The sequence below is a fragment of the Takifugu rubripes genome, chromosome 18 (genome assembly GCF_901000725.2).
Source record: "Takifugu rubripes chromosome 18, fTakRub1.2, whole genome shotgun sequence".
Lineage (NCBI taxonomy): Eukaryota > Metazoa > Chordata > Actinopteri > Tetraodontiformes > Tetraodontidae > Takifugu > Takifugu rubripes.
The window spans coordinates 1505938-1576845 of NC_042302.1; the positions used below are offsets into that span (position 1 = coordinate 1505938).

At 41.5% G+C, this 70908-nt stretch overlaps 5 protein-coding genes across 5 annotated transcripts; 3 read left to right on the forward strand and 2 right to left on the reverse strand.

The window, feature by feature from the left end:
• The first annotated feature begins 15730 nt into the window (after positions 1 to 15730).
• LOC115246687 (cytidine monophosphate-N-acetylneuraminic acid hydroxylase-like) lies at positions 15731 to 25796 on the forward strand. Its single transcript, XM_029825784.1, has 14 exons — positions 15731 to 15936; positions 16007 to 16098; positions 16496 to 16605; positions 16959 to 17149; positions 19161 to 19241; positions 19340 to 19406; positions 19489 to 19570; positions 19632 to 19766; positions 20200 to 20335; positions 20409 to 20552; positions 23128 to 23302; positions 23783 to 23899; positions 24658 to 24773; positions 25105 to 25796. The coding sequence occupies exons 1-14, from the start codon at positions 15731 to 15733 to the stop codon at positions 25235 to 25237; spliced, it is 1785 nt and encodes a 594-aa protein (XP_029681644.1). The 3' UTR covers positions 25238 to 25796.
• Positions 25797 to 26705: 909 nt separating this feature from the next.
• On the forward strand, positions 26706 to 30720 carry LOC105419420 (GLIPR1-like protein 1). Its single transcript, XM_029825754.1, has 6 exons — positions 26706 to 26940; positions 27948 to 28169; positions 28290 to 28408; positions 29676 to 29761; positions 29943 to 29969; positions 30312 to 30720. Exons 1-6 carry the CDS (start codon positions 26770 to 26772, stop codon positions 30464 to 30466), a joined length of 780 nt encoding a protein of 259 aa, XP_029681614.1. The 5' UTR covers positions 26706 to 26769; the 3' UTR covers positions 30467 to 30720.
• A 131-nt stretch (positions 30721 to 30851) lies between these two features.
• LOC105419419 (KRR1 small subunit processome component homolog) lies at positions 30852 to 36281 on the reverse strand. Its single transcript, XM_029825753.1, has 10 exons — positions 36141 to 36281; positions 34002 to 34177; positions 33772 to 33906; positions 33551 to 33676; positions 33130 to 33213; positions 32676 to 32732; positions 32271 to 32441; positions 31929 to 32006; positions 31468 to 31564; positions 30852 to 31388 (listed from the first exon to the last, which is right to left on the reverse strand). The coding sequence occupies exons 1-10, from the start codon at positions 36214 to 36216 to the stop codon at positions 31243 to 31245; spliced, it is 1146 nt and encodes a 381-aa protein (XP_029681613.1). The 5' UTR covers positions 36217 to 36281; the 3' UTR covers positions 30852 to 31242.
• Positions 36282 to 37611: 1330 nt separating this feature from the next.
• On the reverse strand, positions 37612 to 44170 carry LOC105417728 (uncharacterized). The gene is made up of 19 exons (XM_011613156.2): positions 44019 to 44170; positions 43860 to 43942; positions 43711 to 43771; positions 43152 to 43306; positions 43018 to 43082; positions 42859 to 42952; positions 42456 to 42710; positions 41928 to 42221; positions 41491 to 41742; positions 40807 to 41118; positions 40550 to 40671; positions 39883 to 40099; positions 39652 to 39807; positions 39311 to 39501; positions 39079 to 39230; positions 38753 to 39010; positions 38411 to 38564; positions 37938 to 38067; positions 37612 to 37786 (listed from the first exon to the last, which is right to left on the reverse strand). Coding segments are annotated over exons 1-19 (3090 nt in total). The 5' UTR covers positions 44021 to 44170; the 3' UTR covers positions 37612 to 37649.
• Positions 44171 to 45953: 1783 nt separating this feature from the next.
• On the forward strand, positions 45954 to 57047 carry LOC101068542 (cAMP-regulated D2 protein). The gene is made up of 9 exons (XM_003972652.3): positions 45954 to 46086; positions 47947 to 48614; positions 49005 to 49206; positions 49514 to 49647; positions 50105 to 50232; positions 51168 to 51286; positions 51905 to 52045; positions 52464 to 52636; positions 55774 to 57047. Exons 2-9 carry the CDS (start codon positions 48144 to 48146, stop codon positions 56224 to 56226), a joined length of 1821 nt encoding a protein of 606 aa, XP_003972701.3. The 5' UTR covers positions 45954 to 46086; positions 47947 to 48143; the 3' UTR covers positions 56227 to 57047.
• The last annotated feature ends 13861 nt before the right edge of the window (positions 57048 to 70908 follow it).

Consider the following 70908-nt stretch of genomic DNA (forward strand, 5'->3'; position numbering starts at 1 on the left):
GAAAGCTTACCATCTGGTCCGGATTTGTCAAGGTGATGAGTGGAAGACCGCTTTCAACAACCCATTGGGGCATTATAAATATCTGGTTATATCCTTTGGTCTAACCAACACCTCTATGGTGTTCCAGTCATTGGAAAACTATATTCTTCTTGACATGATTAATCAGTTTGTCTTTGACATCCTCAACTTCTCTGTGACAAGGGAGGAACACGTTCAGTGTGTTTGCCTTCTTCAGAACAAGCTTTTTGTTATATGAAAGAGAAATCTGTCTGTTTGTCTCATTATTGCTCTTCGGCTTCTTACAACATTCCGGATGTGAGTTCCCCACCTGTTGCAGGTGAGTACAATGGCTCCACTGTTTAGTGATTCACCTAGTCTTATGTCTGTTTAACACGCTTCTTGTTGTTTATAGGCTCCTGTGTGTGAGTTCCCCACCTGTTACAAGTGATTGTAGTGGCTGCAGTGTTTGTGCTTCACTTAATGTGCACCCTGTTTGACAGGTTTATTGCTGTTTATAGGCGCAAAGCTGACTATTGGGCAATCCACTGTGTGCATGTTATTTTGGAGATGTAGCCATTTTAGTTTGACCTTTTCCCTCACTCATGTCTTACTGTCTTCAGGTGACGTTGTGTAGTTTCTCTGGGCTACTACCCACCCCAGGTGGAGAGGAACAGTTTGACCACAAGAAGGGGCATGTATTGATTTCATGTGGTTCATTTACCTGATTTGGGATGAGATGCAAAGCTCACTAAGGGTCAAAGGACACAAAGTAAAAAAAGAAACAAGGACAGGAAGATAGAAGAGAGAGAGAAGGTGGATGTTAAGTTGGACAGAAAAATATAGATTGTATTAAACTAGCAAGTTCAGTTAATTCACTGAAACTGGTAAAACAGAGCAGTGTAGATGTTAGCATTGAAAGTTTTCTTGAACTGGGCAAACCACTCATTTCTGTTTAGGAAGGCTTGCCAGCTAGGTGGCTAATGGGACTGGGTGGACGTTACCGATCCGATAGCAAAATGCCACCAGAATCAACAAAGTCTTGTGGGGCTAAAACAAGTCTTGATGAGACAAAGGAGTGAGATGACAAGCATAAAGGTGTGAGACGGGCAAAGGTTTTATAAGGATAAGGATAAGGATAAAAGACTTTATTGATCCCACATCGGGGAAATTGCACGTTACAGCGGTAGCCCGTGGTGTACAATACAGAAAAGTACTAAAGGAAAAAATAAAAACACTCTTATGTTATGTACATTGCTATGTACATTGTACAGTATATACAGAAATTATTTTTTTTTTAAATGACACATTTAATTAATCATTGCAGTAAATAGTTCTTATTTCTAAATCCTATATATAATAACTCTGGTCAGCCCCTCTCAGTATTGCCACAGAAGGTAAGAGGACCACTACATCAGCACCATCCACCTAGCTATTCTGGTTTTAGCAATCATAGTAACTGGACTGTTTCAGTTTCATGAAGACATCTCTCTTCTCATTCAAGAGGCTTGATCAGTTCTAGCTGACTGTTTGGGAGTTCCAGATAATTATACGCTTCTGAAGCCAATTACTTTTTTGAAGTTTCGGTCACCTGGTTGTTGGTTGCTCCACCACTCATTATGCAGGTCGTTCAAACTTCCCTTGAAAAAAAGACTTTACGAAAAAGGTTTGTTGTCTCAGACTAAAACCAGAAGAGACCATGGTATGGCTATGACGTCAACTCACTCTTCACGTGCATCCCTACCACCGACGCAATAGACACCATCCATAAGCGCCTTCTATTCAACAAGAACAGTCCAGAAAGAACAGCCTTAACACCGGCCCAAATCTGCACAATGCTGGACCTGTGTTCGAACACCACCTATTTCCAGTCCAGAGAAGGCTTCTACAGGCAGAAACATGACTAAGTCATGGGTTCACCAGTATCCCCTATAGTTGCCAACTCCCATAGTTGTCTATATGTGGAGATCCCAGGCCCTTCACAGGAACCTCACAAAACCATTGGCTCAGATATGTGGATGACATCTATGTCAAAATTCGAACACAGGAATTGGAAGTGTTCTCAAATCACCTCAACAAAGCAGATGAGCATGTAAAATTCACATTGGAAGATGTATAAGGAAACAGTCTAGTCTTTCTGGACTGTGCAGTCAAGATCACTGAGGACAGAAACCTCACTATTGAAGTCTACAGAAAGCCAACACATACCAATCAGTACCTTCAGTATGACTCCCACCACCCACTGGAACACAATTTCAGAGTGATCAAAACCCTCCAACACTGGGCCAAAGAAATACCCACCACATCCCAAGGCAGGAAGAAGGAACAGGATCATAGTAAGACAGCTCTCAAAATATGTGGTTACCCAGACTGGGCCTTCACCAGGACCTCAAAAAAACAAGACCCCAGCAAAGAAGAGGAGGAGAGAAACAAATGCTACATATAATACCATTCTCCATCAGGCAACCAGCCAATCTCCTTTTTTCCCAATATGTGGGCAAACCCCATGCTTCCAGTTGACTTTCTGTTGGGTCAGGTTAAAAAAGCTATTGGAGGAGATTTCCATTAGTGGATTCAGAAGAATCAGCTCTGGTTGCAGATAGCTTTTTAGGGAGCTCAGGAGAAGGTTGCTGTAGAGCACAGAAGAAAAATTATGACCTATGTTCGAGGCGTTCCACTAAAGGATGGTCAGTTGTTGTTCTTGTAAAACTGTTGTGCTAAAGGGTGTCTTAAGATTCAACATCTATGGAGCTCAGTGGTATATCAGAATCTTAAAGCACCAAGGGATTGAGGTTAGTTTACACCATTGAACCCATTGATAATCGTACCGCTGTAGCTCGATTGACCCCACAACAGTTATTTCCAGAATCTATAGTTGCTTACGCTAGGTTAGACCTGTCACGGAGCCCATTGTTAGGGAGTTGACGATGGACATTGGCCCAAGGACCATCGTTACCATCGGTCCTCACCAATACCAGAGAAGACACCCTGTGATGAACAACAGACAAACAAAGGTCAGGATTCCACATTCATTGAGGTTTGAGACCAGTGGTTGAACCTTCTCATAGGTCATGTTGTTGCTGACCTTTTTTGGCACTTGGACTAGTTTTGTACACCCATCATTGGGGTGATGATGTCAAAGATGGTGGTAGACTGTAGCCGGGAAAACAGTCTTCACTTTCCTATCATTATTGCAGTTTCTGGACTGGAGAGCACCTTATGGAAGAGAAATCTGTCTGTTTGTTTCCTTATTGCTCTTCGGCTTCTTACCACATTCCGGATGTGAGTTCCCCACCTGTTGCAGGTGAGTACAATGGCTCCAGTGTTTAGTGATTCACCTAGTCTTATGTCTGTTTGACACGCTTCTCGTTGTTTATAGGCTCCTGTGTGTGAGTTCCCCACCTGTTACAAGTGATTGTAGTGGCTGCAGTGTTTGTTCTTCACTTAATGTGCACCCTGTTTGACAGGTTTATTGCTGTTTATAGGCTCAAAGCTGACTATTGGGCAATCCACTGTGTGCATGTTATTTTGGAGATGTAGCCATTTTAGTTTGACCTTGTCCCTCACTCATGTCTTACTGTCTTCAGGTGACGTTGTGTAGTTTCTCTGGGCTACTACCCACCCCAGGTGGAGAGGAACAGTTTGACCACAAGAAGGGGCATGTATTGATTTCATGTGGTTCATTTACCTGATTTGGGATGAGATGCAAAACTCACTAAGGGTCAAAGGACACAAAATAAAAAAAGAAACAAGGACAGGAAGATAGAAGAGAGAGAGAAGGTGGATGTTAAGTTGGACAGAAAAATATAGATTGTATTAAACTAGCAAGTTCAGTTAATTCACTGAAACTGGTAAAACAGAGCAGTGTAGATGTTAGCATTGAAAGTTTTCTTGAACTGGGCAAACCACTCATTTCTGTTTAGGAAGGCTTGCCAGCTAGGTGGCTAATGGGACTGGGTGGACGTTACCGATCCGATAGCAAAATGCCACCAGAATCAACAAAGTCTTGTGGGGCTAAAACAAGTCTTGATGAGACAAAGGAGTGAGATGACAAGCATAAAGGTGTGAGACGGGCAAAGGTTTTATAAGGATAAGGATAAGGATAAAAGACTTTATTGATCCCACATCGGGGAAATTGCACGTTACAGCGGTAGCCCGTGGTGTACAATACAGAAACGTACTAAAGGAAAAAATAAAGAGACTCTTATGTTATGTACATTGCTATGTACATTGTACAGTATATACAGAAATTTTATTTATTTTAAAAAAAATGACACATTTAATTAATCATTGCAGTAAATAGTTCTTATTTCTAAATCCTATATATAATAACTCTGGTCAGCCCCTCCCAGTATTGCCACAGAAGGTAAGAGGACCACTACATCAGCACCATCCACCTAGCTATTCTGGTTTTAGCAATCATAGTAACTGGACTGTTTCAGTTTCATGAAGACATCTCTCTTCTCATTCAAGAGGCTTGATCAGTTCTAGCTGACTGTGTGGGAGTTCCAGATAATTATACGCTTCTGAAGCCAATTACTTTTTTGAAGTTTCGGTCACCTGGTTGTTGGTTGCTCCACCACTCATTATGCAGGTCATTCAAACTTTCCTTGAAAAAAAAATCATGTTTAATCGTTGCCATGTGTGATTGGCCTCTTCTCCTCCAGAGTGTGGTTTTCAATACCATATTGTAAACAGGTGACAGGTAGTGTCTAAGACCCTTACCTCTGTTTAATGATGGTCTTTCCAGTTTGGCATAGATGGCTTCTTTCCCTCCTCTCTGAAACCACCTGGCTAAAACCTGTACATTATTATCCTCAAAGAAGTGATTTAGAATCACCAGAATTACCATGACCTGAGACCTGTGAACCTTCACAGACATTTCCATCTAGCTAGCACTAAGCTGCTGAGAAGATACACCAAAGGAGCAACCAGTTTACCTGATACCCCAGGACCACACACCAAAGACTGCTTTCGAACTGGAATTCCATTTTCTAGCTTGGCTCCTCCACCAGGATCACCAGTTAAAAGAGCAACACACCAGAGGAAGCCTCTTCCCCTACAGGACTGGTAACTCCAACAGGGTTGAGTCAAGCTAAGCTCAGCATAAATATGACTTCAATGTTGTATTTTTGTTGTAGAGAGTTGTGTCATGGAAGATTTTGACCAAAAAACGCTCTGGATGTGTTTTAAAATGAAAAGCCACAAAACACTGATCAGGAAGTAAGTTTATATTGTGCAATATGGAGACAACAAAACTCCAATACAGGTGTACAGTATATCAGAAAAGTGCCTCCCCGAAGGGAAAGTTCAGACAGCTTATATACTACAGCAGAGGTGTCTAAACCTTTTGCAAAGGGGGCCAGATTTGGTGTGTTAAAAATGTAGGGGGGCCGACCTTGGCGGACGTTCTTTACATAGAACAGCAATAATTTCAAACAAATTTCAGCAAGCCATTCTGTGTTTCACATTTGCTTTTTTATTTTAATTTCAGCGATCTTAAGCATGTCTTTTGGTTGATTTAAAACATGCATATCATATGAAATTGAATATTCACTTAACTTTACTTTTTTAACACTTTAACTTTTTTCTAACGGTTAAACAGAAGTAATTGTACTCTTGAGTGCAAATTACTTTTGAAACATAAAAAAATATCTCACCATGGCAGTTCAATATTCACAGAATTTTTAAATAAAATAACAGAGAAATGAACAAGTAAATGTTGATTGGATTTTTAAATGTTTATTATTCTGGAGTGAAAACTGAAAACTTATATAAGTTATAAACTGAATTTATAACTGATTTTGATCTTAAAAAAACAAAACTTATTCAGACTTATTGTAAATGACAAATGACTTGTCTGCATTAGTGTGATGGGTGATACTGAGATCTGGACTGCAGCACATAGGCCAGGTCTGGCTCAAAGGCAGTGGTATTGATGCGCAAGATGTCTTGTAAGTTAGAGTCCGTTAGCTGTGTCCTCACACGGCTCTTATTTAAGTTCATAACCGAGAATGTCTTCTCACACAAATACGTCGACCCAAACAAGCTTAGCATTTTCTTACCAAATGCTCGAATCTCTCGAAACCTGTCCTTATCCAGCTGTCGGTAAAAGTTGGCGAGAGAAAGCTGCTGGTGCCGACCGTGGCTCTCTGCGTCACACTGCAGCTCAATGAGCTCCAGCTGCAAATGGTCTGGAACATCATCCGTGTCCACGGAGAAAGGTGAGGAAAAAAGAGCGATCTCCTTCTCGATGGCTGCAAAATCCCGAAAGCTTTGTTTAAACTCTTCAGCCAGAGATGACATGCTTTGACATGTAGACTGGTGACTGGTGTTGAGGACATTAAGGTGCTTTGTAATATCAACTAGAAACCCCAAATCAGCCAGCCACATAGGGCCACTTAGTTCTCCCATAGGTTGTCCTTTTTCAGCCAAAACTCACCGATTTCTTGCCTAAGTAAGTAGAAGCGTGACAGTGCAGAACCCCGACTGAGCCATCTCACGTCAGTGTGATAGACAACAAGAAAAGCCCAGAGGAATCTCGCTGAGAAACTGTTGGAACTGACGGTGGTATAGCGCTCTGGAGCGGATATAGTTAATCGCCTTTATCACCGGTCCCATAACATGTTCGTATCGAAGATGTTTAGCACACAGAACTTGCTGTGTTACTTGTCATCCGCGGCAGCGCAAACAGAAGAGAATAAATCTCTTCCTCTTGTTTCGTTTTTCTCTGAAGGTCAAGTAGTTCTTCAGTAACATTCATTTCGTTGTCTACTCCTCTCAAAAAAATAAGTAACTGATGATGAGAATTGTCTTTATCTTGTTGTTATGTGTTTCGCCATATGTTCCTGTCTTCCCTTTGATGTCCTTATCTTGTTGTTATATGTTTCACCATATGTTCCTGTCTGCCCTTAGAAGTTAGGCAAGGTAGACTAAATGTAGTTAAAAACAGAGACATTTCAGTTGCAGGATTGTTGTTTGTTCTATTGTTATCTCAGGAGTCAGTCAGGCAGGGGGTGTCAAACACTCATTGTAAATGCGACATCAAGGGGGTTGATGATGATCACATTTGCATGAAGAATGGGAGCTGGCCACCTGGGAAAACAATGGAAGAGAAGAACTCTACCAACACCAAGTGGGACTGGAGGAAGAAGACGGGGACATCTCAGCGGGGGATCTGGATTGAATTGCATGGACATTGTGAATTTGCATATGTGTGACTATAAAGGACTGGGCCAAGGGATAGTTAGGTTGTCAGACTTCATGCCCTGACAATTGACTCTGTTGTTGCTAGGGTTATGAACTGGCCCGGAGCTCTGTAATATTTGTGTCTGGAATTGATTCTATTGTTAAATACATTTTGAAATTGGTACTTTACTTCTCGAAGTCTTCATTCAACGAACACGCGGATCGGCAGCTACATACAGGAGGTATCGCGATCCAACACTGAGCAGTGTCAGAGGCGTCTGTGCTTTCATCGCAAGCTAGCGAAAAAAAGTCAAACTCCTTTCCTCTGACTCCCAATTGTCTTTTGATGTCTGATGACACTTCTTCAATCCTGCGTGCCACAGTGTTACGTGCCAGGCAGACTTTGGCAAACTCCTGCTGCTTCTCAGGACAGATTTTCTTCACCAATCAGCGCTGCTACCTCATAGCTAGCCTTTGTAGGATTCTCATTTGACTCTCGAGCTCTTGCAAAATATTGCTGCTGTGAGATTAAACTAGCTTCAAGTTGCTTCGGTTTCTCGCTGCGTTCCTTACCTGTGATCTTGTTGTATACGTCAGCATGTTTTGTTTGGTAATGTCGCTTCACATTGAACTCTTTAAAAACAGCCACTGTCTCTTTACAAATGAGGCAAACACAGTTGTTGCGCATTTCAGTGAATAAATAGTCCAATTTCTACCCATCCTTGAACTGTCGGCCCTCGCAGTCAACTTTCCTTTTTTGTTGATTGTCGCCATTTTAGAAAATTGGGGGCTCATTTAGTCACTCACTCATTTACGGTTCCTCATTTACCTACTAAATGGCAGCATTTAGTACGCGCAGGTAACTACTGCTGCCCAATGTATTAATTCTATGTGTTGAAGAGAATTCTTTTATCTTGTGTTATACTACCGTATTTTCACAACCAAAAGGCGCACCGTATTATAGGGCGCACCTTCAATTAACGGCCTATTTTAGAAATATTTTCATACACAGGGCGCACCGTGTTATAAGGCGCATAGCATAGAAACTGCGTAGTGCCTGTGGTTTCATGACGCGTTCACTAGATTGAGCTGCGCTAAAAGGAATGTCAATAAAACAGCCAGATAAGTCAGTCAAACTTTATTAATAGAATACAGACCGGCGTTCTCACAACTCCATTCACTCCCAAAATGAATAAACAGCTGTTTTATTATTTTTCCCGAGTGACGTAGTGTTTTCGCGTAACACAGTTCGTTTAATAACAGCGAGTTATAACAGGCAGTGCAACATTTTTATCACGTATGTGGCGGGGTGGAGGGAGGTGGAACGGTGGATGACAACGCCACCTGGGGAATTTCACCCCAGGAATTAACCGGAAACAGGCACGCGCAGATACGGTTCGGTTCCAGAGGCAGAGACAGGATTGAGGGTTAGGCAGTACAATTTTATTAAATCCAACTTAACACCAAAATAACTCGGCTGTACAAAAATCAACCAAAAGGGGGTGGACAGGGCTGGGGCCCCACCGGCAGGTGAAACTCAATTAGGGGAGATAACCAAACTAAAAACACCCGTGCTACTGCAACCAAAACTACACACGAGGGGTGAGGAAAACGCCCTCCACCAGGGGTTGGGTCCCCGCCGTGGCCCGCAGCACCTGTCCACAAAGAAAAGAGAACAATTAAAACACTGTTAAGAGTCTAAAAATTGAGAGCAATAGCTCCGTGGTCGCCTCGGCGGCACCACTACGTCTCAGCGCCGTCCCTCGAGCGAAGGGGGGCGAGAGAGAGAGCGCGAGAGCGAACAGGAGAGAGTCCCGAAAACGGGACGGAGCCAAAGCAGCAGTGGGTCCAGTACGCGAGGTAGTCCGTGCCGACTGTTTGGTGGCGCCACCACTCCGTGAAGGGTTCCCGCTGGGGCAACGCGACCCACCGACGCCAGCCGGCAGTCAACTGCAACAAGGACAGCGCCATTAACCTTTATCGACCGAGTGCGGGAAAGTCAGTGACGCGCATTGCTGCGCCTTACCTGCCCAGGGTAAACTAGCGCGCGTGCCCTCACGGCAAAGCGCTCTAGGTGGAAGGATGGCGGGAGGAAGCACCAACCTTCTTGGCGCTGCCAAACAGCATGCTCGCGCTGTGAAACAGTTTGTTGGTCGAACCGCCCAGATAAGCCGCAACCCCGCCGTACCGTCGAAGGGGGAAAAACAACTAAAGTCAGCTGGAGGCAGTGCCTTATATAAACCTTTTCTCCCCACCCACCAATTAAGGCACTACCTCCATAGGACACCTGTTCGGAGGGCAGGCCACGCCCTGCCACACGTAGTACCGTTGTGGTAAATCAAACATTAGTGCAAACACAATATACGGTAACTCGAACTCTCGAAGTAGTGCAGAGCAATATAACAATAGCAATATAACAATAGCAATATAACAACGTTGTTCAAACGGTAATGTCCATATTCACAGCCTTGTTCAGTTGTAAACACAAAAAAGAAACACGTAAAGCTCACTTTATCAGTTCATTCCTCATCCAGGAATCCCTCGAATTCTTCTTCTTCGGTGTCCGAATTGAACAGTTGTGCGAATACGGCGTCCAACATGGCCGGCTCCGTCTCGTCAAAGTCGTCATCAGGGTCGGTGTCGCTGGTGTTGTCCGGCATTTCAGTGACAATCCCTGCCTTCCTGAAAGCTCGGACCACGGTCGATGCCCAGGCATTTACGATCCACTGGCAGATAGTGACGTATGACGCTCGGCGCCGTCTCCCCGTCTTGGTGAACGTGTGTTCGCCGTTCGTCATCCACCGCTCCCACGCAGTTCGCAGTCTAGTTTTGAATGCCCTGTTGACACCAATATTTAGCGGCTGGAGTTCCTTTGTTAATCCACTTCTTGCTTTGTTTCCTCGGAAGCTCCGTTGAGTCTTCTTTACCTGGCGCAGGTCGTCTTGTTGCTTCCTCCACTTCCGCACCATTGATTCGTTCACGTTAAATTCTCTTGCCGCTGCTATATTTCCGTGTTCAACTGCGTGACTGATAGCCTTCAGTTTGAACTCTGCGTCGTAAGCGCGTCTCTTGCAAGGAGCCATTTTGGGGTCTTTACAGACAGAAATGGTTTGGGACTGAATTTACTGCTGTTACCTCGGCCACGCCTATTGACTACGGTAGCCGCGATTAACCAATATTACCGTAATCCATACAAAAGGCGCTCTGGGTTAAAAGGCGCACCGTAGATTTTTTAGAAAATTCTAGGCTTTTAGGTGCGCCTTATAGTCGTGAAAATACGGTATATGTTTTTGTTTTCTGTTACAGTTAGTTTAGAAGTTAGGGATAATTCTGATATGTATATTGTATTCACCTTCTGTACTATGTACAGGTACACAGAGGCCGAGTATCCATTTATCTGGATTATTGGAAATATACATCCTCTTTGTATATTCCAAATCCTGTTCTATTTGATTTTATCTTATTTTTCTCTGCGTGCTCTTGCTGTTGTTGCACTGTAAATTTCCCCATGTGGGACAATAAAGGATCTGAATCTGAATCTGAATCTAATATATAATCTTCAGTACGAATAAAGATAAGCAAGTCAGTTGACCCTTCCTTTATGAATGTACTTTAGACAGTTGGAGGCAGGATGAGATAGTCAGACGGAAAGTGTTAAATCCCCATCGTAAAATGCAACAGAATAATTTATTGGTGTTGATAAGCATCCAATGGGACGGGAAGAAGAAGACAAGGTCATCCAAGAAGAAGGACTGGATTGGACTGAATTAGCGTCAGTAATTTACATATGTGTTTCTATAAAAGATTGGGTCAAGGGATAGTTAGGTTGTCAGACTTCATACCCTGGCAATGGACTCTGTTATTGTAGGGTTATGAACTGGCCCGGAGCTCTGTAATATTTGTATCTTGAATTGGTTCTATTGTTAAATACATTTTGAAATTGGCATAATTCGTCTTGAAGTCTTCATTTAAAGAACACACGGATTGGCAGTGACAGACGAGAGGTATTGCAATCCAACAATTTGGTGACCCCGACGTGATGAAGACAGAAAAGTCATCTGAGGCAAAGAATTAAACAACGGTCACTTCGGAGGACAACTGACGACAAAGGGATCCCTAATAAAAAGGTAAGCATACACCTGTTTAATCAAAAGTTCTGCACATTGGCAATTTCTAAAAATTTGTCGTCACTGTCACTTGAAGTGTCCTACTTATAAATTCCAGATACAAATATTGCAAATATTGAAACGACTGCAGGAATTACGGTTAGAGTCCGTAAGTACGGTTAGAGTCCATAAAGTTTAACGGTTAGAGGCCGGAAGTACTGTTGAAAAACAAAAAAACAGGGAATAGACGGAGTAAACCGGAAATAATACAGTGCTGTATATGAAAAAGAATTGGGTTTGGACTCTGAGCGCAGTTGACGGGACAGACACTCCCGATGCCCGAGATTTGTGTTTGTGTGTGGGTTGGAAAAGTGACAGAGTGAACGTGAATTAAAAGGCTGCTTGGGAATAAACCCCCAGAGTGGAACCGGATCAACGAAGTTTGGTCTAGAAGCTTGTTTCACTGAGGCATTGAGTTGACCGTTGGAGTCATTCACATTCAGTCTCACTTGGGAGTTAAAGATGGAACTAGAATGTGGCAAAGCGTGTTGGGATCAGGGAGAATGTTCTCCCTATCCTCGGTCTGTGGAAGAACAGTGGAAGTGGACTCTTGATCAGGTGGTGAGTGGCATGAAACAAGAGGACAGGGAAAGAGAATTGGATGCAATAAAAAAGTTGTGGAAGAAAGCTCGGAAGCAAAAGATACTTCCCCCTCCAGGGGTGAAGGTTAATTTAGCTGAAGCATTGTGTAAGTGGGAGTCAGAAATTCACACCATATTACAGGATCATTTGGATAATCCAAAATCCAAAGGTTTTATAGCAGGACTTTGGACATGTCTGTACTACAGTGTGCTCTCCTAAAAAGGTGACACTCCCAGCCTGATTGGGAAACTATTCCTGTCTGGCTGCCAAACATGCAGTGTCCATTTAAGAGACATAGACATTTGCTAACAAAAATTTGGAAAATACTCCTATACCTAATCAATCTATCAATCAATCTTTATTTATATAGCGTCTTTTACAATCAAAATTGTTTCTAGGTGCTTTACAGAATCCCAGGGCCTAACCCCAAACAAGCAACAGTGGCTAGGAAAAACTCCTCTTCAACAGGAAGAAACCTTGAGAAGGACCAGGCTCATGTAGAGGGACCCTGCTGCTGATGGCTGGCTGGGTAGAGAGAGGAGAGGGGGGAGGAGAGGAGAGGAGAGGAGAGGAGAGGAGAGGAGAGGAGAGGAGAGGAGAGAATAGGCATAGAAAATAATTAGTGGAGCAATAAATTAGTCAAGATGTCATCCATTACAATCTTTCCAGATTAGCCAATTCCAACAGCCTTTGCTAAATTAAAACTTTGACATTGTTCAATCTGCGCTGAGCAGACAAAATGACAAAGTACCAAATAACGCTGACCATTGGCTGAATTAGCTCGGTTTTCCGGCACAAGTAAATGGGCAATTACCTGTGCAATGACGTGTGCAATGACGAACTTCCCTCTCAGTGGGAGATACTGCTGGCAATATGAAAATGCCCAGTGAGCAAAGCTATGTCAACCCGCGGTACAAAATCCCCTATCAGCGCGCTAATGTCAGTGTTAAAGCAGTATTGGTTGACATTAATTCATCTTTATTCCTGCAGCCCTATTTACACATCTACACGTGCGTGCGCGCGCGCACACACACGCCTCTATAGAAGTACACTGTAGATAGACTGTATGTGTACCTTTAATCTTGTTAATGTCTTTAAAACATACCTGCTGTCTGTTTAATATGAATTCTAGAGTGAATTATCCTAACCTTTACACTCAAATTGTAAATTTCTTCAACTTAAACTTTCTTTAATGTAGTAATTTTGGTTCTAACTAATTATTATCAGAATGCTATATTGACAACTTTGTATATCAGAGACTGTTAGGAGCGGCAGACACACACAAAACTGAGTCTGTCTCTGTCCCATTAAAATGCGCAGCGCTTCAATTAATAATGGTAAATTTATCTTCATGACCAAAAAAATACACGCAGTTCAGCTAAGCAGGTTACACACTGCGCTTCCTCCTGGCGACGCCTCCTCGCTTTGGAGAAAAATATCTTCAAACATATCTTCATCTGCAGAGAAACCTCATCGACCGCTAAGAGTTTTTCCTGCACAAGTCCGACGCCCATTTTTTCTGGTAAGTCGTTAGTTATTATTATTAAGATTAAGATTAAGATGTACTTTATTCATCCCCGTAGGGAAATTGAATTGTATATATATATATATATATATATATATATATGCTAATTGTGTGTGTGTGTATATATATATATATATATTATAAGCACATATATATATATATATTATAAGCATATATATATATATATATATACTTATAATATATGCTGTATATATGCTTATAACGTTCTAATCTTATCTGTATTTATTTATTCTGTTTCTATACTTTGTATAGGTTGCTACTACAATTCAATTTCCCTACGGGGATGAATATATATATATATATATACACACATAATATAATATATACATATCATAAGCATTATAAGCATATATACATAAATATAGAATAAAATAGAAATAAAATTACAACATAAACATTACACAATTATTGTTATTGGCTGGGTTAGGATGAGTTATACAGTTTGATGGCGGACGGCAGGAATGACTTCCTGTACCGTTCCTCAGAGCAGCGAGGCTGCAAGAGTCTGTTGCTGAAGCTGCTTCTCAGTTTGTCCACTGTGTTATGGAGGGGGTGGGAGGGACTGTCCATGATTGTCAGCAGTTTCAACACCATCCTGTCCCTCACCACCTCTTCTAAGTTTGCAAGTCTACAGCCAACAACAGACCCTGCCTTTTTAATGAGTTTGTTGAGTCTGTTGGCATCCTTAGCTTTAATGCCTGCTCCCCAGCACACCACAGCAAAGAAGATGGTGCTAGCCATGACAGACTGATAGAACATGTGGAGCATCCTGCTGCAAACACTGAAGGACCAGAGTCTCCTGAGGAAGTAGAGTCTGCTCATGGCCTTCTTGTAGACAACATCGGTGTTTGTGGACCACTCCAGTTTATTGTCCAGCTGAACACCCAGGAACCTGTAAAATGGGACTATTTCCACATCTGTCCCACTAAAGCAGATTGGGGAGCGTGGGGACTTGCTTTTACTGAAATCCACCACCATCTCCATCGTCTTGGTCACATTGAGCTGCAGAAGGTTCTCCCTGCTCCACCTAACAAAACTCTCCACAAGGTCCCTGTATTCATCCTCTTGTCCATTCTCCACACGTCCGACTATGACTGTGTCATCCGAGTACTTCTGGAGGTGACATGTCTCAGCGTGGTACCGGAAGTCAGCTGTGTAGGTGGTGAACAGAAAGGGGGAGAGCACAGTTCCTTGGGGAGCTCCTGTGTTGCTCATCAGGGGGTCAGACACACAGCTCCGCAGTCTCACAAACTGTGGTCGACCTGTCAGGTAGTCCTCGATCCAAGAAAAAAGGGGAACATCCATCTGCATGTTCTCCAACTTAGTCCTCAGCACTCTTGGCTGGATGGTGTTGAAGGCAGAAGAGTAAGTCAAAGAACATGACTCAAACTGTAGTGTTTAGTCTGTCCAAGGAGGAGTAAGCCCTCTGTAGCAGGTATATCACTGCGTTATCAACCCCCACCTTGGGCTGATAGGCAAACTGCAGAGGGTCTTGAAAGGGGCTCACCAGAGGTCTGAGGTGTGTCAGCACCAGCCGTTCCATGACCTTCATAATGTGGGAGGTCAGTGCTATTGGCCTGTAGTCACTCGGTGCCACAGGATGGGTCTTCTTCGGCACCGGGACCAGGCAGGATGTCTTCCAAAGCACTGGGATCCTCTGACGATGAAGGCTCTGGTTGAACAGGTGCTGCAGTATTTCACACAGCTGCCTGGAGCAGTTCTCCAGCACTCGTGGGCTGATGCCGTCCGGTCCGGCAGCCTTTCTCTGGTTGAGCCAGTCCATTACCCTACAGACCTAGCTACCACTGAACCAAGAGTTCCTTTCTAGTTATTGTTGTCAATATTATCATTAGGATAAAGTTAGAACACATGGTTACAATTAAACAACAAAATAACTCTACGTATTAAGTAAACGTATTAACCATGACCAAAAAAAACCAAAAAAAAAAACCATTCCCAACAGCAAAACTAGAACTGTGTTTCAAGTTAAGCGACAATTATAACAGACATTTTTTTACATTTTCTTTTTAAATACTCTGCTTCGACATCGTATTTGAAATATTTTTAAATATGACAAATGTGAGCTGTTGCAAAGAGCATTTTAATTTTCACTTTTTTATTTAATGCATCATATAATGTAACACAAACAAGGCAATTTTAGATGCCAAACCCTTAATGTTGTAAACTGTTCTAATACTTTAACTCCTCTATAAACTGAAGTTTAATTTTACCTTAATTCATTTTCAGAAAAATGATCCCCCAGAAAGCACAGGTAGTACTTCTGCTGGATGCTGAAATGGTGAACTCACTCCAAGTGGGAATCAATTTCAAGAAAAGCCCAGAGGATGGCAAAAGTTACATTTTATATAAGAGCAAGAGTGGCATTAAAGCATGCAAAAACCAATGCAAACACCAGGGTGGCTTATTTATAAAAGACATTGAAGACCTTGATGGCAGGTAAGCAAGATAACATCAGTCAAGAGGCAATGATTTCATCAGAACTGTGAGGCTTTCTCTTCTCACACAGGACAGTAAAATGCACTAAACACAACTGGAAGTTAAACATGTTAACAATGAAATATATGAACCCACCAGACAGCTTCATGCAGGATGAACTGGGTAAGTTCCTCTACATTGAGGAGTTTAGTTTAAAATTCAGAAATTTTTTTTCAAGGCTGTCACTCGAGGCTGCCATTTACTCCAGGCTATCACTTGTAACTTGGCTTGTTAATTAACCAGCAAGATATCTCGTAGGCAAATAATTATGGCTGCTAATTATGGTGGCAGAGCTGTTCCGGAAGTTATTGTTATCCAGAGCGGGCAGCATCAATCGCAAAGTTGGCCAAATTCTTCTAAATGTTCATAGCATGCGTCACAGTATATTCACGAAATGTACCGTATTGTTTGGCAAGTTACCATGATTTTGTTTTTCTCAGTTTCTTAGGAATGAAAGCACTATTATGGAAGGATAACATTTGTAAAAAAATAAATAAATTTTTCTAATGTTCAAACACAGAGGTTGAGTACTTGGGCGATGGGGGACTTCAGTTGGTGGAGTTAAACCCCCCTGATCCCTGGTTGGCCAACCCTCGGGAACGTCTGGTGCTCAAAGAAGGAGAAGTCAAAGTATGTGCATTCTGCTGTCCTCAAAATATTTTTACACCGTAATCCCCAAATATACTGAAACATATACTAACTATTAACTAATTTTTTTCAATTTTAGCTATGGTATTGCAAGCGCCATTATAGATTATGTTGGCAAGAGTTGTCAAGTATAGAAAGGAAACTGCTTGTTGTGTGTAGATCTAGAAAATACCAAGTGATTAATGAAGACAGTAAAGATAAACAATAATCAGCTAAACTAAATAAAAACTACCACTGCGCATTAGTTGGACATTTCCTTCAAGAAAGACAATACTTTTGGTGGAAAGCAGTAATGTGACCCGAGACACTACTGAAATTACATACATCCTTTTTAGGTGACTTACTTGACGCATGCCTGCATGGAGCTACAGCTTGGAGAGCGGCGGTTCATGTTTGACCCTTGGCTAAAAGGCCCTGCATTTGCTAGAGGCTGGTGGCTTCTCCATGAACCTCCAGCTGATGCTCTGGACAGACTTTGTGCGGCTGACCTAATTTACATTAGCCACATACACTCTGACCACCTGAGGTAAACATGCTGACAGGTTAAATCTTAATGCAAGAGATAGTGCTGGGTTAAAGGATTTAAATTTAGAGTACTATTGTGTTCAGTTCAAGACCAAAACTTGTGATTGGAAAAACAACACATGCTGACATTTACATCTTGGTGACCAAGAACCCAAAGGTATGGAATAGGGCCATGATGTAGTTGGGAGAAGAGCCACTAAGTGTTTTAAGATTCAAGATTTGTAGCACATTCTGAGGAACAGAAAGAAGGATTGTAGGTATTTTGGCTTTGATGTGTTTTTGTTTGCGAGCCTATTATAATCATTTCTGTCTTGTTGAGTTGAAGGAAGTTGTGGTTCATCAAGTGTCATCAATGCAATCAATCAATGTAGCTTTTGGGCTCAAAGCATCACTGAAACGAGAGATGTAGAACTGCATATCATCTACATAATTATGGTATTTGTATATTGTGTCTTTTAAAAATGTGACCGATAGGAAGTAGGTATAAATTAAATAAGAGCGAACCAAGGATTGAGCCTTGTGGAACACCACTGGTCTGAGGAAATCTTTCAGAAGAATAGTTGGCAATTATCATTCAATTAAGTAAGTTGATGAAAAAATACTTGTTAAGTGATGTGACCAAGAACCCAAAGGTTGAGCTCTAGGCATTTAACATCGAGATGGGAGAAAGTTTCAAAAGGTCAATGATCATTATAGCACTCTACCACTCTTAGTTTTATGGCAGAGTGACCACATGGAATTCTCTCTTCATGAAGGCTTACCTGGACTTTGAAAATAAAAACCCCCAAAACCACACCCAACACACTTTCAGACTGTATGAAACAAGAACATAAGGGTTGTGAGAAGCAGAGGGGAAAACACAAGAGGTCGCAGACAGAACAAAAGACCCAGGGAACGCCTCACGCCAGGATATCTGATCTTGAACATATGACATATGACGATCAGACTCAGATGAAAGCAGCAGAACATGTTTTTAATATGAGTGGGAGAGACAGGTAGAAACTGGTGTCAACAGTTAAAGCAAACACAGATAGAACACAATGAAAAAATAAACATGAAGATGCTACACAAAAAATTAATTGAATTTAATACAAAGAAACAGAAAACTGCATAAACGGACCCTCTACTCATTTTAGTACTGGGCAGTTGCGTTTCTGCTGTAAAAACTACCCTCTTTAAATGTGCAAAGCACGAAATTTGTTATTGATATTAAATAAAGCGTCAACTAAATTACAACTTTTAACCGACACATATACGGCCAACATGTCACTTTGTAGCCAAACCTTTTGGATTACTGACTGTTAAATGTTACTGTCATCCATCTAACCATCCCTCCATCCACCCATCAATCGATCAATCAATCGATCAATCAATCAATCAATCAATCAATCAATCAATCAATCAATCAATCAATCAACCTTTATTTATATTGCGTCTGTTACAATCAAATCAAAATTGTCTATAGGTGCTTTACAGAATCCCAGGGCCTGACCCCCAACATGCAACATTGGCAAGGAAAAACTCCCCTTTAACAGGACGAAACCTTGAGCAGGACCAGGCTCGTGTCAGGGGACCCTCCTGCTGATGGCTGGTTGGGCAGAGAGGGAGGAGAAGGGGGTAGGACAGGTAGAGGAGAGACTAGGCAGAGGAAATGCATTAATTATAATAAACTGCTGATGTAGGAGTTGATTGGGTCAGCAGGGTCGGAGGTCAGTAGGTCAGCATACAGCTATGAAGGCGGTGATACTTGTAGATGGATATGGGGGGGACAGAGAAACTAAACAAGACACAACATCATCACTGATAGCATCCATCCATATATCCATTCATCCATTGCTCTATCTTTCTTTCTTTCTTTAGAATCTTTGGGTGTAATTTTTTAGACCACTTATCTAAACCATGTCATACTCTTTTCAGTTCAATCGTCATTACATGAATATGAAAATAACCTTTACTGAAACCAAACTCAAAGCCTGGGGAGATTTGACTTGAGTGATCACATGTCATTTTAGTTATCCCACTCTGAAGGTCCTCTCAGAGAGAAGGCCAGATGCCCCCATCTATGTTGGAGACACTTCAAGGCCCGTCTTTTGGTGAGCACAAGCACAGAAATAGTTGAAGAGGTTTTTATAAATGAGGTGAAAAATAAATAAGCTAGACTATATTTACCTCGGGTATCTTGACATTTCAGGTACCTGGAACAAAGTCAGGTCAAGCTGACAAACATAAATGTGGTGCCTTTTGGTGTCTGGCAAAATGTAAGTCACTGCTGCTCCCATGGTAACAGTCATGATGTAAGTGTTGTACCTGTTAAAAGCTTAATTTGGTTTTCACTGTTAGGTTGATGAACACCTGAGATTCATGATCCTAATGGATGGCATACACCCTGAAATTGACACCTGCATCATTGTTGAGTATAAAGGTAATGCTCTTCAACGATTTTGACATTTCAGGTACCAGTTCTAAAGTGCCAATGTTTGCAGGTCACATGATCCTGAATACTGTGGATTGCACCAGACCAAATGGCGGCAGGTTACCACAGAGTGTGGATCTAATGATGAGTGACTTTGCTGGGGGTTCTGGGTTCCCAATGACCTTCTATGGAGGGAAATACAGTGGTAATTTTTGTTCTGTAGTTTTATCTGATGTTTTACCCAGATGGCCATCAACAGCTTATAAATCCAGTCCTGCTCAAGGTTTCTTCCTGATGCTATTGCTTGTGTGGCAGTCAGACTCTGGGTTTCTGTGAAGGCCTAGAGACAATTAAGATTGTAATAGATGCTGTAGGGTTGAAGGAACCTCAGGTCATCGTAAGTGCAGAAGTATCATTTTCATTATTTTAGTTTTGTTTTAATAGAACATAGAATGGTTTTAGTGAGTTGGAGAGGATAAATAGACTGGTTATTTTCTGCCTAATATACTTTTTTATATATATATAAATGTCGTTTTTAGGGTCTTGATAGTTGGAGTCTTAGAAATAAATCTCTTGTGATTTTTGTGAATGCATAAATATAGTCTGAAGATGACCTTCTAGTTATTGTCTGTACCAAGATTCATGGAAGGCTGACTTCATCAAGACCGAAAGGAAAAAGCTGCTGAATTACAAAGCTGAGCTGGTGAAGACTCTGGAGCCGAGAATCTTCTGCCCATTTGCCGGCTACTTTGTTGAGGCTCACCCATCGGACAGGTAGAAATTGTTCATCTAATGCGTCCATCTTATATTTGTTTTTTATCTTTCACATATTGCCTTCTGCCTGCAGATATATTAAAGACACCAATGTTAAAAACAGTGCCGAGGCCCTCAATGCACTCATCAATAAAATTAGACCAGACACCCTGACATGGACGCCTAAACCAGGCTCGGTTCTGGATCTTGGCCTTGCTCTAAGTGATCCCACCAACAGGTTGATGCCTCAAAATACAGTTTGTATGGCCTCCATTAATGAACAGTTTAGTGTACAGCACATTTTTCCTGCATATTTGTGGTTTACAAGACTTTTCAAGTCATTCTTGAATATATTTGAAAGCTTGATTCCTACTGAGATAATCCTGCATTCTGATGGTAGCCCATAAATTCGGATAGGTATGTACACTAATTTCATAAATGAGGGCCAACATGTGCTTGCATGAATGAGTCGGTGTTTCATACCGTGTCTGAGTGTGTGAAGTGCAAAGAATTTTTGCACATTACAATAAAATGAGATCAGATAACATAACATATACACTTAAGTCAAAAAGTATGGCCAATATTTAACATATAAAGTGGGGGGAAACATCTTTAAAAGGGTGAAAACAAAAACAACTGTAATTCATACAAAAAATGATTCATACAATTTTTCAGTTGTCAATTTCAAATCCTTTAAGTGTTATCACAGCTTCCAAATTATATTTGCAGTTATTTCTACGTTTCCTGCAAGGAAACTTTCTGCAGGAAATTTAGATTTGGGCATTGCCACCTTCCTTCAGACTCGAGGCCTGGGAGTCTGAGGGTTCTGCGCAGGATCTTAGCTGTTCCTAGGACTGCGCTCTTCTGGACAGAGATCTCTGATGTTGTTCCTGCTATCTGTTGGAGCCATCTACTCAGCTTGGGTGTTGGGTGCAGTAGTTCGGACACTTACTAATCCTCGGGGCCCTTCCTTTCGCTTCCTGTACAGCCTCAGGACACTGGACTTAGGGTGAAACCCTCCGTGCATGGTGAGGAGCTTCCTTGTCTTGATGTCAGTGGCTTGTATCTCTTCCAGTGGCCAGGGTATTATGCCAGCAGGGTATCTGATTACTGGCAGGGCATAGGTGTTTATGGCCTGGATCTTATGCTTACGATTTAGTTGACTTTTCAGGACCTGCTTTAACCTCTGTAGGTATTTAGCTGTGGCTGAGCTCCTAGCTGTCTCCTTATGGTTACCATTTGGCTACGGGATCCCCTGGAATTTGTAGCTGTCCTGCACATCTGTGATGTTCCCTTCAGGTAGTTCAACCCCATAAGTTGCAATCACCTTTCCTCTTCTAGATATCATCTGCCCACATTTATCTAGTCCGAATGACATCCCGATGCCCTTGCTGTAGATCCTAGTGAGCTGAATCAGAGAGTCGATGTCACACACATTCTTGGCATACAGCTTGATGTCATCCATGTAGAGGAGGTGGCTGACGGTTGTTCCACTTCGGAAATGGTACCCATAGCCACTCTTGGTGATCTGGCTGAGGGGATTTAGGCCTATGCAGAACAGCAGGGGGGACAGAGCATCTCCTTGATATCTGCCACATCTGATGCTCACCTGCGCAATTGGCTTTGAGTTGGCCTCCAGAGTCGTGTTCCACAGCTTCATTGAGTTCTGGATGAACTCTCTTAGTATCCTGTTGATGTTATACAGCTTTAGGCACTCCAGTATCCATGTGTACGGTATTGAGCCAATCCAGGCAGTGCACAGGTTGGTGTGCTGCGTCCTGCAGTCCTGGGCAATCGCCCTGTCGACCAGTAGCTGGTGCTTGGCACCTCTGGTGTTGTTCCCTATGCCTTTCTGTGCTCTGCTCATGTATTGATCCATGTGCCTGCTGATCTTAGCCGCTATGATGCCTGATAGAAGCTTCTATGTGGTGCTGAGGCAGGTTATGGACCGGTAGTTGGATGGTATTGTGCCCTTCTGGGGGTCCTTCATTATGAGGACTGTCCGGCCTTGGGTTAGCCACTCTGGGTGGTCCCCTGATGTTAGCAGCTGGTTCATCTGTGCTGCCAGGCGTTCATGGAGTGCAGTTAGCTTCTTAAGCCAGTAGGCATGGATCTTATCGGGCCCTGGTGCTGTCCAGCTCTTCATTATGGACACTGTTGTTTGATGTCTGCTAAGGTGATGACTACTGGGTCTTGTTCCGGAAGTTGTCTGTGCTCAGCTTGTAGGTCTTGACCCAGTAGTCATCACCTTAGCAGACATCAAGAGTTACCCAAGTCTGAAGGAAGGAGACACCGCCCAGGAGGGAGAGGAAGAGATTTTTTTTTTTTTTAAGAATTTAGAATAGAATAGAAATAGAAAATAGATATAATTTATTTGTTATTAATTAATTAATTACTATCAGTATAAATTAGAATTTGCATTTTGCTTTTGTAAAATGATGCCAGACAAGGATGGTAAATTTACCAGATCCATCAAATCAAATCAAATCCATCTTTATTTATATAGCGTCTTTTACAATCAAAATAGTTTCAAGGCGCTTTACAGAATTCCAGGGCCTAACCCCAGACAAGCAACAGTGGCAAGGAAAAACTCCCCTTTAACAGGAAGAAACCTTGAGCAGGACCAGGCTCATGTAGGGGGACCCTCCTGCTGATGGGGGGGCGGGGTAGAGAGAGAGAAGGGGGAGAACAGGTAGAGGAGAGAATAGGTAGGAGAGGAGAGGAGAGGCCATAATATAATCACCATTTGTCTGCAAGTTCTAAATGTAATCTTAATTTTATGAATATTTCCTCCACTGCATTACCAAACATAGTGGGGCCATCGCATTTCCTCCAGCCAGCACACAAATATACAAGGTCAGCTGGGAGTTCGACTTGTATTTGGATGAGCTGCGCAGCGCCATCAGCTCTGAGATATTTAAACACCAGAACTGGATCCAGTTTTATTACACCTGGGCAGGTTTTCAAAACTACAACCTTGTAATACGGGTAAATATACTCAAGCAGCAACATCCTTTTCTTTGTCTGTGGCCCTGTCACCCTTTAACCTGACCTCTGCTACGTTAGGAACAGCCCTTAGATTGTCCTCATGTTGTTCTGTCTGGATTTGCTGCATGGTTTTCCCTTGGGTGTACATTTCCTGTCGGTCTTCTATTAAGGAGTGAAAATCTCTCACAGGTTATTCCACAAAGTGGTTAAAAACTGCTCTGGGAATCACTCAAGTAGAGTTTCTTTATGATAGAAACCTGGATTTAGAACGGCATCATTGATTAGTAAAACCTAAATTAGAGATGCTGAAAAGACTTAATGAAAAGGTGTGGTTTTAACTCTGGGCTTTTCTTTACTTTCTGCTTTAAATCATCACCTTCAGCTGTTCTTTCCCCCCCAAAAAATGGCAGCTTTGTTTCTTCATGCGTCACTCCACCAAAAAAAGGAATTTATTGAGGCAGTTGGCATTTTGATTTCAAGGTGATTGAGACGGACGACAAGTTTGTGCATGTGACTGATGGCTGGGACTACTTGGTGGACTTTCTGGATCTGTCCTTTCCCAAGAAGAGGCCTGAGAGAGAGCATTTCTACCTCGAGGTGAGTCATACAGCGCACCATGCTACCTGAGCTCGACACTGGGAGCCAAGTGATTGCGAAATGATTACATTCAGGAACTTACACACTTCCCACACACTTCCTCTGTAATAACGGACTCTCAATTCATTCATCCCCCGAGCCATCAGACTGTTCAACTCCTCACTGGGGGGGAGGAGGGCCAACAGAAGGACTGGAATAACATAATACTGTGACATCCATTCATTCAGTTCATTCATCCATCTATTCATTTATTTACATTTTTATAGTTTTATATTTTATATTTATATTCTATTTTTAATTTATTCTATTTTATTTCTTATTTTATTCTATTTTTATTATCTTTAATAGGTTTAATGGTGTGTAATGGTGGTGGGTAATTTTGTACAGTGCTGTATGTTTTTTTGGAGATGCTAATTTCCCTGATGGACACCCCCTAAAGGGATCAATAAAGTACTCAATCAATCAATCAATCAATCAATCAATCAATGCATCTGATACATTGCTGCAAACATCGTGCACCATTTAGTCTGTTTTATTTTATGCTATCTGAAATATACTGCAAAGTGGTTTTCCTTGCATTTTCCTTGTTTCATTTGGTTTTTATGTATCCCCACAACATTCAGCTTCCCATTCTGTGTAAGTTACAAGTATTTGCACCACCTGGCGTCCCCAATCTCATCTAATCTTAATGCAGATATTAGCATGATTCAAAGATGGTGTTAGTTTCTGATAGGCTTTATATCTGTTTCTTTTTAAAGCTGAAGAACAGGCTTAGCGTGATGAGGTATGTGGTGCTGCATGGCCGCCTCTGGGATGACCTGTACATCGGTTTTCAGAATCGCATCAGCCGAGACCCAGACATCTATCACCACAGGTGTGTCCACAATTCTACCACTTTTCTCCCCTGACCTTAAATCTTCCTTAGATATGTAATAGGGATTTTTGACCTGAGAATTCCTGTTTGACCTGCTGGTTGCTGTATTCGCTTTGCAGAACCCTGCTCAAACAGAAGGGCTCAAATGTGAGGTCAATGATGGTTTTTTAGTGGTCTGCATGCCATGGCAACAAGACAAACCTCCTTTCCACTCATTAAAAATTGTATTTATTGAATCATTGATCAGGATTCTACACAATCAACTTTCCTTTCCATTATGTGTTGCGCAATACAGATAGACCTAACCTCAATCTGTGCTGGCATTTTCTAGGTTCTGGAATCACTTCCAGACAGAGCTACCAGTTACAAGACCGGACTGGGACCAGTTTCTACAGCTGCAAGCCTCCACCAATGGGGTCAAGACAAGAGTAGAGGAGCGGCGGAGCCTTTGTGTTGTCTCCTGAGTGTCAATTAAAGGTGTTCTGCATACAGTGTCTCAAATAAAACAAAAATAATTACTCCAAAAAATTCTGCATTTTGTTAAAAAGGGCTGTTGGTTGCTACGTTGATACTATCATAAGTGAATCTGCTTGTGAATCTGAATGTTTTCTTCTTTCATTCCATAAAGTGACCTTTCACAACGACGTCACAATATGATGTACACCGAAGCCGATACACGTCACAATATACTAATAGTTTATATTATATACATGCACAGTGTATGCTTGGTTGTTGTGGTGTATGACTGACAGCTTTGGTGGAGGGTCCATTAACACTAGGAAATCCAGGACCTGGAGTAATCAGGGTTAGCACAAGCAGACATGCTATGAGCGCTTTGACACTTATAGTATGAGTTTAACGTGACTGCACTTTTAGAAAATTGTACTACTGTTGATCTGCCTGAGCTAAACTGCATTTTCCTTGTTACTCTGGGATTGAAAGTGATTGAAATGAATTTCTCCCTGGTTTCTAAAACCTGAGACTGGGAATAAAAGAGAATTACCGGTATTCACCTTAAATACATTTTTTTGTTTGTTTTTATTTGCCATCGTTCTGCATGTTCTCAGAATATCTTGAAATCTAGAAATCTGTTTCATGACTGATTTATTCAACATAAAAGCACCCTTCATGTAGTGAAAGCTGTATGTGATACTGAGAACACAATGATGCAGTCATCTTTCCACAGCCCAAGATTATTTCAATTAGCAGCAAACTGCTGGAATCATATCGTCTATGGTGAATAATTTTGACCCCTCAATTTCAACAGTGACAGATGTTCTATTTTCAGTCCAAATGAGATAAAAACTGTCAGTTATTGCACTAAAGCTGGTTTTGGTAAAGAAAATGCAGTGTCACAATCTTGTGGGAAGGAAAAAGAAACCGCTAACTGAAGGAGAACAGACATGTTTGCACTATTAGCATCTCAATTCAAAACTCTTGACTCATATTTTGTCTGTTACAATCAAAATTGTTTCAAGGGGCTTTCCAGAATCCCAGGGCCTGACCCCCAACAAACAACAGTGGCAAGAAAAAACTCCCTTTTAACAGGCAGAAACCTTGAGCAGGACCAGGCTCATGTAGGGGGACCCTCCTGCTGATGGCTGATTGGGTAGAGAGAGAGGAGAAGGGGGAGGACAGGTAGAGGAGAGACTAAGCAGAGATCATGGCCTCTGGTACTGAATCAATAACATATTGATTGTAATGCAGATATATCATATCCTCTGCTGATGTATCCTAATTAATGGCTGAGGCCATATTTAGGGAAGTTGGCCTCTCACTGGTTTCTCATGGACAAAGCCTCAATAGCTTCCCTGCTAATTTGGTTTGTTGTTTCTGATCTCTTTTACAGTTACTAAAGTTGAGAAAGTTGGTGTTTTACAATCCACAGGTGTTTAGAAACCAGCACACCCTTCTTGTTCCTGTTTGATGCGTCGTTTCCTTTTTTCTTTCTGAGTTTTTGTGTCATCAGCCCACAGTTTGATACCACGTAGCGAGCATGGCGAGTGCAGTGAAGACGTTACTGTGGGCCTGGGTTATCGGCAAGTCTGTCGTGTCTCTTGTAACCATACCTGAAATCACCGACGAGTCGTTCATAGACGAGTGTGTAAGGGGACATAACCGGGCGCGGTCGTCCGTCAGGCCAGCTGCCAGTGACATGCTCTACATGGTAGGCTTAACACACAGCTTCACATCTTCAACCACGAATGCAGACAGAAAAGCAAAATCGAAACTTTCACTTGCTGACTTTTGTGTTTGTGTTTGTGACATTTAGACAGGCCGTGCATAACTCTTTGGAAAAAGTTGTTAAAAAAAAAAAACTGTGTCAGCCATCATTGCAGTTCTCATTTAAATAGCCTCTTTTATGTTTCCTGTGTTGTCAACCATGATTTCCTATTTCGATCTAATCACATCAGGGTTTGGAATCTGAACATTAACCTGTTTGCTGATAAATGGACACCCTTTATAAGATCAAACAGAAGTGAGGCAACATAAGTGCAGTAAAACAATTACAGTGTGCTGATGATGTCAGTCTTCTATTGGGTTTAGTGTAAATATGAATAAGGTGCACTTTAGGATGCTTTTCCATCCATGCATTTGCCAGCATGAAGCAGCCCTATTATCTGCTCACGTGACTGCCGAAAAATTGCTAACGATAATCTATAACAACCTCCAAATGTAGGCAGCTGATGCTTATGCAGGGTGTGTTTCCAGCTAACCCAATTATAATGCTCCTTTTAAATTGAAAGTTTGGCCCCAAATTTTTACCACTCTCACCACTCTGTTTAAGAAGAGGTAGGTTGGGTTATTGTTATTGATGCCGTTGCTCTTATAAACAAGTCTTGCGAATTTGGAAGGACCAGTAAAAAATGGCCCTACTTTGCTCGTAGATCACATATTGCGGTCGTCACCAAGTAGCACAGGCACACGTAGATGCACACAGATAGACACACACACCCACCCTTGTGCTTAAAACCGTTTGAGGACGTTCGCCTCCCACCCCCACTGAGACCTCAACCTTACAACCAAATCAACCAGTCTCTCAAACACACCTTTGAAGGACCGCCAAAATGTTTTTTTCCCTCAATGCATGACATGTGCAAGAGCACACACACACACACACACACACACAGCCTAGTTTCCTTTTAATGCTTCACGCTCTCTCTGCTCCTTCAGACATGGGACAAGGATTTATCCGTGACTGCGAGGGAATGGGCCAGAAGGTGTCTTGTTGGACCTACGCACCCTAATTTCTCATTTGTGATTGAAAACCTATGGACGGTCTACCCACCAACACTGTTCAATGCATCTGTTGCCATTCAAAACTGGGTGGATGAGAACCGGAACTATGACTATGACAGTGACACCTGCACCGATGTCTGTGACCACTACAAGCAGGTCTGTGCAGAACCACAATCTGGCTTATGTTCTCTGCTTAATGCAGTAAAATAACCAGAGCATAGACTAAATACATGCTGTTCAAGGAGATCGTTGGGTTTTGTTTCTTTGTTTCTCAAGGTTGTCTGGGCAACCACAACCAAAGTTGGCTGCGCTGCCCACTTGTGCCCAAATGGAGTCCAAACCACCAACTTTGCTGATAAAGAAGGCGTCATTTTTGTGTGCAACTACGCTCCAGCGTGAGGAAAAATCTTTTACATTCAAGTTTTACAAGTTTTACATTCTTTGGTTTGTTGGAAATATTTCTATCCTGAAAAGGAGCTGGGGCCTCATGTACACAGGGTGTGTACGCACAAAAATGCTGAGTACACTTCATGGGTGGCCTAGAGGTTAGCATACGCACTTTTCTAGTTCTTTGGAGCTGTTGGCGACCCTGAGTGGCGATACTGGGAAACTTAATAATGTCTAAAAGGGCATTCCCGAGAGTGATATTCACATTAGTGACAAACAGATGAACAATTATCACGCGATTACATGATTGAGTATAAAGAAAAATGTGCGTGAAATGGTGCTAAACCACCGCTAACAGAAAATATTGCCAATGGAGCCATGCGCAGGGAAAGAGGAGGGCTGGCTCATAAGGCTCCCAAGGAAGGTCCTCATGGATCTGTGTCCGGAACTGCGGCCACACTTGGACCGTGACGCTCCCAGAACCATTTCCTGCGTGGGTACAGGTACTGACATGTGCCATTTCATCGAGAACTGGCTGTCGACATTGAGCCGAGTCATGCCAACTGAATTGAGTTACCCAAATGTCAGCTACGTATATCAAATCACCAATTACATTGCAGTTGGACAGGCCCTCATTAAAGTGCTATTTGCAGTTTTCCTAATGTAATTGGAAGTCAAACGAATACACTTTGCTATTCCACCCAAAATTATTGTTTATGTAACAGGAAGTGTTTGAATGTGGTCAGTGTACAGATCATTAGTAATGTGCAAGGAGGAGAGGAGAGGAGAGGAGAGGGGGGGAGTGGAGGAGAGGAGAGGAGAGGGAGGGAGTGGAGGAGAGGAGAGGAGAGGAGAGGAGAGGAGAGGAGAGGAGAGGGAGGGAGTGGAGGAGAGGAGAGGAGAGGAGAGGGGGGGGGAGTGGAGGAGAGGAGAGGAGAGGGAGGGAGTGGAGGAGAGGAGAGGAGAGGAGAGGAGAGGAGAGGAGAGGAGAGGACAGGAGAGGAGAGGAGAGGAGAGGAGAGGAGAGGGAGGGAGTGGAGAGGAGAGGAGAGGAGGAGAGGAGAGGAGAGGAGAGGAGAGGAGAGGAGAGGGAGGGAGTGGAGGAGAGGAGAGGAGAGGAGAGGAGAGGAGAGGAGAGGAGAGGAGAGGAGAGGAGAGGAGAGGAGACTCAGGGATGTGTTTAATAGTGAAAGTGAGAGTATTTCCATACATGCAATCCAAAAGGAACTCAAGGGATTTGGTCTGTTTTCATCAACTCTTTTCTTGTGTTTCTAGGGGGATCATAAATGGAGCACAACCATATAGAACTGAAGGAAAGTTTTGTTCTGGATGTGAAGGCGTCTGCGTGGAGAAACTCTGTCGTATGTTAAGTTTCTGATTCTAAACTGAACTCGGCTTACTTTCATCCAGCCAATCCTCATTTGTATTGATAAATGCTTCACAAACTGTTTCTGAAGAGACTGATGTCAGGACTTGGCTAACACATTTAGCCTTCAACAAATGGCAATGAAAGTCTAACAATCGATCACAATTTCATTGCAGGAAGACGCGAAAGAGAGTCACTGCAAAGTGAGTAATGTTGCTTTACAGAAGAATTAAAATAAATTCACTTCATACGATTAAGAAAAGTTTATGCAACAATTAGGAGTTTTGCGCCCTCTCGTGGCCATTCTTCAATCCTACGTTTCTACGGCACTAGTTTAAAAAAATAGATTAGATTCTCTATTATGGTTAGACAGATTAACAATACTGTTTCAGTTTTTTTTTTTGGGGGGGGGGGGGGGGTGTCACTATAGGTGATTCATAGAGTTGGAGCTTGTGAAAATTATTTCAAGCTTTCAACAATGTAACAAAAAAAAAATCAATGTGTTTTCAGATGTTACTAAAATTATGAAAACATTGTGTTTCCAGGCTCTGATGTGGACATAGACTGGGATTCTTTTCAAAACCCAACTGATTTTGACTATAGAAGGATTCTGATCATCCGGCCCCTCGGACTCGTCGCCACCTTGGCCGCTGCATATGGATTCCACCACTTATACCCCAACATCTTCTGCTATGAATAGACCATTGTTCTCTGACTAGACACATTTACTCACTTTATTACCCACAACATGATTCTAAACAGCCGTGTCCATTAGAACAACTGCATCGGCACCAGGTGACTTTTTCTGCAAATGTGAACATTAAGATTCAACCGAAAAAAGTACAATTAAATTCATCTGTATTCATTTCATACTAAAAAAAATATGTGTGATGAATTTTTTAGAACATCTTCATTTATTAGAACATCCTGTTGATAAAATTGGACCCATTGTAATCGGCTCATATTTAAATATTCTTTTTTAATCTTTAATCTCAAGTGCATTGAGACCTTAATCCAGTGGGTCTGGACACATCTGGTTTAAACTTCAATACTGAACATTTTTCAGAAAAATGGTCCTCATTAAGTAGATGTCAACATATTGATATTTATTAGATGAAATTAGCTGCTTTTAGTCCAATCCACTCCACAATAAAGCAGCTAAGGAAAATTTTAGGACCCTTTTAAAGAAGGATCAAAATACAAAACATATTTTCCATTTTATTTTACCTGCCTCTACCCGAGAACAAAACATTCACCTAAGAAGAAAAAATACATAAATTATGAGCACAACATAGGGTAAAGGGTAGAAAACATGAAGTAGACAAGGTGGTGATTGGTTCCTTGGAGAGAAGAGTCTAAACACAGAAGCGGAGATCTTCCCAACAAAATGTCTGATCATTTTCATGCGTCTGGAGCCTTCCAGAGTCCTTCCTCGGACCATTCCAGTCTCTTTCTGCAACAGCAGACAGGCTGTGCTTAGCCTTTGTTTTTCCTTTTGTTCTTGCTGCTGCTGCTGCTGCTGGGAGGAGCAGCGCTCACCGGCAGAGCTCCCAGTTTCTTGGTTTTCGCTCTTTTTACTTTCATCTTAATGGCTTCAATGTCCAGCTTGCTTTCTGTTGGACCTGCGACAGAAGAGAGTGGGACGGTAGCGTTACACCGCAGTATCGCATTACTTGTGCCCTTCTTCGCTCTCATCTTTACCTTCAGTGGATTTCTTCATTAGCGGCTTCTCTTTCGGAGGAATGAAGTGTTTGTTTCGCTCTTCTTTTTTCTTGCTCAGAACCTCCGCTTGCTTCACCTGATTAAAAAAAAAAAAGTAACGGCTTTTGAATGTACGAGGAAAACATCCCACTCAGTAATTGAACGAACTGGCTGTAGCAATCTGAGGATACATAAAATAAAATAAAAATCAATCAATCTTTATTTATATAGCGTCTTATACAATCAAAATTGTTTCAAGGCGCTTTCCAGAATCCCAGGGCCTGACCCCAGACAAGCAACAGCGGCAAGAAAAAACTCCCCTTTAACAGGAAGAAACCTTGAGCAGGACCTGGCAGATAGATTACATGATTTGTAAATTGAAGAATTTATCCCGACTGCATATTTGCACGTTGCTTCTTACACTGAAGACGTCACAAAGGAAAAAAGCATTCATTACACACCTTGATTGCTTCCATTTTCTTCCTCTTTTTCACACTTTCACGCAAGAAGAACTCTCCTGTGGCCAGCTCCTGGTCCACCTGCAGAGAAGAGCCAGAATTACACCTCCAAAACTAACATCTGGGTCCACTTGTGCACTCCTGGGGTGTTTAAATGCCCTGATTAGGGAACTGATTGTGGAGGTTTAACTGGGATTTCAGAAAAATCCAATATGCTAGTCTTAGCAACCAGTGCTAAAACTAGCACTGGTTACAGATTACAGACAACCATAATATTAGGAAATCTATAGATCCACGAGATGAATTGATTTGCTGAAAATATGTAAAAAGGATTTCCCAGCATGCCTTGCTCTCTGGTTGTGATGGAGGGAATGGCGTGTACTCCTTCTTCACAGCCTTCTTCTTCGGCTCACGCCGCTTGGCCAAGTTTTTGCGTCGGAACTTGGGCAGGAACCGTTCCCAGTTCTGCGCCCGCAGTTCCGGGTCTTTGGCCAGCTCCCGTTTGATCATTAGTGTCTGAGGAAAAATGTAAATGATAAACTATATTTCAAGCTTTTCTTTTGTTCTTTTTTTTTTTGCTTTGGCTCCTCCTCTACACCCTCAGCTCCAGGTTGCGCAACCCTTTGCATTCAATCCCAGAGAGATTGATTTTCGATCAGAAGGTCAAGAACAAGGATGGAAAACATCTTCATGGGGCATAAATACAGCAGGAATATTCCAATATTCCTCCTTCTTTTTCTCAGCAGTTACCTTGATGTTATAGATGGGATGAATGTTCTTCATCGTGTCCATCACAACTTTGCGGACCTGAACAGGAGAGAGAAGCGCTGGTGATGAAATGTAACTGATAAAACCAGATGGGAATATTCCAAGATCAAATCTTTATTTGGGAGGTAAAGTTGGCTAAGTTTATACAAAAAAGAAATACAAGAGAAAATCAGAAAATATTTAAATACATGGTCTATTACCACAAATAATAAAGTGTCTATAACTTGAATGATTTTGTAGCGTTAACGAGGTTATTACTGGCTGAGCCAACAAACAAAAGCTGAAATGTCAGTTTCATCTCCTAGTTGTTGGTTCCTCTAATCTTCCCCAAGGAGACTATTTTATTGCCAGGATTAACAGTGCGATAAAGTCTCCTCAGATTTAATCACACTGTTAATCCGAGCAAATAAAGCTCTTTCTGCTGTGGGGATCTCACCTCTTTCAGGCCACTGAAGGATCCCAAAGCTGACACAGTGTTTCCCTGCACCATCACATAGCAGTTGGTCAGCAACTCCAAAGCCTGTACAACAAAAATCAGAGTTCCCAAAAGAAATTAAAACAAAGGGAACAAATGTCTTAATAAGAAGCACCACAGTCCCCTGGTGATATTTACAACATGCACAGGAATTTGTCCATCCTAAATATTTCTTGATGTCATGGAATCTCATACGGGGGCAGAAAGTTCAACACAGACCTTCCTCGATCTGCTTTTTGTATTTTTATAGTTTACAAAAAATGTAATAGTAGTTAGTTATAGTAATAGTTATAGGATTAGGAAAGATCATAGCTGGCTTTCCTCCTTTCTTTCCTGGGGCATTGTTGTACCAAGTCATCCAATAACCACCCGTGGAACTCACTTTTAGGGTCGAGCCTTTGGGGCCGATCAGTCTCTGCCTTCTCTTGACGAACCGCTCCTTGTTTCTCACCAGGGTCCCAATTTTGATAATGTCACATGCAATGTCATCCTGTAATATCCGTACTGCCTGACCAAATGAACACAAACACAAGAAACTGAATGGTCTGCAAGTGCGTCGTCATCCTCGTCAATTTCGGCAGAAACCACGGAATGTGTGATCACCTGTTCAAATGGGACACTGCGGGCCAGCAGTTTGATGAGATCTCTGGCCCTGATGATAGCATAAGGGTCAAATGTTTTCCTGGTGGTATGAACAGTCATGCTGCCTTCAATCAGGTCCATCGTCGCTTTAATGTGCTGACGGGTTCAATATTCTACGTTAGATGCGACCACATTCCATCCAAACGTGAACCTTACGACACCACTACAATTATGATTCCAAAGAGACTTACGACATCGGCCAACGCTTTCTCCACCAGTGGCCAGCATTCTTTCAGATATGCTTCTCTATATTTGGGGAAGAGGGTAGCAAAGCTGCTCTCCTCCAGCAGACCATGCAGGTTGTCCTCTCTGGTGAAAGAAGGCTCTTTCCATCCATCAGGAACAGTCAGCAATTCAGACTCATTCACTTCACATAAGAGACATTTCAGAAGGCTGTTATGATGGGGTTTATGCCTGGTTTAACTTTCTGTTTTATAGAGGTACATTTTACAAATATTAGCAAGATTTCACATTTTAACCAAATGTACCACAAGCAGGGCCTGAAATGTGTATCATTCTGGAGTAAATATGCTTTATTTTTGTTTCTTTAAACTTCTAAACCAGGGGTGTCAAGCATACAGCCCGCGGGCCAAATCAGGCGCAAATTGGTTTAACCCGGCCGAGAGATGATTATGTAAAGTATAAAAATTATGTGCAACTTCTCAATAAACTGCTGTTCTAATTGTGTCCACTCGATGGCGCAATAGCAATTGTGTTAAACATGCAAATTGTTTATACTGGGGCTTGTTTATACTTTGTGTTTTGCCCGTTCTTTATTACAGCATCTAATTCTAGCATTATATGCTTTGTCATCCTGATTGCCCCAATATGTTGCTGTCAAAAAAAAGTGGACACGGAGTGCAGTGTTCCAAGAAAAATGGTCATCCTATTTTTCATGGAAGTGAATGGGAAAGACGCATGTCTGGTGTGTTCACAGCATGTTGCAGTGCTAATATAACCTCCGTGGCCACTATGTGAGTCTTCATGTCGAAAAATATGACAACTTTCAAGGACAGCGTAGAAAAGAGAAGGTGGATGAAGTGTTTCAGGTCTGAAGATAGGACAGTGACGCTGCGGTGAAAGCTAGCTAGGTCATTGCTAACGATGATGCAGCTCACTTCCCCTGTCTGAAAACGTGTGAGCGACCCAACGTGTCGCAGACATAAAGCGGTTCAAAGATAAAGTAACGGGACTGTTATAGGAGTTTGAGCGACGTTTTCAGATTCATGGTGAACAGGAGAAAGATTACAGAGTTTTTTGCCCTCTTCACCGTGACTCCCTCTGATCTGCCCGTCAACACCCAACTTGAAATAATTGACTTGCGGTGTGATTCGGATTTGAAGGCCAAATTTGCCGCAGCTGTTATATCAGGACCTCTTGCCAACTTGACAGCCTCGCTGCAAAACTGTTGTCCATGCTTGGAACCACATATCTTAGTGAGCATATTTTCTCTGGATATGAGCATTAAAAAAACAAAGCTGCACTCAAGGCTCACGCACAGCCACTTGAATCACATCCTGTTGGCTGTTACTCACAATGTGATACCTGATATCGATGCACTTTTAAAAGCTAAAAGATGCCAGGTATCAGGGGTCAAATAAACAATGCAACCCTACTTAAAGTGCTGCATGAAACACCATCATATAGTTCTGTGATCTGTGAATCAGGTCTGTGAATCACTGAGGATTGTGTGTTTGTGTTTTTTGTCCTCAGACTGTTATACTGAGGTGCTAGCGTTTTTAATTTATTTGTAATTTTGACCTACTCTTGATTTGTGACTCGGGTTCTTGCACTTATTCTATTATTTTTATCTATAGTCTGAATCACCGAGGCACTGTGTTTTCTTTGTCCTCAAAAAGTGTTTTATAATTAATAGTGATGTTGTGTTTGTCCTATTTTGGATAGTATTAAAATAAAGAAAACAATCTTAAGTTGTTTTTAAATTATAAACCATAATTTGACCGGTCCGCCCCGGTTAGGAATTGATTTTCCTCCATGTGGCCCCGAGCTAAAATAAGTTTGGCACCCCTGTTCTAAACCATCGTGTACGGGGGAAATTTACACTGCAGACACATCTAAACCGTTCCTTTTTAAAGGATAACGAGCAACTAGCTTGCTTCGTATTAAAAAACAATATTCTTATAAAGACGGAGCCAACACATCTCAATGATCTGCTGTAACACAACCACATGCTAAAGCAGTTTTTCTGCGCGTCGTGCAGCTGACATGTAAACAAGCCAATTACCCCATTAAACTCCATATTTGCGTCACAGTCAACAGGTCAGAGATATTCCATTTATGGCATTAGCTATGTTTTGTCAGGAACTAACCTTCATTTGTTGTCTTTTTCAATTTTTTCGGCGTTTGCGCCTGTGTCACACCATCTCCCGTCGTGGAAGACGCCATGATTGTAAGAGCGGAAGTGACGTATGCTACCGGAAAGGCCGTATGCTTGGGGCGCAATACTGCCCCCAGTGTCATTACAAGTTCTATGGTCCTTACGAACATATGCACTGTTAAAAGATTAAGCATTATTCACCACTTTTAAAACACACGCGTCGGAAATCCATTTTATTCACTTCACTCGAATACGAAATTACAATAAATTTATAGGTAAATATGCACTGGTATAAGAGTTGAGTGGGTCAACAGAGTCAGAGGTCAGCGCACAGCTATGAAGGCAACGATACCTGTAGATGGATACAGAGAAAGGGGAGAGAAGCAGAAAAACTACACAAGATCACTGATCTACTAGGTGAGGAGGAGAGGAGAGGAGGGGAAGGGAGAGGAGAGAGGAAGGGAGGAAGCTATGTATCAACCAGCAGGGAAACAGAGGCCCGTCAGGTGATCATGTTTCTGCACCCCAGCAGCCTCGGCCTATAGCAGCATAACTAAGATGTTAGCCTAACAATTAGACAACCCTGTAAATATGATGATTAGTCTTTCTAGAATAACTGGAACTACAGAATTACTGTACTATCAGCTTTTTCAAGAGGAAGGCATCTGATCTTAAAATTTGAGATGGAGTCAGCCTGCCATGCCTGAACTGGTTCCACAGCAGGTGGGGGCCTGATAGCCAAATGCTCAGCCCCACTTTCTACCTTTAGAGACTCTGGGGACCACAACCAGTATTCTGAGACCAGAGTGGTGTGTTGGGATTATAAGGTGTCACTAGCTCCTCCAGGTAGGATGGAGCTAGGCTCCATTTTAATGATTCTAGATTTGATGGGCAGCCAATGAAGAGAAGCCAGTAGGAGTTATGTGATCTCTTGTCAACACCTGTCAGAACGCTAGCGGCAGCATTTTGGATCAACTGGAGGCTTCTTAAAGAGTTGTTTGGACATCCGGATAATGAATTACAGTAGTCCAGCCTGGAAGTAACAAATGCATGGACTTATTTTTAAGCATCATGGGGGGGGGGGGGGTGGGGGGGGTGAATAATTTCCTAATCTTTGCAATACAAGTGAAAAAACAAATGCATTTCTAGGTTGTTTTTTTTTTTAAATGTTCAATTATCATGCGCTTCTGTAAATACACATCTCAATACCACCAACTACTGGCCTGGCATGAGTACTACAGCCTATTGTGTTCTGGGCACATGAATATTGATGTGTAGCCACCAGCACATTGAATAGTTTTTACATCTGAAGCGCCAGTTTATTTTTGGTATGGTAGGTTACATCCCACTGATTACAGCAGAGAAAATGAACTGTGGCAATCATTGGAACTCAGGATTTAAGAATTCAGACCTTTAAGAATTCATGAGCACTGAAAAAAAAAAAAAAAGCCAGTGAGCAAGTGTTTTAAGGAGTTAATTTTTTTTAATTGTGATTTTTCTTTCATTGATAAAACACTTTAAGACGTAGACGTTCATAATAAGTCATGATTGCTTTGGATGCAGTCACTGAGAGAACAGTTACAATTAAAAATCCTATCAATCCTGCAACAGTGAAGATCATCCTCATGTGTTCCGTCCCTGTAGACAGATTGGACAAGATATGTGTAACATCCACATTCCTCAGAAACAAATGACAAGTTCTTTAGCAATAAAAAAAAGCAATGTATTTTGAAGACATCTGACCAAATGAAAAAATAAATCGGGGATCATTACTCATTAAGCAACTTACAAAAGGAAGATTTGGACTCTTGGACTCTTGCGTTGACCAGCACAGGCCCAGCAGAAACCACAGCGCCTAGTTTCCTCCTCCCGTTAGCATGCAGTACTGACCTCTTAGCACGACTGTGGCTGCTACAATCCTGTTACAGCACTCAATTACAGCTCAGTTCTATCAAATCCCTGCAAAAGCTCAGTTGGTAATGTGTTTAAAATTACTCCACATTTTTCCCCAGAGCAGAATTATGAAAGTTGAGGCCATTTTACAGATATCAGAACTTCTTAAAACCATCACATGTGATAGGTAAGCCATTAAAGAACTCATATCCCAAACATGCCTATGATCATCTAGCACCTTTCAAAATTCAAAGCAAATTCAAACCTTGATGAAGTCACGTGGATAGATCAGATTTTCAATATCAGTGGAGCATATTCAGCACCAGAGTTGCAAATGGCTCAATTATACACAAGTAAGCATCAGATTACCTTCGAACATTCTTCATCGGGTCCACATATGTTGGCCAGACAGTGAATGTAGAGGGGCAACCCCTGAGGCATGGTGAACATCTCAACAGAGAATCTGCTCCTCTGGGCACCACCATTAACAGAGAGCCACTGGAATGTCTCATCAATGGGACAACTGGAACAAATCAATGTCGCCTTATATTCTAGACACATGACTTGGAATTAAGGTAAATTGCACAGAAGTAATTTAATTTAAAAAAATGACCACTGGTTGTTTGATTTTGGTGTAGAACAGTGTATCAAAAAGTGCTTTAAAAAGACATTTGAAATCCAATTTTGCAGTGAATAAAATGGTTCACGAACCCATCCTGAAGCAGGATGCCTTGGACTGCATCATCCGGGTGTCTGCTCTCAGTGGCCCAGCAGGAATCCACCTGCAGGAGAACATCTGAGGCAAACGTGTTGTTGGTTTGCAATGCCACTTGGAAAAACAGCACGTCTTCACTTTCCAGTTGTACGACACTGGTGTACTGGTGCATGTAAGAATCATTGGTGTACAGCGTCATGATCAGCCCCAGCTGGAGTGAGGAGGAGAACTCCACCAGGGATAAGGTGGAGAGCCTACAATCAAAGAACCTTGTTTCATGTACCACCAAACTACGGACTCTCGAGCAGAGAAACAGTCTCACCAGTCCGTGCCCACACTGACGCCAGTGTTGCGAGTGTAATGTCGAGGGTAGACGCACTTCCAGATGATTTTAAAATCCCGCCGGCGGATGATTTTCGTTTTGCGCAGGGACACAGAGAGCATATTCTGGAACTCGATGTGGGTCCTGTTGACCTAGACGTCGATAAAGACAGGAGACATGGTGGTATTGAGGAAATGGGAGAAATTTACAGCAGGTCTGAAAGGTAACTCACTTGTCTCTTAGTTCCACATTTAGATGTCTTTTGTGAAGTTCTGAAGTAATAGAACATGTCCTGCTCTTGCACCTTGCACTGTCCTTCATTCAACTTTACATCCACCTTTCCACCAAGACGAGACATCAAGTAGGCCTTTGCTATACCGCCAGCAACCATATTATGCAGACACTGGCTGAAAAGGCCTTTTTCTGGTTTAGAACAAGAGTAATTAAAGGATGACTCAGTTGAAGAAAAAAAACAGATCTTTTACAATAGATGGCCAAGTTAAAGCTGGAACACATTGTTTATATTTGAATGTTAAAAAAAAAAAAAAAAAAAAGTCCAAGTGATTTTCCTACCATTGCAGACAGGATGCTGAAGTACCTGTGGTTGCATAAAAAACCTCACGTCATAATATCCATGTTGGCACACACATGTGTAGTAGCCCAGAGTGTTGACGCACAAAGAGTTAGGTGGACACAAAGCATGCTTGGATGAGGCACACAGATCTGGAACTGAGAATCAAATCACAATGGCGGGATAATTCCCCCCATAAAAGCTTCCGGACTTTAAGATTCACCGATACTCACTGTCCCAGTAAATGCTCGAATCTGTAATCTTGATGTTGCTTTCATTCCGCAAGCGAATATATTTCAGCTGCTCAGCAGCAGGTAGCAGCAAATGTTCCGTTTGGGACACATCAAAAGTCATGAACACAATCTCCGTTTTGTTCGGGTGGGCTGCAGGCTCAACACTGGACACCTCAACACGGACTGACTGCTTAAAGCCTTGCAAAAGACTCTGCAGCTGAAGAAAAAGGATGTGTATAAATAATTAGAACTTTCAAGAAAAACGCCAAGTGAAGTTATTTAAGATGCGTCGTGATTTATGGCTGGCGCTCTTGGACAGTGAAGGTTATGACAAATGTTGCATTTGTGATTTGGTTTATAATATTTCATCCATTCACTTTAGCATGAGGCTGATAATTAACATGTTTTGACATAAAATTTGAGAGAAAGTCAATCTGTTGGAAGTAAAAGAAACTTCCTATTCAAATATTAGCCAGTATAATCAATGTATCAACTGACATGAACAAATCTATCCCCAATTTAAAAGTGATTAAAAAAAAAGTTAAAGCTAAATGATCAACAGTGACAATGAAAAGACTCAAATCTGATATGTGGATTGTAGTTTTAAAAAGGAGGAGATTCTCAAAATGTTAAGCTCAGTTTGAGAGCCAGTGAAATTTTTGCCCACCTTTTCTCTGATAATCTCCTTCATTGTATGTCTTGGCTCTGATGCATTATCTTGCAAATCTTGAGGTAGTGACCAGGGTACAACCACAGTAAGACCAAATCTGGAAAAATTTAATTGCAGCTCTACCAAGAGAAGAAACAAAACAGATTTTTGTTTTTGCTAAAATCCTGACATTTTATAAGTTTGGCATTAAAGTTAAATGACAAGCTGCTCAGGTTTGTTTGATAACAGTTGAACCAAACTATGGATACACTGACCTTGATCTAGAATAGGTCCAACAGCCCTTAGGAACATCATCAGTGATGAATTAGCTCCTTCAATACAGAGCTGAGCACGTTCCGACTCCCACTGTCCCTCACATTGCTCCCACACATCAAGGAGGTAGCTTTTACTGTCATCTAGTCCTGGGAGATGCACTTCTGTGTCAGTCACCTGGCTCTTATGCAAAGTGGTGCCATTCAATAGAGAGAGCTCGTAAAGAAAGGCGATCCCTGGGTGTTCTCCACTGGACACCCACATGGCAGTGGAGTCATTTGAGCGATACTTGAGGTCAGACACACCATGAAGTCCTGAATACAGAAACACCAAGACAAGAAAATACAGATATGGATAAACAAGCATGAACTGAAGTTGCTGTGCATTTAACCATTACTGAAGACTCAAAATATTCTAGGCTAAATTGCTATGCAATAATTTGCAATATGGGTACCAGCTGTTAAGTGCATTGATGCTGATGTTCCATTGTAAATCAGTGAAACATTTCCATAAAAAATTTTATTCATCTAATTTGATCATTTGATGCTTAAACTAGACAAACTATGTTTTATGAAAAAGGATTTGAGTGGAGTCCCTTCTTGGGGGTGGGGGGGAGTAACAATGTTCCATATTAACAAACTTATGGTGTTCGTAGGATGAACTGTCAAACTATATTTCCACGCTACCTGTGTGTGTTGCCACTGTCTGGACATTCATAACCACATCATCTCCACACAGCGCCTCCACCTTGGCCTGGTATTCTTGACATGGCAGCAGCCCATCCACTGTGTAGTTGGTAAAGTGGGTTGTTCCCTGTAGCGCCCCCTCATGGTACACTCGGAACTTTGAGATGGCCGATGTGTTCCTCACTTCCCAGGTCAGAGTGTAGTTGTTGGGGCCATATGATGTCTGACATAAAGCCTCAACACTGGAGTAAACTGAGGAGCACAAAGGGATCGCATTATACATCACATTCCCTTTTAGTGTACTTTTAAATTTCAAATATTTGAAAAATTGTTTTATTGGTTTCAACTAAAAATCCAAATTTGAATTCCACTTGTATAAATTTCATTAAAACTACTGCACTTGACATAACACAGATCAGTAACCGAGTTGTACTTACGGGAGTTTCCATCGTTATGGACCATCTCGCTATATTGGGATTCTATTCCTTTTTCACACACAGTTTGGAGTCCAAACCTCACCCGGCTACAGGGGTGGAGGTCGGACAAGACAAAAACCAGGCTCTCTTCTGTGTGCCATAGGTGGACCTCCTCCGTCACATGATCGGTTCCATTTAGGTAGAAGGCACTAACGAGGAAGAGGGAATACTTTTTGTTCTCCGGTGGAGCCCAGACCAGAGATATGGTAGTGCCGTTCCAGGACAACACTTTTAAGTCTTGTGGAATATCTGGATCTGATGGGGGGGATAATATATTTAACAGAGTTCCACATGTTTAGGTGTTTAATACATTAGGTCAAACACCCCATAGGTTTGCCATATACAGTATATCCCAGCATGGATATAAACAATTGGAGAGACCAGGTAGACCCAGATGAGGGCAACAACCCAGCAGGTCCACTATCTGCAGATCTGTGCAAGAAGGCACATCAAGACCAGTACAAGGAGTGGTGATCAATTAGCACTAACCAGTGACTGCAGCAAGGCAGGTAAAAGACTGCGTCCCTGCAATCTCCACACAGACTACATAGGAGCTGCAGGACTCCAGAGCTGTGAAGCTGTAGTGATTATTAGTGGTTGTATCCATGCCAAGATTGGTGTAGCTGTCCAGCTCAGATTGGTACAGGGTAGTTCTGCTGACAGTTTCATCTTTCTCTGTCCAGGACACCATTAACATAGATGAAGAGCTGAACTGGAGCACCACAGCGAGACGTGCCGTGTAACCTGAAATGGCATCAATCAAGGTCTTGGAAATACAAAGAACAGCATCTGTGGTAGTTCTGTTAATCAGCTATTCCCTTAATGCACATTTACAGATCAAACTTAAACCAATTAAAAAGGAAAACATTAATACAAGAAGCAGATGAATTACCAAAGGCGAGGAAGAAGTTCTCATCTTGGTGGAAAAACAGTGTCCCGTTTTCACAGGCAAAAGCCTCATCAGGGCTTAATATATCCTGGAAGCCCTAAAGACAACAGAAACCGTAAAACGAGCCAACATGACCCTCCAACAATTTGAACATATTTGTACCTTAGTGTCACTTAATGGCTGCTGCTGTGGTTTTTGATCTCCTCTAACTTTAGTCAGTGTTGTACCTGACAAGAGACATTATCTTATTACAGTTTGGCTCAGTAAAAGAAAAAGACATCAAAATAATGGTTTACCAGGCGTAATTTTTAAAGTCCATGACTGGGCAGAGCCTCGGTACTGAAGGGTTAGCGTGTTTTCCACACCAGGAGACACAGTCAGGGAGATCACTTTACCGAGCTTTCGGACAGACGTCAGAGCTACACCATTGAGCCAAACGCTCGCATTTTCTCTAAAAGAATGTATAAGAAATTCATATACCTCAAATGTTAAAATAAATGTTTCAACACATTGAAATGCCAGAAATCATTGAGTTAATACAATACAGTATTGGTAGTTAGCTTTTATATTCATTTACAACTGCTCTAGATTTGTCAGATAAATGTACACAACTGATAATTGTAATAGAATTAATACTTGGCACCCCCTGGTAATTCTGTTAATTAGCTATTTTCTTAACTTTAGAACAGGAAGTATTTAATGGAAAATATATGATCTGGTCATTTTATTCGGAAAACGGAAATGTTTGAGATTGTTTGATGAATTCGAATTTTCCTGATAACAGCCTGGGATTAACCACGACTCCTGGTAACATTTAATACATCAAAATAACATCTCTCCCTCTCTTTGACCTACCTGTCCAGAACGTCACCTTTGCTCATCCAGCACAGCGAGAAGGAGATGTCGTCAAAAGCCTCTGCATCAAAACAAACAAACAAACAAACAAAAAAAGCATAGTATAAAAATCTTTACATCGGTGTAATAGAATATACTGCACTACTTACCAAACGACAGAGAAGGGTCTGGTTGGGCGGCTACTACCTGAGGCCACAGAACGACGACAATTAACGAAATCTTGAAGGAGTTCCTAAAAGGTTCAAAGGCGATTACTTCATTCGTTTCGAATACAACTGCTCGCGTGCAAAATAAATACATTTTCTTACATTTTCTTTGTGTTTCCAGCAGAATAAATCGTGTTATGTTGAAACAAATCAACGACTGACTGAAATCGACCAACTCCTAATGACTAACAGGTGTGTGCTGCGCTTTGAGCACGAGCGCCTATGACTCGGGGGGCGTCCCACTTCGTTTTAACGCCATCCTCAGCTGCTTCTCATTTGAATTAGTTTCTTGACCAGGTCCCTATCCCTGAACACCGTCCAACCACGTATGAGAAGACACTTCCGGGTGTCAGCAGCGGCAGGAAGGAAAGAGGATGAGCAAACTTTTTGGCTGAAGCTCTGTAAAAGTTTACTTTAAAAGTTTACTTTAAAATGATAATGAAATTCAAATCAGGAGAATAGATATCTTCGGTATTATGGGGGAACAGTCCATAAAATCAAATGCCTTAGACTCTCCCGGACAAGATCTTAATAGGATATATGATTTTTAGGGTGAGAAAAAAATCTTCCAACTCAGATGATTTTAAAATCATGCCAAGAGAAGGGGAAAAAAAGAAAGACACATGGTTTTGGGTGGACAATTGAAGGCCAGATTAGAGAGAATAGGATTGCTGATGTGAGTATAAGTAAGACAGTCTCGCTCTGTGCCATCCCACCTTGGATACTGGAAGATGCAAGTACTGAGTTTAGTTTATTGGAAAAAGATAAATGGAAAAAGTGCAAATGAAGTAAAAAAAAAAAAATCCTGTTTTTTAAAAAGTATACACAGCTGTATCCAAATCAGGGCAAAACATGGTAAGTTATGCTTAGTAGTTCCAGAGTTACAAATGGGACTAAATAAAAGAATGATAATATATCGGTATATACAGGTGAGTTATTAGCCATCTCTACGGCATTGCACTGGATACAAGATGAGCAAATGGCAGAAGCATTGGTACAGAGAGGGTAAAGGGTGACAGTTTTATAACATTAAAAAGAATGTAGGAGAACTGAGAGAATGCCAAACGAGCAACAAGGAGGAAGCCCTCATATCATGAATGAGACTGGTGCCTACGGGATTAAATGGCACTTTTTTTTTTCATGATACAAGAAATTGTGAACAGTGTAGTTTGTGTGAAAAGGTGAAACATGTCCAGTGTCTCATCAAAGGCACCGGGCATAGAGATTCACAATAAAAGCAAAACTTAAACAAAATAAGGTACCATTTATTTTTACAGAGTTATTGAAGAGAATATCAGAGTATATTGCATTTAGGGTGTGACAAGGCTTCGTAGTAGGATTTAGACCTACAAAACAAAAAAATTCTGCTCCACACTCCAGTTCTTGCACCTTCAAACTGTTTGGCAACTGCCACAAAAAACAGAAAAATGTATGTCAAAAAGAATAATCATTATAGTAAGTTGCATCATTATTATTATCATCTCCTCTTCTCAACCACTTTATCCCTTTCAGAGTCACGGGGAGGGTACGCAATGGGCAAATGTATAGGGTCCACCCCTGGATGAGTTGTCAGCTCTATATGAGTGTTTAGGGTTCGGTACCTTGCTCAAGGGCATCTTGGCAGTGCTCTGAAACCTTCCCCTACTACTATGTTTTGTATGCAGTGGGGCTCAAACCAAGAACCCATTGCTTCTCCGCCCAGTTCCCAACAAACTGAGCTACCAAGGCTCTTATTATTGTCGTTGTTATTATTATTAGTGGTTGTATTACTGTTATTGTTATTACTATAATTGTTGTTATTGCTGTTGTTGTTATTAGCAGTAGTAGTAGTCTCAGAATACATGTAAATTGCTAGTCCAGTGTTATATATGACATATGGAAATGATAGTTGCTGTAGCCTTGGAGTAAACATAAAATGACTAATTGAATTGTTGTCTGTGAAAAGGCGTTTCTTACCAAAACAATCGCCAAGTAGGCGCCAAATAATTTTGTTTAGGGTTTTTGGTTACGAACGGTAATGCGGGTCACATGAAGTTGCGTCAGCCAGGTGGTAAAATCAGCACTCACCTGGGTAATTTATGAGATTGAGAAAATGGCGGCGGGAGTGGCGCTTTTGATGAGCGGGAAATGATTTATTTTCACTGACTAACCAGCGCGTCCAAGAATTTAGGTAAGAATTTTCCCCTCTTAGTCTCTCAGCGACGAAATGGTTTGATGGTCGTGTAACATTGTGAGTAACATTAGACAAACTAAGTTGGTTTGGAGTTGTTACAAAAGAGTTTGAACTGGTTGCCGCTGAATGGAAATTGGCGTGTTGACTCTGTGTTGATTGATGACGACAGGACTTGCGATGCAGTTTGCTGCTCAGCGCGGGAATCCATGAAGTCGTGATTACACGCAATAGGTGTGGATATTGCAGGTTTTGTTTTGGAGTCCGTGTGATCGATCGTTTGTGTATTCAGAATTACTGCTGCAAATGCTGATTCGACTGTTAGATTCCCCACTGAAAAGGCTATGGATAAAATTGAATCAATTGAGATGGAGTGTAAAATGAAAAAAACCCCGCTTGATCTCATCTCAAGCAGCTCATGAGAGATAAGAAAACTGTTTCATTGGTTAAATCTCAGTTGGATGTTTTGATGAGATGACAGAAACTTTGCATTTTCTTTGGTAGGAAAATGGAGGTATAAGCAGAGTCCGAGTCCATCTATTTGGTCCTGCATCCTCTCCAAGAAATGCAAATTATGGCCTGATGTTTTTAGTAGGTGAGAACGTAAAAGAGTATCTCGCTGCAGCCAACTGCATTGATAATAATTTAGACATAGCCATCGGACTGGGGAGTCACTGGGCATGTAAAGTGGAAACTGCAGGTTATCTCAAACTACAGAGCAATTTTAGAGTCACTTCTTAACTGTGAGCGAGCTAGTAGAGTTCATGATCTAAATCTGATTTATGAAGATTGTTCAGAATTAGGTAAACAACTTATACAAAACGGTGGTATCACGTTGAAGATCACACTGACTTGAGCAATTCAAACTGCTTCACTCTACCGAGGTTCCTCTGGGGAAGTGTAATCAAAGATGAGAATTTCCTGGCGCGACTGCAGCGATTTCCTAAGTGGCGTACTGTGTTAAATGGTAGTGGAGCTACAGCTTGCTATAAATGCCTAAATCAGTGGAGCTAATAACACTTGGAGAAAGGAGAAAAGTTGGTTTGCTTCTGGTGAAGATAGCTCCCAGAGATCTTATAGAGGAAATGCAGATGGTTAAGCAAGGAAATCTGTCACATAACATAAGCATACGCTTTATGAACTGAGAGCAAATGCCTAGTGGATTGTTAATGGCAGCAGAATTGTGGCAGAGCTCACCAAACACTGTATCCCCAGAACACTCACAGTCCAACAGACACACAAAAAATAGCCGATCTCCCAAGAGTTTCTGTTGCCCCCCCCCCAGGACTGCTTTTGTTTCCTGTGTCACAAATACATGTTAAGTAAGCATTAGAAGACACCCGATGAATATTAACAATGGTCATTTGGAGCACAGAACTTTATTTGAGGTTTTCATTTGAAAGTGTGGTCACGTGAACTGCCTCTGGTTTGACAAGGTAATTGCAGTTTGCTCCATTTGCAATTATCTTTTACAAGAAGTTTAAAAGAACAGAAGTGTTTGTTCATATCATGTGAGAATAAGCCTCACACAGCCTCTCTTTGACCCTAGCTTTAGTTTTCATGGTGTCGTGATACCTAGGAGGAGGAAAAATAAAGCTGAAAATGAGCCATGCCCAAATTTATTGAATCGTTTTTTTACAGACTTGTCACATGTGTCATGTGACAATGTTGTCGCATGACACGAAAAGACATGATTCAAGAGGACCAAATAGGAGTCACTGAAAGAACAGAATAAGAGATGAAATAAGTGACTCATCATTTACTCTCTGCTTGAGACTTTGTGATTCCATTAGGTAAAGGGACGACGATGTGTCCCGTATTAGTTGTCCTGCATCACAGTGTCTGTTTCTTGCCATTTAGGGTCTACTGGACACTATTCAGCATTCACACACTGCTGCTTTTGTCTTGCAAATCCTAACAAGCAACTAACGAAATCAGAGTCACAAGGGTGACCAGCCCATGGAGGGGTTTAGACCGTGGCTTTTTTGTGGGGGCTGTGAATTTTAGAACTGGACCATTCGACAGCTTCTTGGGAAGTTTGAGCATTCAAACCCAGTATGGAAAGACGGCACTGCTTGCTGCTTTTATGCGCACTAGGATTCACCTTTGGAGAGAGGATGAAAAATGACGACTTTGTCAGCATTCTGAGACGATTCCAGCCTGGACTGCTGGTGAGAGATGAGCCATATCTGGCAAATGAAGACTTTGAGATAAACTCCCAGAAGAGGCTGAGACCCCCAGAGTTTATCCCAATCTTAGAGCAAACCAAGAACTCACTGTCCAGGCGAGATGCAAATGAGGCTCCTGGTCCCATGGTGTTAACAAAAGATGGCAAGATGAAGGGAGTAACAGTGGATAAAGCACAAGTATTCTATGGAATTCCATATGCAGACCCACCTGTCGGGGCATATCGCTGGAAGCCCCCCAGACCGGTGACGCCTTGGAAAGAAGTTTACGATGCCTCCTTCCCCAGGGCAGCATGCATGCAGGCCTGCAGTGGACCGGTTGCAGCAGAGTGTTCTCGGACTGTAAGGAACAATTCATCTCCTTTTATACACTATATACATGTTTACGTTTCCCATTGTATGACAACAGTTAACCCCATAACTAAGCTAAGATTCTAACCTGAACAGCATTGATGTGCAACTCTTGATCTGAACCCCAATCATACCTGCAAACCAGCACATCAGTGCCATTGATGATACTGGTACATTTCAAAAACGGCTCAGGAACAGGCCAAGGAATTCCACTCAGTTAAACAGACTTGGCCTTAAACATACCTAGAATAATCTTCTTACAAAGCAGCAACTGTATCTCTAACTATAATCCGTGTAATCTACATAATGTACCTCTTTATTAAAAAAAAAAAAAAAATACAAGTTACACCTCTCGTTTCCTGAAATGTCCCCAAATAAAAGGTCAGTGAGGACTGTCTCTACCTCAACGTCTTTGTCCCTCTGGACGTGGACTTCAACGCCCCCTTGCAGAGCCTTCTACCCGTCATGGTGTGGATCCACGGTGGGGATTTCATCGCCGGTTCTGCCTCCAAGCCGCTGTATGACGGACGCTTCATCAGCAACTTCACACACACCGTTGTTGTGAGCATGGAGTATCGATTAGGTAAGAGGGTTGGGGAAAATGTGCTGGTTGATTAGTTGTAACAAAGCGAGCAAATTTAATGTTATTGTGCCTGCTCTATATTTTGTACATAAGTGCATCTCCAGTTTCGGGATCAGAATAAGAAAAGCAATAATCTCCAGTTAAATAATAGTGTGGGGGTGGGGGTGTGAGATTATTTTGACTGGCCGAGACTGAAAGCAGAAGAGGGTGCAGCAGATGAGAATGATGGTAATGAAGAACGAAGAGGAAACAAATGCTCTGCCAGAATCTATTATGTCTAATCCTCTGACCTGATTTATGGTTTAAGGTGCCTTTGGTTTCCTTGTCTCTGGAAAAGATGCTCACACCTCTGCTGTAGGGAATTATGGGATCTTGGACCAGCAAGCGGCTCTGGTTTGGGTTCAGCGGAACATTGCTGTGTTTGGAGGTGATCCTAGCAAGGCAAGCAAACGCACAAAAACAGTAGTTAAGCTAGTGTGCAAAAGGATCCATCAACAGGACTGACAGGATAAAATAGCTGCGTGTCTCCTTGTCATGTAAATGTTAGATTTTCATCTTTAAAATAAAAGATACAGCTGAGGAGTTTTGGCTGGTGACTACATGTAATTATCAATAATGTGAAGGAGCCGAAACATTTCAATTTAGTTCTAAAATGTGCCATGCCTGCTCCTGGGACCAGCTTGATGAGGAGTTGATCATGTAAAGTCGGTCTGTTGATGCAGAGACACATCTATAGTATATAAAGTAGGTCATAGCACATGACCTGGTTCCTGAGTTTACTCCCCTGTGATGATTACATGTAAGCTTATTTTTACAGAAGCAATAAAGAGCCTTCACAGGGACTTCCCCACAATAGCAATATGGCTAACATTGTCTTCCTCATTGCATTTATTGTCAGGTTACAGTATTCGGAGAGAGTGCGGGTGCTCAGTCAGTGTGTCTCCACCTGATGATCCAGAGCAGTAAACTTCTGTTTAAACAGGCTATGCTGCAGAGTGTGCCATTCTCCATCCCTCTGAAGAGCAGGTGAGGAACCAGCTTGGACTCTTAACACTGGGGAACAGTTTGGGGGAAAAAATTCTCTTCAGTTAGAATTTTATGCTGATTCCAAAATTAGTCAGTTTTTTCTAGCACGTCAAGTTTTTTTCACCACAGGTTGCTCTGCAGATAAGCAAAATTCCACTGATTAGCTGTAGAAAGACCTGCCTGCTGATTAGGATTGGACTCATCTACAGTACAGCTGAGTGGGAACTTGTTTGTGCCGTCACAATTGAGAGTAGCATGAGGTGTGTGTGTGTGTGTGTGTGTGTGTGTGTGTGTGTGTGTGTGTGTGTGTGTGTGTGTGTGTGTGTGTGTGTGTGTGTGCGCAGTTCCCAATAGGTCAGTACTATCAATATCCTATAGGGGGTACTTTGAACTATAGGGGATCCTGTTGTTCAAAAACTTGATGTGATGGAGGAAAAACTCAGTTCAGTTTTGGATTCCGCACCTAAAATGAGTTAAAAACAGCTGTCAGACCAAACAACAAAAATTGTCTTCCCCAGTATAATCCAAATCTAGAACCAGTCCATTTCTTCTCTTTGGCCCAGTACGGCCCAGTCCCACTCTACTGTAATCAGTCAATTTGACCTCCATCCCAGTATAACTAGTTCAGGAAATCTGTATGTTCCATTTAAACTAGCCAATTTGGCCTAACTAAAGGAAGATTATACTTGTTTATGTAATAATTACATTTTCTGCATATTTTTCATTGGTTTTGCTATTAGCTTGGCACCTCTTGGTAAATCTGGGTATTTGTAATTTTCTACCATTGTGTTGTCTATTTACTGTAATATTATCTTGATTATTTTTGTTCAGTGCAGTTTTTCAGTGAACAGTTTCTTTATTCTGACCTTGCTGCAATGCTCCCCCACCAGTCTTTTTCCACACTGCAGTTTCATTTCCCATCTTCCTTTTCACAGACATGATGCCCTGAAGCTGGGAAAAGATTTTGCTAAGGAGACCAACTGCTCTGTGAACAACATTGTCTGTCTGCTGTCTCTCACTCCTCAGGCTGTCCTTAATGCACAGATGAAAACAAGTAGGACGCCATCAACACGCGCAGAACTTTTCACTATGTGATATCATAAGTAACATTATGTTGTTCGCAAAAGATACAGGGGAAAAAACATTTTTGTGACAGTAATTTCAGCAGCCTAAGTGTAGCCATGGTAACTACTATTTGATTGATGCTTCAACTTTGTGTTGCTACGAGGAAAGATGGCAAGGCGTAAATATGGTTTATTTAAAATTTGAATTTTCATTCATTGAGGAGAATCAGAAACGCCAAACGTGGGTTGCGACTTAATGATCACAGGAAACTGTAGATCCCAGAGTGAGACCAGTTGACAACCTAGGACTGCAATCCAGTGTGGTTTTCTGTTCTACCAGGCAGCAAATGCTTTCCCCAAGGATTTTGTGGTCCCAGGATAGACCTTTGTCTACCTGCTAAGACAGAAATCCCGGTTGGGATGCTGCCCTCGAGGACTGGGTCTGCACTATTTGTGCACTGGTCTGAGCCTAACTCACTGGAATGACCAATTACACATAATCTTGCACATTCACACAAAAGTGACTTGAATCAATTGGGAATGTCTGATTGAGTTTTGACTGTAGAATTCTTCCCATTTAAGTGATGTGTTTTACTGATGGGTTTCAGGTTCCAAAATTGTGAACCCTTTTAAGTTCCTGGAGGTTTTTGAGACGTGGGGTCCATACATCGATGGTGACTTGATAAAAGAGCAAACTGTCACTGCTTTCCAGAAGGGCCACTGGCAGAAAGAGAAGTCGGTTTTGTTGGGTAAGACACACCAAAATCAATAAAATGACATCATTATTAAAAAGTTCAATAAATAATTTAAGACATTTAAATTTAGAAAGTAAAAAAATCGCCATACATTATAACCCAGATAAATTTTCTATTACATTATATACACTACACTATACATTGTTGGTCCACCCGGATTTCGAGATACCTGTTATAAGATATTAGACAGCTTTTGATCAGTTTAACATTGTTTCATAGTCTTTCATTTTATATTTTTCATTTTAATATTTCATATTTATAATAATAATCCATGAACTGGCATATTGCTTATTTACTGTAATTACACTGTCGCATTTAATACCTGGCCTGCCACCCACAGATGCTTTGCGACACGTCCGCTTTCATCTTTTCCACCCCTTTGTGAACCCTGTGTTTCCTTTTTTCCCGGCAGGTACGACCTCAGAAGAGGGGCTGATCTTTGTGTACAGCGTCTTCCACAAGCCCGTCTCTGCAGTGGAGAGCACTGTATACATCACGGCCATCTTTAAACAACATGCTATTGGGATCCTGCGTAAATATCTGCCCCTGTACAGGGAGGCAGACCACAGAGGGATGCTAGCTCAGGTAGGAAGGCTTCCAAAACAATCACACTGTCTTTGTGATGGTGATAGAGCCAAAAGCTGTAGAAAATACCTGCATACAATTACGGTTATGACGCAGATTTAAAATTGGCTTTTGTAGTATTCTCTTAACTACTTTCATATTTCTAGATCTCTGGCCAAGTTTTACTGGCATGTTTTATTCTCTGTCCAATTGGTTGTGTTTTACTGAATGTGTGTTCTTATGAAACAAAACATTACAAAGAAATCTATTTATGTAAGGTTTGCCTGGGGGTTTTCTCTACTCCTGTTTCCTCAGTTCAACAACATGCAGATTGATTAAAAGTTATCTGTAGGTGTGATGTGATTTTATTTACTTAAAATGCTTTGAACTGCTGCATAACTGACTGATAGTTCTCACGTGTCCCTCTTTGCGTAAGATACTTGTGGATGTAACGATACCGTTCCCTTTTTACCCAGAAGTTGCCATCAGAGGGAGCCCTAGCGCCAACTTTCCTGGGGTCTTGACTCTAAAATGGACCCTTTAGTCATTTGTCTTCCTTCATTGACATGTGTCAGTATGTGGACCAACTTTAGTCGGGAGATGGTGGTCAGATCGAGCCCATCAGTCACAGTGGGAAGCAATTCCTATGTTACTGATATTTGTAGGGACAGTGGAGACTATGGACAAGTTACAGATTTCATTACACTGAAGCTTTTCTATTTTGAGAGCTGGTGTGGATCACCATGACACAACACCATTCTCTCTGTGATTTCAATACAAAGTCTGTGGAGCTTTGGGGACCTACAGGGGAGTCAGGAGGTGACACTCCTGGACATATTTAGCATTCAGTCACAGTTCACAGTGAGAAGAGTCAGTGAAATCACAATCATGGTGTCTGACTATGTGTCAGACACCCACAGAGACACAGACGCACACTTCGCCTGTGTAGCAAGGGACGGCTGCAGAGTCTGTTGCAGATGGTTCTTGATATGAGGGCGTCTTTGGTCATGTCTCGTGCTTTTTGGAACTTGGTAGGATATTTTTGTGCCTTACGTTTGGCACAGAAAGATTCTCCAAAGGTGAAAATATCCATTTAGGATAATGGTAAACATTTCAGTGGTTAGGGAAAAACTGAGAAATTGAGGGAGCAACAGCACTGGGCGGAAAAAAAGGTTGTTTAACTGTCAATAACGCACTGACCATTTGTGTTAAAAAACGCAACACAAATGGTCAGAAACTGAAGGATGGGTCCAAATATAATGTAAAGGTCAACAAGAACGGACCTATGAGGTCATGATTGCACTCTGATGGTAATATTTTGACCAATTCCATTTTGTCATTTAAGGTTTAGGATTATAGAGAAAAAGATAACAATTTCTTTACAACTATATAAGGAGGGTATTGATTTAACCTGTAATCCCTTTACTGGGAGCACTGACATGTTTATGTTGAAGCTGAGATTACAGAAGGGTCTTTACAAACGTGAATCTGCTCGCTCAGAGGAAGGAAAGCATCCGTGTGACAAGATGCGGGGAAGGACAAAATGGTATCAATTCAAATGCAGTGATTCATGTCCCCTTCCTCAAAATCAGCAGCCTATGTGCAGGTATTTAATACAAATAACATCATTTTGGTTCAGTTATGAAGTGAAGGACTAATTTCACTAATTTGTAGCTGTTAAAGCTTCAGGTGTGCTAATTTCCTGAGAGATATACTGGTATCATCAGTCATATCTGAAAAAAGAATAAAACAATTGCTGATACTCTGCTTTACATCCTTAGCTGTGATGCAGTCCAAGCTTGCCTTTTCATGTTTTTAAGGATCTGGATAGGGTGATGTTAGCCCCCCATTTTTCGTTGTGGGATATTAATCATTTTAGTCAGAACAAAGTTATCATTTAATATTCAGTTCCTCTTGATTGTAAAATTTCATTGCAACAAATGTTGAAGTGAGGAGGAAGATGAAGCGGATCTGTGTGTCTCCATCACCTTCCCACTATTGCCTTGATTAGTTTGAGATGTCACAAATGGGATTGTGTGGGCACAAGTATTGCTGAACATGACAAACTGGTTTCCAGGTAACAGAAGACAGACCGTCTACCTTCATTTTCCTTTTGCTTCCTCTCATGCCAAATTTCAGATTTATTTTGTTTGTATTTTCATTTCTCTAAATGATGCTGGACAAAAATCTTTAAAAAAAAAAAAAAAACTGGATTGTGTTGTATACAATTTACATAGTTTAAAGGACTATAGAGATGTAGTGCTTACATATCACAAAGAAAGGTCCATTTGTTTAAGAAGCCTTAAACGCTCACAGGTTTGACATTTAATATGTATTTAGTGACAGGTGAAATGGATGTATCTGTGAGAAGGCAAGAGCATCTTATGTAAAACCCCGACGGCATGGTGAGTCACATCTGCCTTGGAAAAACACAAAATGAAAAATAACTCCAGCAAATGAGCCCTGGAATCACCCCCAACCCCCCTCTAAGAAAAAAAATCTTTCAAAATTACATTTCTCAACTTTGCACCATGGCAATACTCTGAAATTCTTAAGAAAAAAAGAAACACTTAAAAGATTAGACATCTATTTTGTAAGAAATAACATCTTTACATTGATCTTGTCGTCTTAATCACTTTTTCCTTATCTGGGTCATGGGGAGGATCCACGATGGGTGAAGGCAGGTCCATCCCTGGATGAGTCCCCAGTTCATCGCAGGGCCCTATATGAGCATTTGGGAGTTCAGTACCTTGGTCAAGGGTACCTTGGCAGTGCTCTGAAGGTGTTCTGGCACCTCCCTCTACTACCAGAACACCTTCCATGTTTTACCTGCTGGGGCTCGAACCAAGAACCCTCTGCTTCTCAGCCCACTTCCCAAGAGAATGAGCTCCCACCACCCCCATTGTATTGATAACTAATTTAAAACGGGCGTATATTCTCATGAACGTTGTTCATTTGGGGGATTTTTAGCACAATGTGGTGAGACTGCATTGATTTCAGTAAATTCGGTGGTGAGCAACTGAGTATTGCTGTAGTTAATACGCCACTTGTAAAGTCCTCTGGGGACCCCAAATGCATAAATCGGATCATTTATGGAAATTGCCACAATAAATTCATTCCATTTCTCACAAGTTGTCCTTTCCTTTTACTCTCTCCAGATCGTTACAGACTACATCTTCTTATGTCCAGCTAGGAAGTCGGCACGTTCTGGCACGTCAGCCGGCAGCAAGGTCTGGATGTATGTGTTTGACCACGTGATGTCAGATCCAAGGGTATGGTCGGGTTTAACCTACTGCTACCAGCATGTCTGCCACGGCGCCGAGCTCCCTTTTGTCTTTGACTCTGCCCCGGTGACAAATTTCACCTTGTCGCTACCAGAGAAGCTGCTGTCCAATCGAATGTTGTGCTACTGGGGCACCTTTGCTCACAACGGTGACCCTTCCTCGCGTGCCCAGCAGACGACTTTCTGCCGAGAACAACGTCTGCCTGCTTGGCCGCGTTATCTTAACAGCGGCGGCTGGCTGGTCATGAACCTGACCGTGCATATGCATGCCCAAATGGAAACCAGGAGCGATGTGTGTGACTTCTGGGACAAATTGGGCATCTACTAAGGGGATGGGAATTATGGGGGAGCTTTGGGGAAACGATGTGGTGTTTTCTGTGTTTGTTACATAAATACCAAGCAGCTTCTGTTGCTCTGTAAGTCATGTCTTTTAAAACCTCCCAATTGTTTTAAAAGGAAAAGGCTCAACCCACACACTTTTTGCACCTGCTCAATTTATCAGCATTCAGTCATAATTTGTTAGTGATATGTCAACCACTGCTCACCTGTTATATAGACGTTTGTATGTTGCATTAACTATCTGATGCAGTTGTCTCTCTTCATTGCTTTTCTTTATGTATGTAAATGCTACAGCAAGATCATTTGATTCTTTATTTCTGCTTTTGTGTTTCACATTACACACCTTCTGTGGTTCTGTGACTTTCCTGCTTTTTAAAAAAAAATAAAAATCAAATCAAATTTGCACAGTGGCAAGGAAAACACTTAACAGGAGGAAAACCTCCCTTTTTAAACTCTTGAGTGGAACCAGACTCATATGAGAGGGACCTACTGTTGATGGCCAACTGGTTGAGGAGGTGGAGAAGGGGAAATAATGCAGCGGGAAGGATGGATAGAGACGCATACATCAAATGATAAAGTAATTTTAATTAGGGTGCAAAACTAAAGAAGGGGGGATGGGCTTGGATAATCAATCATTAAATTACATATGTATAATATATTCTGCTCAAGATTTCTCCTGATGAAATGGAAGTGTTAACTTTCTGCTGTTGCTTATTGGAGGGGGTCAGGCTTTCTGTCTGTAAAACACCTAGATGAAATCTTGACTGTGACAGATGCTTTTTGAATAAAGATGAGTTACGTTCAATTGTAGAACTGACTAATCCTTCCAGATGAAAACGTAAAATGGCTTCAAACAAGAGGTCGGAGGTTTGGTTTACTTTGATTTAAGCACTTGGCCGAATCATGAGTGGTGTACAAGGTCATACATTACACTGGCCATTTTTCTCATTCTAATCAAATTTAAAATACCAATTTTGCAGGTAATCTATGAGATTTTCAGTACTGAATATGAGCTTAAAAGAAAAATCCTGACAATCGGTAATGTGGATGCAAATGATCTTCTGAATCATAAAAATGTACATTATGTGAAGAGAACCTGATGGCCCGTTAAAGACAAATGCTCTCACAACAGGGCAGTCAATCTTCATGTGCTGTGTAGTTTCTTTAAAGGTAGGCTGCATTGACATTTTCCATACAATGAATTTGTGTGCAACCTTTGTGCTGTTTGGTCTAATTTGTGGATCAAAAATATGTGCAGTTTAGTAGCAGCTACCAGCCATGCAGAGGAAGACAAACAAGAAAATAGCACTGGCCTGTATGTGACCTAAACCATTGGTGTCAAACTCTGGCCCGTGGGCCAAATTTGCCGTGATGTGATTAGATTTGGCCCACGAAGCCATACCAATTGACTATTAGAGCTGGCCCGCCGGTATTATCGCTTAAAGCGCATGTGCTAATACCAGAATGCTCTGCTGGTGTTTTGGTGTGAAAATTCACACTACATCAGTTGGTGGTCGTAATGCACCAATTTGTGGCTTGCCAACCACCAAGAAAGAGGAAGTAGTCTTAGCGACCTTATCTGCTAATGCTATACCCCTCTGAAAAATGATTAAAGGAAAGGCAGAACAGGTAGGAGGCAGAATATCTGTTTAGATATGTAAAAGATGGACCTGTCTGTGTTGTATGTGGAGCCAATGTGCATTACAAGGAGAACAACAGATGACGCTATAAAATGCAAAACCAAGACAAGCACAAGCACCTGGCTTGACTCAAAGGTGCCAAAAAGTAGAAGAGATGAAAAGGCATTACATTAACTTACAATGGCAAAATATTGCTGTTGAAATTTAAAAGAGAAGAAATGAATGCCAGTGATGTTTTTTAAATTTGAATTTCGATTTTGTATGTGTGCAATAATAAATTGTATTGTGTTAAACTTTGCTTTTCCATGTTCAGTTGTTGAGCAAAACTAGTTTGGGTCCATATCAAAAGGTTCCCTGTTACAGCTGGAGGAAGATTTTTTTCAATAAATACCAATGTTGGCCCATGACTTTGTCCCAGTTTTGAATTTTGGCCCATTGGATATTTGAGTTTGACACCTCTGACCTAAACAATCAGCCAGATGATGCCTCTTTAAAGTCTGTTTACAGATGAGCCGATTGGTGGAGAACTGACATGTTGCGTGCTATAACTTATTATCTGGGCAGAGGCTTGTTTTTCCCCCACATCTAGTATCAATGGCTAGGTAAGATCGGATAAGATAATTCTTTATTTGGCCCACAGTGGGGACATTTTCAATGCTTGGACCATGCTGCGGCTGCACTGACTAAAATGGCTGCATGGCTGACAGCACTGGACCAGATTCAGAGTCCTCACTGTGTACTCCCACTCTCTCCTTCCACCCTAAAACCCCTGTTGTCTATTAAAATTACACTTGATTACCTCTTGTGGCAGAAAAACACAGTGAAGCTCAGCTGCTGTCTTTGCTTGGACACCTTACTGCTTGAGCTGATTATAGTGTCTGTCCCTGCAATTAAAATCAGCCGACAATGAGATGAGCACATTAAAGCACCGTAAAGGTAAAAGAAACATCAGGATAGTATACTTGCCTTCACTCCTAACGTCTTTGCTTTCCTTTGTTTGTGATAACACCGACTATAGTAAGTCTCACAATACCGATTTTCACATGAATACTATCAAACAACCAAGTGTGTCATTTTGGTCTTGTCAGATGAACATTTCTTTTTAAATTAATTTCGTGGTTTTCTGTTGTGTCTCTAAATCTACGATCCTTGCTACAAAAATCTGGTCTGCATGATTTAGTAGAGTACCTATGATTAAATAAAAAGGACACAAACATTCAAAACAGTCAAAACCACTAGTAGAACAGTTTATTAGACTTGCTGATCACTGAATTTGATCCAAGACAGACACAGAGCCTTTCCCCCTATGTTTTTAACAGTCGGACAGAATAATAATGACATCCCTTCTAAATGCACAATAGTCATCTGTGCCCCCCCCCCCCCCCCATATTGAACTGGAGTAACGACATGAGCCAGCTCAGGGTTTAAACATTAATGAGCCTGTTTCCTCATCTTTAATGACCCACATTCTTCTCTCCTTGTTGAGTTCCATAGCTGTAGCTCTTAGCTACAAATGAAAAGTGCACGCTGATCTTTAGCCGGCACTCACTGAGAAGAGAAGTAAGATAAGAATTGCTCTTGTTTATTGCTTAACTTTAACACTGTGGACGGAAGACTAGCTGATGAATCACATTCTGTTTGCAGTTACCGCTGTATCATTGTATTAGTATTAAAGTATTGTTTCCCTTTTTTAACCGCTTTATCCCTTGGGAGGCCTTGGGGGGTGCTTTAGCCTATCCCAGCTGCTCATGGGCGAAGGTACACCAGCATCTCAGCCCCATGTGAGTATTTTGGGCTCTAGTACTTTATTCATGGGTACCTCCGCAGTGCTCTGAAGATAGCCTCCCCCTACTAACAGATCAAGTTCCAGGGTTTGAACAACGATCCCTCCACGTCTCAGCCCTATTTTTATATACATTAAATAAAATGAATTTGAATAAGGAATAATAGATTTTTAGGTACAGTACATACATTCAAGATATTAACACTACAGTGACATTAATGAGAGCTTTATTTTGGAAAGAAATTACAATTTGGACAGTTTTTTTTCCCAATCTCTGTGCCAATTAAATGTTGCCAGATTCACGCAGAATTCTCAAACATAGAGGACGAAAATGACATGAATTATGCATTTAATCTATATTCCTCCACATTTTCAGGATGGGTTCCTTGGTTGTTTTCCAAGACACATTTACCTAATCTCTCTGAAACTACCACTGTTGAAACTCAAAAACAAGGCAGCCAATATAATCTTAAAAGCAACAACTAGTCATGCAACCATGGAAATTTTCACTAAAGCAGGGCATTATTAACATGTTCATGCTGGATGAAGACATGCATAATTTTTATGTAGTTTAGGACTTAATTTAGGTCTCACTGGGACTGCATTATTATACATTTATTCAGATTTCAGTGGCAGGGTTGCCAGAATCCTCTAAAGTCTGACATCTCTATATCCATATGATCACAGATACAGTTTATTGCACCATATGCCCTGATGCTCACCAGGCCTGTAAAAGCAAATGGCAATTAAGACGGCAAAGGATGCATTATAATGTGTTTTATTCCTATGATACAGTAACTGTGCATATTAATTGCTTTTTTAAGAAGATCTGGGCCTTGCCCTAATTATCTTTACCTTGCAGTGAGGAAGCAGCAGCCAAAGATTTTGTTTCTTACTTCAACCCTAAATTTGGAGATTGAGTGTAAAATCAGAAGGTAGACCACAGCGCAATTTTGTTATAAATCCCAAAAATACTGTAAGTCTGAGCAGGGTCTTACACAGATGAGAGTATGTAGGTGGGAACAATAGTCAGGGTCATTTCACTCACTTTACATATAAACATACAAGAAAAGGCATTTGTATCACAACAGTGATGGCTCAGTGTGGTACAGAACAATTTGATTGGTGCTACTGTTTCATGATTTTAAAACAGTTTGGGCTGAATTTTAAAAGATTTGGTTGGGTTTAGGAATTGCATTTTTGCCCATATGCAGACCTGCGTCTTCATTTGCGACTAAACTAATAAAAATGCATTTCACAAAAGCTCATAAGTAAAGCAATAGAATCCAGGTGCATTTAAACCTGTTATATTAGATAATTAATGAATTGTTCGCTGTCTCTGGATACCATGGAAACTGTGTCCATTCAGAACTCCATAGAGCTGAGCAAAAAAAAAAGATGGACCCCACAGAATTTATTTATATTTTACCCAGTTTAAAATGAAACCCCTGACTCAGCCTCCTCAGTCACCATAGATGCACAGTTCAGTATTGTGCACATTTGCTATTTTTCATTCTATTACCATTTCTATGTTGGTGTTATCACCTTTTATATCTTGTGTATCTTTTAGAGGCTCTTTGTCCCCACGGATTTTTTTCATGAACCCAAATTTTGATTCCATTTGCCAAGAGATGGTGACATTTAACCTCCATACAAGAAGCCCAAAACTTCTACGTTAGCATAGACATATGCATTGACAGGTTGTTGATAAAGTCACAACAGTCCTCTGCTGTCATTCCTTCTACCTAGTTTTAATCAATTGGAAACATCAAAATGATCTATAGTGCCAAAAATATAAGCTTAGTGCAGTTTAGTGCTACCTCATTCGGGTAAGGAGACCGCTAGCATGGCTATAGCTTTTAATCATCGCAGCAACGCTTGCAGTATTAGATTACTCATGTTTTCTTCAGCTCTGGGCTCAGGCTGAATTTGTTCGAAAAATGGGGGTGCCCATGGATCGTGGAGTCCTATGCACAGTGTGTTATGTGTATAGGGAGGGGCAGCTCTGCTTGTTAATACATTATTATTACTGAGCAGGTAGCTTCCTGTGCTTGTCCTTTCTGTTTTCAAAGACGGTGGAAGAATTCTATATAAATAGACTTTATTTGCATCATTGTAAAGAGAATGTTTTATTATAATATCAAGACATACTGAGTTGATGATGGACTAGATCAATACAGTGGTACAAGGTCAAAGTCCTCAGTGTCAGTGTCACTTTTCATTAGCCATCATGTATCGATAATTGTACTCATATTCAAATGCTAACTGCGCACAGCCACAGAGTGTGATACTCAAGGCAGCTGACTCATTGAGCTGGGTTTGGTAAATGTATTAATCTGCCCCTGAACCCAGCTGCCCCTTGTGCTAACTTCACTGCTCAGATGTAGTTCCACTGGCCACAAGTTTTATACACCCTGAAATAAAATTAGTTTATTAGGCCATTTCCGTTTTTATGTGAAATTATCACGTCTGTATGCTCCTGGAGCAGCGAGGATTTTTACTACATTGCTAGAACAGCTGCTACCTGCTCCATCAGGTTGAATAAAAAATTACCTGCAAATATCCGTGAAGAGGCACAAGTTATGATTATGCCTGTCATCCTCCCAAACAGCAGTTGCAAGAGAAGGTGAATAGAAATTTGAACACCAGTACATGCAATAAATAACAATAAATGACAACCCTACATTATCTTACTCAGAGATAAAGTGCAATCAGAAACATCAATGCACATGATCTTAGTAAATACCGTATTTTCACGACCATAAGGCGCACTGTAATAAAAGGCGCAGTCTCAGTTACGGGTGCTATTTCTGTATTTAAAACATACATAAGGCGCACCATATTATTAGGTGCATGCTAAAACATACAGTAAAAAATGACAATGGAAGTAAAACGGTGAGTTTCGACACATTTATTGAACAAAATATTCATTCTTCCGCCACAAAACCATCATCTTCAAAAAACTGGTGTCCCCCATCAAAACATTCATCTTCTGTATCTGAATTAAACAGCTGCGCTATTTCAATGTCCAACATCCAGAATTCCTCTTCTTAATAATCTGAATCGGACTCACCGAGCGGTTCCGGTTCAGCGTTGATTTTGTGAAAGCTCTTCCAATACATGAAGACGGTATCATAGCCCATGCGTCTACAATCCACCCGCATATGGTGGCATAACTTGCCCTGCCTCATAGATGTGGCTGGGCGCAGTTATCTTGTCGCGGCAGTAGGTGCGGAAGATGGCTGCCCTCTCCTGGTGATCCGCGGGCAGCCACTGCGCAACAGTTGTCCTCGCGCATATGGAGAGATGCCGCCTCCTCATAAAGCGAAAACATCAAGACGGACCTCCTTGGAAGTGCTCAATGTCCATTTCCTCAGCAATCGCTTTGGCCTTTTGTCGAATGGTGACAGTAGAGACGCCCCTTCCAGTTGTTCGCTGTTCCACAACCAACTGTTCCACAACCAACTGTTCCACTCGGTCTTCCAGCTCGGGCCATCTTGCTTTGTTCCCGCGGAAACTCAGCTTCGTCTTCCTCACTTGGTGCAGTTCACTCTCTTGTTTTCTCCACTTTCTGACCATGGACTCATTTACATTAAAATGTCTTGCAGCTGCTCGATTGTCATTTTCAGCCGCATAGTTTAAAGTAGGCCTCATACGCGTGTCGCTTGACCGGTGCCATTTTAGGGAGTCCTTACACATAGGTGTGCCACTAATCGATGGGCGGAGCGTTTACTGTAGTGCACCCACCAAATGCACACAGCAGATTTTGGAACTCAGTCCAATAACAAGGCGCTCCATATTATAGGCGCGCCGCCAATTTCTGAGAAAATCTCAGTGTTTTAGGTACGCCTTATAGTCGTGAAAATACAGTACTCAACAACAATAACTGTAGTTTGCACTCATCAGATTTTTTAGTTGGAGTACTAAAAAAAACTATTAAGTATAAATCAAGAGCAACAAGATTATCTTGTTAGAAGTGACTGGCAACCACCCCTCTCCACCTATATGCTGCTGCTTCACCATAATAACATTTGCAATTGCCTCTTAAAATGTTTACAGAATTTAGAATAATGCTGCTGTTGTAATATGCTGAATACATATGCAGCCTTTGCACATCTAAATAAAGTCCATAAAAGCAAAATGATTTGGACAATCGGCAATGATGAAGGGAAGATCATGTGGAGTCCCAGAGGAGATAGAGCTGAGAGCTGCAGAGGAGCTACTGCAGAGCTTCTGTGAGATGAATATATTTTGGCTTTCTAAGGTTTTATTAAACACAACTGTTGTAATATTTCACCAAATAAATCAGATCCCCTTTTCATAGAACACAGTTTGGAAAAAAATTAAATATCAGCACTGTTTAAGTAATCAGCATTCATGCCAATATAATCAAAATCGTCTACGCGGACAACAAAACGATAGTTGAACTCCTCTGCCCTGTTGTTTAAGATCATATGTACCTGTCTACAGTGAGACACTACGTGTCTCAACAATGGGGACCTGCAGCCCGACAGTAATTTTCTAATAGGGGACACCAGTTTCCCATGTTGGGACAGTTCTTTCGCCAGGAACTCATCGCTGATGAACAGCGGCACGTTGGACAAAGTAATCAATGCCGACGGCTGCGTCAGCGGAGTCACCTGGACGAACTGCTCCCCCGGTGATCCCCGTCTCCACCAACCTGTTGGCCTGTTCCACCTTCTCCAGGAACAGCACCACCGCCCTGTTCATGCAGGCAGCGGATTTCACCGAGCTGTGGCCGATTTCATGGCCCACAGCCAGAGCCACCTCCTCCACACTGAGCACGGAGCCCGCTCCCACCTTCACCCCGTGTCTCCGGCTCAACCCGGTTAAGCCGGCGTTGGCCGCCATGACGGCCGCACGCGGTCGGCCGCCCCACAAACTCACACACGCACTCGCTAAACTAAAATAAAATTACAAAACGCCACTATAGATAAATTATATTCACTAACATTCACACTCACACAGAAAAGGACAGAAATAAGAAAACACGTTTTTTTTCCCCCAATCTCTCGCTCCCTCTCCCGCTCACACTCCTTCCACCACCAGCAGAAAGAAAGACTTAAAACTCACAAAAATACATAGAATGCATAGAAAATTCCTGCCACGCTCTATTTCAAAACACATTTCTTACAAACATAAATGTTACTAATAATAAATTTTTGATATGCTGCCAAAGAAACCAAAACTAAAGATACCCATCAGCCTTTGTCAGCCTTTCCCTGAGAAGTCACACACACACACACACACACACACAGACACACACCCACACACACACACACACAATGCCTGGTTGCATGATGCCCTGGGTAAGGGCACCACAAGGAAATGACAGAATAAGGATATCAACGCCGTGTAGCTCCAATAAAGGAGAATGTGATGTGTTTTGATAGATGCTGAGAGCTACATGGGGAGCATGTGTAGGAAAGGCCAGCTGAGTTTTTTGAGGACAGGAATTGTCTCTGTTTTGCTCTGACTTGTGTTTACTCCAGAATGATTTCCGGGCATAAATGACTGAAATGCTCTCTGACATTAAATGACCCTTATCAGGGGAGCTGTTGTATTTATCTTTGTCTTGCATGCATCTTAAATCACAGAAAGTCTGCACTTTGAGAATGCTCGCAAGACACGAGAACCAGCCGATGTAAATGATTTTGAATTTAATGTTTTATGCATGGCTTATTTTCTGCATTTTTCTCCTTTTATTTGCAGTTTAACTAACAAATGTATTTTACACAACATTCACCATTGGCAAGGGTAGTGAGGTGGGCGTATCACACTTACAGGTAGTGTTTTCCAGAAAGGGGTGTGAATGGAAGAAATGTGTTCTATGGAATTTTTTTCTCCCACTCAATGCCATGCTTTTTGTCATTGGGGGATGTGAAATGATCCAAAAAGAAAAAAAGAAGCCCCCTCACAAAACCCAACATTGAGTCGGATGGAGTTCCTCCTTTAGAAAATGGTGTGGATACTTGTGCTTGTGTGCCCCAGTGCATCCACCTGTCATGGCTGCAGCTAAGTGTAAGGCTCCCCCCCTCCATCATTCAAGCCTTCAGTCACCACCCTGTCTGCAGCCATCCATATGGGCATGCATCACACTAAGATGTTTCTGGTCCTTCGGGAAGCCATTTTTCATTAAGAAATTAATTTAAAATCAGGAGAAGTAGGCTGACCAGCTGGTTGGGAGTCTGGAGATGCAGCTGTGGGGTGCAGAGCTTCTGCTCGGTGCTCTCCTCTACCCCTTACACTCTCAGCATCCTGCACTGATGCATGGCGACACATGCCAACACCGGCTATCATCCTCGTCCCCTCCCCCAGTCCCCAGTTCATTACACACACTCCCCTGTTCCTCCACCATCTATCACTCCATCCGTCTACACACAAACACCTGCTGGTCTACTCAGCAGCCCTCACGCCAACAAGCTTGTTTTAGCATGGGCCCTCCACAGTCACCTGCACCGCCATCACTCACACAGGCACACCACACTCACTCGGCCAGATCACCTGAACACATTCACAAACACACGAGCACCCCTCCAAGTAAAAATTGCCTGTTGATGTCTCTTTTGCCAGGGACTCAGTGAATTCTTCTGGTTTGGAGTGTTATATTAGTTTTATTTGTGAATACAGATTCAAGCATTCAACCAGTATCTTGATGATTCAAGGTGACAGCATTAACCACTTCACCGCCCTGCTGCCCTTCAAAGTGCAATTGTCTACATCAGGACCCCTGCTCAGATTTAGATAAACTACTGGTGCTGCAATTACTGAGGCTGCTGTTGCACTACAATAGCTCCAAATTAAAGGATTCCAAGTTTACTCAGCCTAAGTGCAGCTCCTCTGAAGAGTCCTCCAGAATTGCCACAGATCCATTAAAGGAACCAGTGTTTGAATGAGCCATTCACAGTTTCACTGTAGCATCTGTGCATACTGTAGACTGACTGGCAGGGCTAATCTCTGAGACAAGCATATGCTTATTGCAGGATGAACTACATTTTTATTTGTATCCAGAAAACCTCGGCCATTTGGAAGAAAATAAATTCACGCAGGATGGGCAGGCCTGTGTTCTTATTTTCCCACTTTGATTTGTGTTTCCACTGATTGTATTATTTTGAGTTCAACTAATTACACTCTGAAATGATTGGTTTCAACTGGAATGCTTTATTAAATGCTATCTGGGATGTGTGATTCAAGTATTTCCTTTAATTAGGGAGCATATTTTCTAAATTAGAAACAATTCAAGTACAGGGAGAAATGTGAAAGTAAGCTAAGGCCAAAAAAACCCTCCAGCAGAGAAAATATTAAGTTTCTTCATCAAACAATCAACAATAGACTCATCTGTCTTGTCGCCACCTGCTCTGCCTGCACGCCTGAGGGGAAATAGGACTTCAACAGCTGCGTAGCACCTTCTACACATCACAGCTACCTGATCACATCTGAATTCAAAGCACCTCAGACAGCAACCATTACTGTGACAAAGCCTCTCACAGCAGCTCAAAAAGCTTTAAAAATGATGAATCCTTCTTGCTTTTTAACATTTTAAATCATATCTATGTTTATGCCCCACACGGTATCGAAATAACCAGAGTAAGCCATTTTTATGACGTTCTCATCTGTAGAGCTGAAGGGAACTTTTTCCATAAGTGATTTTTGCGATCGTAATCTTAACACATAGAGGATAATGATCTCAGGTAAGTCACCAATACTTCTTCAACCACCCCTTCTCCATTACCTTGTTATTTAATTCCTCAACCCTCTCAAATACTGATAAGGTTTGGGACAGTGTACTAGTGGGAAAATGTTAAGAGCGGTATGTCTGTGTAGATTCTCAATCATCCAGGTCATCGTTATCCTTAAACAGAGGTGGTGGGCTAAGGCACTTCCTGTCACCCACATACAATGCAGTCCTCCACTCCTTCCACCAACAAACCAAACGTTCACACCATTCCAGGAGACCTGGTGACTCACCACCAAGTGAGCCAGCAGACAAAGGAGAGACACTTCAACTGAAACTAGGTGAACGACCCTGCTAACGACCCTGCCAACGACTCTCAGGTCACCACTCAGATCATTAACAGGCCAATGGTCCACAGGGGCTATATTTTCAAGCTCGGTCCCCAGCAAGTTCAGAACTGAAGAAGCATTCTGGATGGAAAGCAAAACATCTTAAATAAGAAGAAACACAGTCCAGTTGACAAAGAAAACTACCTTGGTTAAGAGCGGTATATATTATATATCATAAATCTTATCTATAGCATTGTGTGTGTAAGGTTCATATTTACTCTAATGATTATTTACATATTCACATATTCATGTTGGTTCACTTACAAACAGGTAATTTAGGTTCTTTAAATCCTGTTTAAATGCTGTCTTGTAATTGGTCAGTGCCACTGAACTATTGGAAGTAAAGCAATGTTAAAAGAAATCCATCTCCACCCTGTCTGTTTTTAAAAAGCGTGATCCATCAACCACCCATGAACCCTCGTGTTACATGAGCAACAGATGTAATCCAGTAAGACAGTTGCAGTTGATTTTTAATTGTTCTAAATGACCAAAAACAGAAGCAAGGAAAAGTGGCTCTAACCCAAATCTGATAAGAAAATAGATGTAAGATGACAAAAAAATCCAAAACATCCATCCAGCCATTTTCTATATATACAGTAAGATCACACAATACGCCCCCATTACTAATGTATTTAACTGTCCTTTGTACCAGACACCTAAAGCTCACTGGAATGGTTAAGAAAGGTTAGAAAAGGTTAGAAAAAGGTGTACAAGTTTGGATTACTAAAGGTTCCATATGAAATGTAAATCCTCTGTTTCTCTTCTAATTCTTCATCTCAGAATCCCAGATGAACTGTACAAATAAAATCATTTTCCACCCCCAAATTTTGTCAAGTTATCCAGATAGCTTAAAATAATCTAGAAGTGAGATATAAGGAATCGCAGATCCAGAGGAAAGAAGGTTTGATGGAATGTGCAAACCAATGCAGTGATTAAAAATGGTACTTCCACTGAATTAATCTGTAACTGCAGGCAACAAATGCAGGAAGTAGTTTTTCCACAAATTAAAAAAGCTCTTACACACCTGTTAAACAAGACCAGATAAAATGATCACAGTTGACTCTAAATAAGGAAGAAGTTCATTTAAGGTCAACCAAGACTTTATGTCTTTAAGACGAGCCTGAAGTTTTACTAACTGCTCTTTTCCCTCTGTTTTCGTTGATAAATACTTAATGTAAGTTTCATTTTTCACCATTGGATTGAAAGTTTATACCAGGGAAGCATGTATAAGATTAAAAAGGTCTTTCCATTTACAGAATGTCTGGATCTATGAGAATATCATTAGTAACTTTAGCAAGTACTCTTTATGCGCAATGATAGAATCAAAAAACAATTAAGGAAAATAGATAAATAATGTCCGCCCTGTCCACCAAAATGAAATACTATACTCAACAACAGTGTATTTATGTATTCTTATTTATGAATGAATCTATAGATAACTAGTGATCAGTCAAATACTAGCTCGCAGCCTCTATACCCTGTATGTTAATATTTACAACATATATTAATCACTTACATCATATCCAGCATTGCCATATGACTTTAAGTGCTGCTGTGACAGGGATGCAGCCCTGTCTGCACAGTACATACATCATAGCCTTCAGATGCCCTGAGCGCTGACAGGTCCAGTAATTACATTCACCGGATCATAAAATTGCACTGATTGCGTCATTCTTACGCAGACGACAAGAGTTGAGGGGATGTGGTAGACTCGGGTTTAAATGCACGCCACGTTCCATTGCAGTTGCACTTAATTAAAAACCGAGTTGTGCTGCGTGCATAGCAATATGTCACCTCAGCTCTGGCCTTCAACTAAAGATGCAGGGTGAGGATGCAGCCAGGGAACACACCAACTGCAGATAGCATGGCGCCTGAACAGGGTTTGATCCTTTTATTCATCAAGGAATATCATCAGTGTTGGATTGCAGTACCTCTCGTGTGTCACTGCCCATCCGCGTGTTCTTTAAATGAAGACTTCAAGTAAACAAATGTCAATTTCAAAATGTATTTAGCAAACAGATGTATTTAGCAAACAGATGTATTTAGCAAACAGAATCAATTCAAGATACAAATATTACAGAGCTCTGGGCCAGTTCATAACCCTAGCAACAACAAAGTCAATTGTCAGGGCATGAAGTCTGACGACCTAACTATCCCTTGACCCAGTCTTATATAGAAAGATATATGTAAATTATTGATGCTAATTCAGTCCAATCCAGTCCTTCTTCTTGGATGACCCCATCTTCTTCTTCCAGCCTCCTTTGGTGTTGGTGTGGTCCTTCTTGTCCATTATCTTCTCCAGATGGCCAGGTCCGAAGTCATATTCCTGCCAAGGAACTTATCAACACCAGTAAACTACGTTGTCATGTTTTACGATGGGGATCTACCCTTTCCTGTCTGGCTGGCTCCAACTGTCTGACCAGTCTTCAGGTCAAGGAAGGGTCAACTGACTTGCTTTTGTGTATTCCTACTAAAGAGTATATAGTATTCTTAACTTCTAAACTAACTGTAACATAAAACAAAACATATAGTATAACACATGCTAATAGGATAAAAGATGCTAACAAGATAAAATATTTCTCTTCATCAGTCATCCTATAGATCAATGATATATGCAGGACATATTAAACTTCATATTGTTTGCAGATGTTCTGGGGTGTGGCGAGAATTTACAGCAGCTTCTGGACAAAAATCCCATCAGAAATTAGTGAAGAATAAAATTGGTTGGTTTGATGTCAACAAGCTCTACCAAATTCATGGTAGTTCGTAACAATAGACTTAATGCATATTGAGGGTGGTGACATTGAACAGGTCCATGAAATTAAATTCCTGGGGTAATGATAGATGATAACAATTTTCTGGAAATCTCACATTAATCTTATTCAGGCTAAACGGTCCAAAAGTATTTTTGTCATATCATATTGTTTAACAGTTTAAGGACAGAGGGTGGCACATCCACAGCGATTGTTTTACCGCTGACCTCGCCCTACCCCTTGTTGGTACATTACACACAAAAAACGCAACAATTTGGAACAATTTGTCTGTTCTTACTTAGTATCGATCTCTCACATTTATTGGATTGTCTTTATTTGCACTTGCATGTTCAAAATAAAACGATCAATCAATCAACTAATGGATTCTTTCAAGATATAAAAAGGATTAA

Coding starts and splice junctions, on each gene's coding strand:
- LOC105419419 (XM_029825753.1), bottom strand. CDS start 36,216: ATGGCGTCTTCCACGACGGGAGATGGTGTGACACAGGCGCAAACGCCG. Junction 33,907..34,001: donor AGAAAGCGTTGGCCGATGTC/GTAAGTCTCTTT, acceptor TGAACCCGTCAG/CACATTAAAGCGACGATGGA. Junction 31,565..31,928: donor AGAAAATGGAAGCAATCAAG/GTGTGTAATGAA, acceptor TTTTTTAATCAG/GTGAAGCAAGCGGAGGTTCT.
- LOC115246687 (XM_029825784.1), top strand. CDS start 15,731: ATGATCCCCCAGAAAGCACAGGTAGTACTTCTGCTGGATGCTGAAATG. Junction 17,150..19,160: donor ATACACTCTGACCACCTGAG/GTAAACATGCTG, acceptor ATGTCATTTTAG/TTATCCCACTCTGAAGGTCC. Junction 20,553..23,127: donor CTAAGTGATCCCACCAACAG/GTTGATGCCTCA, acceptor TACCAAACATAG/TGGGGCCATCGCATTTCCTC.
- LOC101068542 (XM_003972652.3), top strand. CDS start 48,144: ATGGAAAGACGGCACTGCTTGCTGCTTTTATGCGCACTAGGATTCACC. Junction 48,615..49,004: donor CAGCAGAGTGTTCTCGGACT/GTAAGGAACAAT, acceptor CCCAAATAAAAG/GTCAGTGAGGACTGTCTCTA. Junction 50,233..51,167: donor TCCATCCCTCTGAAGAGCAG/GTGAGGAACCAG, acceptor TCCTTTTCACAG/ACATGATGCCCTGAAGCTGG.
- LOC105417728 (XM_011613156.2), bottom strand. Junction 42,953..43,017: donor AGCCATTAAGTGACACTAAG/GTACAAATATGT, acceptor TGTTGTCTTTAG/GGCTTCCAGGATATATTAAG. Junction 39,231..39,310: donor AATGTGGAACTAAGAGACAA/GTGAGTTACCTT, acceptor ATCGACGTCTAG/GTCAACAGGACCCACATCGA.
- LOC105419420 (XM_029825754.1), top strand. CDS start 26,770: ATGGCGAGTGCAGTGAAGACGTTACTGTGGGCCTGGGTTATCGGCAAG. Junction 28,409..29,675: donor GTGTGCAACTACGCTCCAGC/GTGAGGAAAAAT, acceptor TTGTGTTTCTAG/GGGGATCATAAATGGAGCAC. Junction 29,762..29,942: donor CTGCGTGGAGAAACTCTGTC/GTATGTTAAGTT, acceptor ATTTCATTGCAG/GAAGACGCGAAAGAGAGTCA.